The 72,089-nt window shown below is 33.5% G+C and overlaps 4 protein-coding genes and 2 non-coding genes across 6 annotated transcripts; 2 read left to right on the top strand and 4 right to left on the bottom strand.

Moving 5' to 3' along the window:
* Window positions 1–3,686: 3,686 nt before the first annotated feature.
* Window positions 3,687–3,766, bottom strand: LOC146911961 (small nucleolar RNA R12). Its single transcript, XR_015017165.1, has one exon. It is a non-coding gene; the product is annotated as a small nucleolar RNA R12 (small nucleolar RNA).
* Window positions 3,767–13,923: 10,157 nt separating this feature from the next.
* On the bottom strand, window positions 13,924–14,003 carry LOC146911960 (small nucleolar RNA R12). The gene has a single exon (XR_015017048.1). It is a non-coding gene; the product is annotated as a small nucleolar RNA R12 (small nucleolar RNA).
* A 9,566-nt stretch (window positions 14,004–23,569) lies between these two features.
* LOC146911959 (uncharacterized) lies at window positions 23,570–29,430 on the top strand. Its single transcript, XM_085718552.1, has 3 exons — window positions 23,570–23,759; window positions 27,211–27,357; window positions 28,707–29,430. The coding sequence occupies exon 3, from the start codon at window positions 28,730–28,732 to the stop codon at window positions 29,219–29,221; it is 492 nt and encodes a 163-aa protein (XP_085574678.1). The 5' UTR covers window positions 23,570–23,759; window positions 27,211–27,357; window positions 28,707–28,729; the 3' UTR covers window positions 29,222–29,430.
* Window positions 29,431–35,320: 5,890 nt separating this feature from the next.
* LOC146911958 (Adenine nucleotide alpha hydrolases-like superfamily protein) lies at window positions 35,321–40,654 on the top strand. The gene is made up of 4 exons (XM_085718551.1): window positions 35,321–35,596; window positions 38,097–38,218; window positions 38,589–38,707; window positions 40,298–40,654. The coding sequence occupies exons 1-4, from the start codon at window positions 35,419–35,421 to the stop codon at window positions 40,404–40,406; spliced, it is 528 nt and encodes a 175-aa protein (XP_085574677.1). The 5' UTR covers window positions 35,321–35,418; the 3' UTR covers window positions 40,407–40,654.
* A 791-nt stretch (window positions 40,655–41,445) lies between these two features.
* LOC146911957 (uncharacterized) lies at window positions 41,446–47,986 on the bottom strand. Its single transcript, XM_085718550.1, has 8 exons — window positions 47,734–47,986; window positions 47,465–47,560; window positions 44,674–44,784; window positions 44,279–44,588; window positions 43,830–43,920; window positions 43,271–43,604; window positions 42,503–42,651; window positions 41,446–42,296 (listed from the first exon to the last, which is right to left on the bottom strand). Exons 1-8 carry the CDS (start codon window positions 47,959–47,961, stop codon window positions 41,792–41,794), a joined length of 1,824 nt encoding a protein of 607 aa, XP_085574676.1. The 5' UTR covers window positions 47,962–47,986; the 3' UTR covers window positions 41,446–41,791.
* A 13,489-nt stretch (window positions 47,987–61,475) lies between these two features.
* Window positions 61,476–64,905, bottom strand: LOC146911956 (PWWP domain-containing protein 3-like). The gene is made up of 2 exons (XM_085718546.1): window positions 64,810–64,905; window positions 61,476–64,406 (listed from the first exon to the last, which is right to left on the bottom strand). Exon 2 carries the CDS (start codon window positions 64,370–64,372, stop codon window positions 61,703–61,705), a length of 2,670 nt encoding a protein of 889 aa, XP_085574672.1. The 5' UTR covers window positions 64,373–64,406; window positions 64,810–64,905; the 3' UTR covers window positions 61,476–61,702.
* Between the last annotated feature and the right edge of the window lie 7,184 nt (window positions 64,906–72,089).

The raw sequence follows: 72,089 nt of genomic DNA, 5'->3' as shown, positions 1-72,089 counted from the left end.
ATTTAGGGTTTGGGACTTGGGAGTGTGGCAGCTCGGGAAGGATATTTATAGCCATATATTTGGTTAACGGGCTTTGTTCACCAAGCCCCACTTTTCCAAAAATTTGCTTTTATGTCTACTAATTTGTACCCCATTTTTCTTCTAAAGTCAACTTTATGTGTTTTTTTTTTTTTTAGGGAACTTTATGTGTATGTTTGATTTCAAGGGTTAAAATTGATTTTGAAGGTGAATATTTTTTTCTTGTCATAACTTGAATCATGGAATTTTTAACTTCCCAATTCCTTTAATCATTTAACGAGCTAATAATTGATTTTGACATGTTTTGTTGTTCTTAAATATAATTGATTTTTTATTTTGCGTCTCTAATTGATTCAACTTGAAGTTAAAATTATGTAAAATTGATTTTTGCAAACAAATGTATAGTTGAACAAGCTTTTACATGAGTGTATTTAAACACAAATATCTTCACGTTAAGGAAATCATGTGTATTGTCGATATAATTCTCTCGATTGATGTTTGCTAGTGACTCACACAATCCTTAAAAGTCAATGGTGTCAAACATTGATATGCTAAAAAATAAATAGGTTGACTACAAAAAATAACGAAACTCAACGCTAAAACTAAAAATCTAGTTTGGGACTCAATACTGAAAATTATATTTAGTTTTTGAAATGAAGGGTTATATTTATAAGTAAAATATTATATTAGTTGCTACTCGTTCCTCTAGTCACATTTTTCTGCAACTATTCTTTTTTCTGATTCATTAAATAATTAATGTATATGGATTATATTATTGTACAGATACATCAATTACTCGATGAATCTAAAAAGAGAATATTTATTTATAAATGAGATTGAAGGAAGTACACTACAACATTTTTGCTTCATCAAAGTTTGAACCCCAATACCTTTTCCTCAAAAAATTAAACTCACACATTTTTGTTCTATAAGCAAAAACTTTTATTGATAGAGAGCAAACTAGCATAAAATGTGAAAAGCAACTCTAAATTCATCATACAATTAAGAGCCAACACTTTGCCTTCCTCTACACTAACATTATAAATACAAAGATAATAAAACATTTTGGTGATCGTGTGTCAAACATAGCACCAAGTCCCTTCATTTATCCTTCATTTACACTACTTTCATAAGGCATCTTCAAAAGGGTTTTAAATTGAGGCATGTCCATATATTTTCATTTCTCACCCACTTTACTTCATAGAGATATGCCTAATTGCTCCAATTAAGCTAGAAGACTTGTGAACAATTTTGAATCACTTTGCTAAATGAACCATTGTTCAATTACTGCATAAACTATTAAAAGAAGAATCATGCTGTTAAAATGGAACATTTCTTAGTTGGCATATTGTCCTCTGCAACTTTGGAGGCAACATGCAAGTAAGTGGGTTTAACCACCAATCTGAAAAAACCAAACTCTTATCTCTACCATCCCTAAAGATAAACCATGTCCATGACATCTGCTTGATAGAATCTACCACATCCGAAATATTGGCAATCTTCCTGTTTAAAAGGATGTGGTTGCGGTCCAACCAAATATACCATGTCGTATTGTCGTTGTTAACCAAATTAAATGTGGCATTTTCTTTTCTTTTTTCTCGTACACAACGAGTTGAACAAAAGAAAATTATCAACCAATTCAACTCCTCGTCCTATTTCATTCCAATTTGGATACACCTTGCAAATATGTCACTTGCAGTTTCAATTTCGTTAAAACAAAAGACACAACTTTGTTGGTGCACATCAGGGAAGACTTCCTCTTCTCAAAAGTTCAACTCAAGTTGATAATTTATCCTGCAAAAGTCTCCAATCAAACAAGCAAATTTTCGATGACACAGTTGTACACCATAAACATTGCGCTGCTCTTAAGAAATCATCGTTCAAATCATTATGAAAGTGCAAACTGCATAACTAATGATAGCAACCTTTCACCGAGAACATGTTGCACTCATCCACAAAACTGTTCAGACAGTTTTCTGTTCTCAATGTTGTTCAAATTTCTCTGCCATATCTCCACCTTTGTGTGTTTCCAATCCAACCTGCTTCATTTTCTGCATCACAATACCGTTTCTACTTTCTATATGTAGCCATCCTGTACAATTCTGGAAATTCAAGGCATAATGGATGATTACCCCAAAATTTAGTTCTTTCTCCGATTCCTATCTCGCGTCTAGGAAGGTTTGTAAACCAATTTGGTTGAATGCTACTGTCCCATCCGGTTGAGCATAAATCATGCCACCAAATCAAATCCATCCTCTAGCCGCTCACACTCTCTAGACCATTTGCTCAATAACGACAAACTAAACAAATGTAGATTTTCTACAAGACTGAGTTTTTCAGAGTTTTTATTATGTCAACTCTAATTTCACTATAATGCTAATCCCTCCCTCTAGAATCTAGTCTCAAATTTAAACAAAGTATATTTTATTCAGATTCAATGAATAATTAATGTATAATTTGATTTATAATATAGATCAAATACATTAACATGAAAAAACAATCTTTGTTTATACTTGATACCATGAAGCAGAAATCCCTCATGTGTTGTCATGTTGGACTATCAACATCCTTAAATTTTATTTTTATTATTTGAATTTCCTTATAATTTATTTTTATTTGTCCGGGTTTTTACAACCAATTTTTCAATGGGAGAGGATCATGTCTCAAATTTATTCCTTATAACTTCATTAGGTGTGTTAGTTTTTGCTATTAAAACCAAATAGAATGAAAATAGTATATCAAAGGAATTGTTGTTATTGATCGTGGAAATAGTCAAGTTGATTTACACATATGACTTAGTTCATATCTGCACCTCTAAACCACTTGGTCATTGTTGTAGAAGAATAATTACACTTAAACTTGAGATGCCTAACCTACGAAGCATGGACACTCCTCGGATTAGACGTGTTCCACTGTCGGACATGTGTCGTGTCCGACACGACACCGACACATATAATTATAAACTGAATTATGTGATTTTCTCAAATTATAAGCAGTGTCGACGTGTCAGTGTTTGTGTCGTGTCCGGTGTCTGTGTCCGTATCCGTGCTTCGTAGTGCCTAACTCATCAGTTTGGGTGATTTAACTCCAAATTGCTTTTAAATTTAGCTCCAACAAATTGCTCACCAATAACTATATTACACACTTACTTATATTGACAAAGCTACATTTTGTGATATTTTAAGGCTGCATAACGTAAATCTCCGTCTCAATGGTGATACAACAAATAATGTAAGGCACTGATTCCACATTACAACCATCTATAACTTTCTATTAATCAACAACTCTTGTTATCTGTCAACAAGATTTGATCGACTGTGTCAAGTACAGTGAAATTTTGTTGTCATCGTAAGACTATCTCCAGTAAAATATTGTAAGCCACCAATCCCCCATTACAACCATTTATACCTTTCTCACAATCCACAACTCTTATTCACCGTCAAGACTTCGTCAACAGCATCAACAAGAAATTATAGACTGCGAGAAAGGAAGCTATGGATGTTTTTGTTTTTGACAAGTATTTGAGGTCGAAATGTACATATGATTAATCACTTCTAATGAGGGTGGTTGCTGCTCAAGTATTCATTTTATAAAAACTTTATATAGCATTCAACATCCATTTAAACAATAAATTTACATGGACAAAATAAAACAGAAAATAAACGTGATGTTGTCAGAAGTAGCTGGTTGTAATCTCATCTATGAAAATATCAATGGGAATCCGATTGATTTTTTTCATCACTCAACATCATTTATATCACAAACTTATAAAACATGAATCAACAAAAAGCTTATATAGATCACATAAATAATACGTAAAAAAAAATTTAAAAAGTAAGTCTGTATTAGAAAAATAAGTTTTTGAACTTTGCAAACTATTTGATAACTAAAATAATGAAATGAGCTTATAGAAAATGAGTCGAAAAAGAAAGAGCAATTGAGAGAGAAGCTATGGCTGTACAATGAAGATTAGGGTTTCTAACTTTGCAATCACATATAGAACGTATTTATAGCCATGGTGTTGGCTAATGGGCTTTGACCAATTTAGGTTAATGGACTTTGTTCACGTAGCCCATAAATTTAAGGAGATAAAAATATGTTATCAGTGTTACTTTTCCCACCCTGCTGCCTTCTCGCGCGCCCTGCAAAAATTCCAAAAATATCCCTGGTCTCGATTATATTTTCCATACCAGATTGTTAGTGCTTTCCGGATTTTAAAATCCGGACAAAATCGATATGAAATTTTTGTGTCTTTCTTTGATGTCAAGGGTCTTTGTTGACCGTCATATAACCCCCACATAAGCTGTAATGCAATTCCAGGGGTCCTATGAACGGTCAACAATGACCATGACACCACAGACACACCTGAAAAACTAATAAAAATTGAAGAAAATATAAGAAAGGAGGCGAAGTGAAAAATGGAGGAAATTGTTGAAGATTCAAACCTTTTTATAGCCTTAAACAAGTCCAAGGTCATAAGTTCAGTCAGTAAAAACATTTTTTAAATGCTAACCTCCAAAAATGCATTAATGGCTCCACTAACCAGCCAAAATACATTGGTGAAACGCCATCGGCCAAAATAAACTGAGGGGTTACAGATTTTATATTCCGGACTACATGAACGTTGTCTGGATTATAAAATCCGGAATGTCCCTCACCTCCACAGAAGGTGCGCAACTTCCTTCAGTTTGGCCCAATATTGTAAAAATTCGGATTACATAATCCGGAAACCATTAGAGTAGTCCGGATTATGAAATCCGAAATGCATCAGTTTTTTTTTTGCCGGTGGTCTGCACCACAAGAAACACGTTTTCAAAGGTTTTTACCAGCATTAATGGTTGGTAAAACTCCTTTGAACACGTTTTTTGAATGTTTTTGACCAAAATTAATGGCTAGGCAATTTGTTTTCCTATAAATAGTATCCAAACTTTCACATTTCTTCACACCATCACACTTTATCCTCCTCTTCCTTCTTCACAATGTGTTTCTATCATTGGCCTTTCATAAAACGAGGCTACTTTGGAAAATCATGTGTTATATGACCGGTCAACGAGGAAGGCAACGCGCTGCAACGAAGCACGGTTTGTCTAGGTGTCAGGGTAACCATTAAGGTCTCTTTCACCCCGGAAACAAACCTTACCTCAGTAGCGCACCCCCCCCCCCCCCCCCCACATTTGACCAACCTTCTTAGGGCAAAACTAGACTTAGTTTTAGTTTTACTCTATGGATGTAGGTTTTCTGGTGGTTTTTTTTTCTTTTTCTACTTTTATGTTTATATTAATAAAATGAGCTTGTTTTAGGCTCTTAGGAGATTAGAAATAGGTTTAGGTTCTTATGTAATAAGCTTAAAAAACTTCAACGTTATTGTAATTATTATTCATATATTAATAAAAAAAAAAAAAAAAATTATCTTTGTGTTCTTTTTAATTCTGTTTTTTTACGTTTATTTGCATTTTATTTTACGAATTTGAAAAGCTAAAATCAAAAAAAATTGGAAAAAGAGCATTCCGGATTTTAAAATCCGGAAAATCCTAAAAATGTAATTCGGAAAACAAAATCCAGACAGGGGTATTTTTAGAAAAAAAATAGGGCGCGCGAGAAATCTATAGGGTGGAAAAAGTAATACTCATGTTATATTTAGTCACCTAGCAATTGCTCTTTAGACGAAAATATCGATGGATGGAGGTATTTCAGTAGTTTTCAATGCATGTGAGCAATTGTTAAATACCTAAAGAGTAGTATCTCAAAAATAATTCAAGAATGACTAATTTTTTATTTTATGTTTGGTCAAGGTTGATTAATTTATTATATTTTTTAGGCTTTGTGTAACATGTAAGAACAACATATTTTTCCGTCATGCATAAGTGTATTTTTCATCGTAAAACAATAAGCCACAATGTATCTTGTTTAATTTAATGATGAGATTTTTTTGATCCAATGGTATAGACAAAATTGTGAATAATGTAATACTTATCTCATTTGTACATTATAAAATTAACCTATTTTTTATGGTTTATTTCTTTCTCCTTAAAAATAAAACCTCTGTGCACATTTTTCAGTCTATAAGTTGATTTCTAAATATGTTTTGCGGTTTATTAAACAATAATGTTTTGCAGTTCAAAAATAAAATTATAAAGACATGGAGTTTATGGGGTAAAAAGGTGTTAATGGTTCCTTTTGCTATAATTTTTTAAGAGGTTTTTTTTCTAAGTTAAACTAACTCATAAACAGAAGAAAATCAAAATCGAGATATTGAGTAGGAGCAAAATCCAATGTCCCTAGCCAACACCGTCAATCTAAGTGGTTTTTTAGAGGTGTTAATGGTTGCCAATTGCCTCTCAAACTTCTATATGATTTCTATGTCACAAATTTTATTACTATATTAGCCAACTAAAAACACTATGAAGCTCAAGTCAATAAATGATTGAGTTGGAGTGATAGTGTAGAATGATTGTGTATCTTGATTTTTTTAGTGAAATTCTCTTGTATAATCGAGTTGTCAATGTGGTTTGACGAAAAAACATGTTAGACATGTAATTAAACACAAGGATCTCACCACAATAGGTGAATTGTCGTTTGACTGATTATATAGTTGTACAAAGAGCTTCTAAGTAACCTGAATGAATTTTTGTTTGTGGCTCAAAGGTGTCATTTGGATAGACTTCGTTGGTCTAGAACAACATTCTGGTATACAATATATTTGGAGCTGACAAAAAGGATCACACCTATTCGGACAGGTCTAAAAACTCAAAAAAGAATGCAGTGTTTGGACAATCAAATGTTAGTTTGGCGTAGCGGTGGAGTTGACGCTCACATGCGATGAAGGAGATGCTAGAACTTCCAGCTTCACAAAATTACGATAAAATCACGATTGTGCGGCGGAACCAAACATTGACTAAATTGAAAGCTGTTTAATAATCCAGTTTTTTTTAACGCTGACCGCTAAAGTCAGAACTCTGACTAGCCCAACTAAAAAAAACACTTACTCACACAAAAAACATTCACAAATTTTCAAAAAAAACACTAACCACACAATAACACAAACCTACGGTTCATTTTAGATCCCATGCAAAATAACAAGCTAGCTTAAAACTAACATTAACACCCAGTATCTGGACCAAGGATGATACGGATATATTTTGAAGATATGTTTAAGAATCATGTTAAGAGAGAGTAACTGCTTCAAGTGTGTGAGGTTTTTGAAATCAAGTAGGGCTCAAATATATTTTTTAAAGAAAAATATTATATTAGTTGTTACTCGTCTCTCAGATCACATTTATAAGCAATTATTCTTTTTTTTTATTCATTAAATAACTAGTGTATATGAACTATATTATAATACAAATGAGTAAATAGTTAATTACCCCCCTGAAAGTGTAATTTTCGTCAATTACCCCCTGAAATTAACAAAACTTCAATTACCCCCCTGAAATTGTACAACGTTAATCAATTTACCCCCTTCGTCAAATTCTTCTGTTGGTCAACATGACGTTTTGCAAATACTCCCCTAAAGTTTTGCACTTATATGCAAAATACCTCACGAACTTAAAAATTTATATATATTTTTTCTTATACTTGACTCAAAAGATATTAAAGGCAAACAAGAAAGCTTGAGAAATACATTTAGGATTCAAGGAAGAGCTTAAAGAGTTACTTGGTGAAGGGTACTATGGTAAAGGATGATTACCAAAAGTGTTTATTGAAAAGAAATACATTGGTGGAGTTGAGGAAATTCAGAAACTTCATGATGACAAGAAGCTTGAGAAATTGCTTGATTGTTGTGTAAGGATTGATGACATAGAAGGAGGTGATGATGGATGTGAGGCTTGTGGTGATATAAAGTTTGTTCCTTGTGAAACATGTTATGGAAGTTGTAAAATCTACTATGAAGGTGATTATGAAGAAGATGATAATTGTGAGGTTGTTGGGGGAGTGTGGATTCCAAAGGTGTTCTCATTGCAATGAAAATGGCCTAATAAGATGTTTCATGTGTTGTTTCTAGTTCCATATTTCATTTTGACATTTAACAATGAAAATGGCATAAGTTAATTGTTAATTGTTTGCCTTTAATATCTTTTGAGTCAAAGATAATAAAGAAAATATAAATTTTCATGTTCGGGGAGCATTTTGCACATAAATGCAAAACTTCAGGGGGGGTATTTGCAAAACATCACGTTGATTAATAGAAGAATTTGACGGAGGGGCTAAACTGATTAACGTTGTGCAATTTCAGGGGGTAATTGAAGTTTTGTTAATTTCAGGGGGGTAATTGACGAAACTTACAATTTCGGGGGGTAATTGCCTATTTACTCTAATACAAATATATCAATTACTCGATGAATCTGAAAAAGAGAATATTTATTTATAAATAAAATCGGAAGAAGTATATTACAACATTTTTGCTTGATCAAAGTTTGAACCACAATACCTTTTCCTCAAAAAATTAAACTCGAATGTTTTTGTTCTATAAGCAAAAACTTTTATTGATAGAGAGCAAACTAGCATAAAATAAGAAAAGCAATTCTAAAGTCATCATACAATTAAGAACTAACATTATAAATGCGATATAATAAAACATTTTGGCGATCATGTGTCAAACATAGCACCAAGTCCCTTCATTTATCTCTCTTTAACAAAACAACTAGAAAAAAGAACACACTACTTTCATAATTCATCTTCAAAGCATTTTAAATTGAGGCATGACCATATATGTTCATTTCTCACCCACTTCACTTGATAGAGTTATGCCTACTTGATCCAATTAAGCTAGAAGACTTGTGAACCATTACTGGCACTGATAAATAACTTTGCTAAATGAACCATTTTTCAATTACTGCATAACTATTCAAAGAAGAATCATCAATCACGCTGTTAAAGAGCAACACTTCTTAGCAGACATTTTGTCCTCTGCATTAGATTACAAAACACTGCAAACACTAAGCCGTATGTGATATTGTCCTCCGCGTTCCACCAAAATATACAATGTCGTTGTTAACCAATTCAACTCCATATCCCATTTCATTCCAAATCATCCATTAGAACATTAAATTTCAAATCATTCTAGATTTGATACAACCTATAAACATATGACTTGCAGTTGCAAGTTCGTTAGAACAAAAGACACAACTCTTTTGGTGTACGTCAGGGATGACCTCCTCTTCCTCTCAAAAGTTCAACTCGAGTTGGTAATTTATCCTGAAGAAGTCTCCAACCAAACAAGAAAATTTTCGATGGCACTGTTGCAGGGACGGATGCATGTTGGAGCTATATGGGACTATAGCTCCACATGCTTTTCCCTATTTTTTTTTTTTTTAATAGATAAAACACATATAGCACACACGCACGGTAGCAACTGCAAGTGTTGACTGTTGAACGTGTTTTTTTAGCTATGAAAGTTGGGAAGAGTAACCTATGTAATAAAATGGGTAATCAGTGGCTAAGAGATGTTCTATTAACAATTAGCAATGATGTCATTTTATCTCATTTTCAACAAATGGATAGGTGATGATTTTCATTGTAATGTATTGTATCAAACAATAAGGTAATAATATTTGTGGATTAAAAAAAATAGTTTGTATTACTCCATCCATCCCGTATTACCTGAGCCAAAAGCTCATTTCACATGTATTAAGAAAAATGTATAAATGAAGGAGAGAGAAAAATAGTTTTAAGTGCACTTGTTAAGTATTGGTGTATTTTCCACTATCATAAATGTAAAGTGGAATATACTCCCTCGGTCCCATATTATAAGCAACAAAAAAATCACACTTATTAAGAAAACTAAAACATAGTAGTTTGTAACATAGTTTTTTTGTGTTATCTTTAAAATAAGTTTTATAGGTAGGTGTAAAAACAATTTTCATTGGTAGTTGATTATAGAGAAAACGAAAAAGAGAGCAAATTGAATGCACTTTGCATTTAATTTTTCCTTGGAAAAGATAATGTTTTGAAAAAACATAATTAAATATGATAAAAGTTGATCTTTTTTCTTATAATTTGGGACAAAAAAATGAGTTTTTTTTGCTTATAATTTAGGACGGAGGGAGTATTGAATTAGAATGATTAAAGTAATATTAATTAGAATTATAAAGGGAAAAAAGAAATCAATATTGTATTGAAAAATGAAATGACTCAGTTATTTTGGGACTTTTTTTTTTGCAAATGGTTCAGTTATTATGGGACGGAGGGAGTGTTATTTATTTGAAATTTTAGCTCCACATGCTCCTAAAGTCTGGATCCATCCCTGCACTGTTGTACACCATAAACTACGTGCCCTGAAAGTGCAAACTGCATAACTCATGATACTAATATTTCACAGAGAACCCATTGCACTTATCTGGCAACTTTTTTATTACATTCTGTATTCCTCTGCGGCATAATTGTATTAGTCAGAATCAGCTCTAATTTTGCAGTTTTCCGTTCTCAGCGTTGTTCAAATTTCACTGCCATACCTATCTCTACATCTGGATTTTTCGGCCTGCTCCTTTTTCTGCATCACGGTATCGTTTCTACATTCTATCTGCATCCACCCTGTACAATTCTAGAAATTCATGGCATCATGGCGGATTACCTATCCATAACTCCAAAATTCTGTCGCCATTTTTCTATCTCATTTCTAATAAGATTTGCAAACCAATTTGGTTCAATGCTAATATCCCTCCGATTGAGCATAAATCGCGTCATCAAATTGAATCCATCCTTTCACCATATTTGTATTTAACTAACCGAGACCAAATTATGTTCTATAATGACGAACTAAACAGATGTAAAAATTTTACTACAAGACCCCCTCCTTTTGGAAGGCACGTTTTATACCATTCCAATTGATCCTTTATCCTTCCGAATCACATCCCATAAGAATCTTTGAATTTGTGTCAATTCTTCGATCACCTTCTGAGGTGCCTTGAAAAAAAAACAGAAGTAGTACAGCTATGTTGCTCAACACCGAATTTAATAAAACCAACCGACCTCTAAATGACAAGTTGAAGTATCAATTGTCCCAACATGACAGTTATTCAATGAACCTGAAAAAAAAAAAAAAAAAGTGTTTTTATACTTGATACCGGTGGAAGTATATAGATGCTAGTTAAATGATCTTAGAATTTTTTTGAAATTATGAACATAACACGGGAGGAGAAGGGATTCCGTCAAGCAGAAATTCCTCGTATGTTCTCATCGTCAAGCAAAAATCCGTCATATATTCTCATGTTGGACAATCAACATCTTTAAATCTTATTTTTAATATTTAAATTTCCTTATATTTTATTTTTATGTGGCCCGGGTTTTACAAGACCATTTTTCAATGGGAGAGAATCCAAGTCCATCATTATTATAGAAGGAAAATTATACTTCAACTAGAGATGCCTAACTGATCAGTTTGGGTGGTTTAACTCAAAATTGCTTCATGTAATCTTTAAATTTAGCTCCAACAAATTGCTCACCAACAGCTATATTACTTATATTGACAAAGCTACATTTTGTGATATTTTATTTACAAGGCTGCATAACGTGACATAAGTCTCCGACTCAATGGCGATACAGCAAATAATGTAAGGCAATGATCCCACATTACAACCATCTATAACTTTCTGATAACCAACAATCTTGTTTTTAGTCAACAAGGTTTGATCGACTGCATGAACAAGAAGTAATCGATTTTCAGAAAGGAAGCAATGGATGTGATTTGATTCTTCTTTTGATGTCCAAATGTACATATGATTAATCACTTTCTAATGAGTTTGGTTGCTGCTCAAGTACCGTTTTATAAAGACTTTATATAGCATTCAACAGCATTAACAATTAAGATACATTAGCAAGTTTTTATGTTCTAGAACATAAAATTATGGTAAATTTTCATTTTTATGTGTTATAGAATATAATTTTATCTTCTAGAACATAGAAATCATATTTTTTATGTTTTAATATAATTTGGTAGCCAATTATAGTAGAACTTTTTTTAGAACTTTTTATACTTAAATAGCCAATTAAAAAAACATAATAACCCATTGAAAACATAACAACATTAGCGAGTTTATTTTAGGGACAACATTAGCGAGTTATTTATACAACAACAAAACCATATGACATACTTAGGGCCTGTTTGGTTTGGCTTTTCAGAAGCAATTCTAGCCAAAAAGCAATTATAAGTAGTTTCAAAAGCAATTCTAGCCAAAAACAACATGTTTGGTTTGACTTTTCAGAATTGCTTTTATCCTCCAAAAGCAATTCTCCATGAAGCTACAAACTCTAACTTCTAGCTTTTCTAGAATCAATTATAAACAGTAAATTGTATATTTTATTATTACAACCTATTATTTTCCTTTATTGCCCTTTATCAATTCTCCTTCTTTATCAATTCTCCTTTAGCTATATCTATTTTAGTAATTATACATTCAAAAGCAATTTTGATCAAAATCATCCAAACAACATTCAGTTTGTTTAATCAATTCTACATAATTGTATCCAAACATAAATCAATTCTCTCAGAATCAATTCTGTCATAATCAATTCTATCAAAATCAATTCTGTCAGAATCAATTATATTCAAAGTTGAACCAAACACACACTTAATACTTTGTTCTCACATTCTCATTTACACTGCAAGGTTGTATGCCTTCCTATTGTCACATAATCGATTTCTAGTCCAATACCACAAAAATAATGTAAGCCACTAATTTCCCATTACAACCACTTCAGCCTTTATCACAATCAAAAACTCTTATTCATTGTCAACAAGACTTAGTCGATTGTGCCAACAAGAGTCAGTAGACTGGGACAAAGAAAGCTACGGTTGTTGTCTTCGTATGTGTCTGTAGGGCACCTCTAGAACCATTTCTTCCTTTACCGTCATTTGATTTGATGGGTTTATTATATGACAATGTCAATTCACGTATTTAGATAGAATTGGAAATATGACCTCTCTTTAACAAAACTAAAACCAGCTAAAGAAAGGATCAAAACTAGCTAAAGAAAGGATCAAAGACATCAATAGGTGAATTGACTTATTTTCTTCATTCTAAAGTAAGATCATTTCGCTAAACGAGTATAATCTCACTTAGCAAACTTCCATTTAATTTTGCAATGGCTAACTTAATTTCTTTTTAACCGGAATTAAATGTTTATTAAATGTTTGTTGGAAATTCCAACGTAACACTTAATTGTCAATTGCAACATGCGAAGGCAGGTTTGTAAGCCATTAATCACCAATTGTAACTATTTATAATGTTTTATCACAAACAATTGAGTCCTCATTTTTGTCAACAAACCTTGATCCAGTCATCAACAAGATAAACAAGTCCTTGTTTGTTGTTTAATTGTGGATTGGGTTTAAAGATTTAAATTGATAAAGTTTGTTGTGATGAAATGTTGTTGAAAAATTGAAGATGTGAGGAAGTTGTTTATTGTGGTTTTATGCTCAAGAGTGAAATGAACATTTGATAGAAAATAACTGGTAGGTGACAAACAAAACTAGTGTCTTCATCTTTGAATATTAGCTCTAATTTGATGTTGATTTGATCATTCGTACATCAAAAAACTAACATCCATGACTAATTCAATTAGCTTAAGTTGGTTTCCTCACATCTTTAATTCAACAACAACATTATTATTTTCTTCATTTCTCACAGCTATCAATTCCAATCTTTAAACTCAATCCACAACAAACAACAACTTACTATAGCATTCAACGTCATTGATATTGCAATGGCCAAACAAGATGGTATTATTACTAGCAAATTTACAAAAACCCAAGTTTTAAACTAGATTTAAGGACAAAAAAAAACCGTATGTCAATTAAATGTTAACTACAAATACGATGAAAACAGAAGTTGTAGTAACAAATCTTGGCGAAAAATAATCAAACAATAAAAATTTACATGGACAAAATAAAACAGAAAATAAACGTGATGTTGTCAGAAGTAGCTGGTTGTAATCTCATCTATGAAAATATCAATGGGAATCCGATTGATTTTCTTCATCACTCAACATCACTTATATCATAAACTAATAAAACATGAATCAACAAAAAGCTTGTATAGATCACATAAATAATACATAAAAAAAAAGGATTAGAAACATAAGTTTTTGAACTTTGCAAACTATTTGATAACTGAAATAAAAAAAATGAGCTTAAAAATATGAGTCGAAAAAGAAAGAGCAACTGAGAGAGAAGCTATGGCTGCTCAATGAAGATTAGGGTTTGTTTCTGAGCCTTGTAATCACATAGAGAACATATTTATAGCCATAGTGTTGGTTAATGGGCTTTGACCAATTTCGGTTAATGGGCTTTGTTCATGTAGCCCATAAATTTGAGGGGATAAAAATATGTTATTTAGCCACCTAGCAATTGCTCTTTAGACGAAAATATCGATCGATATAGGTATTTTAGTAGTTTTCGATGCATGTGAGCAATTGTTAAATATCTAAAGAGAAATCTCGCAAAAATAATTGAAGGATGGCTAATTTTTTATTTTTCTTTTGGTCAAGGTTGATTAATTTATTATATGTTTTAGGCTTTGTGTAGCATGTACGAACAACATGTTTTTTCTATTATGCATAAGTGTCTTTTTCATCATTAATCAATAAACCACAATGTATGTTGTTAATTTAATGATGAGATTTTTTTGATCTAATAGTAAAGACAAAATTGTGAATAATGTAATTCTTGTCTCATTTGTAAATTATAGAATTAACCTATTTTTTTGAAGGTTTATTTCTTTCTCCTAAAAAATAAAGCCAGTGTCACATTTTTCGGTCAATAAGTTGATTTTTAAATGTGTTTTACGGTTTGTGAAACAATAATGTTTTGCGGTTCAAAAATAAAATTATAAAGACACGGAGTTTATGGGGTAAAAAGGTGTTAATGGTTCCATTTGCCATAATTTTTTTAAGAGGTTTTTTTTTTAAGAAGTTAAACTAACTCACTCAAATTGACACCCGAAAAAAATCAAAACTGAGACTTTGAGCAGGAGCGCAATACAAGGTTGTAACCCAGCACCGTCGATCCAAGTGGTTTTTTTAGAGGTTTTAATGGTTGCCAATTGCCTCTCAAACTTCTATAAGACTTCTATGTCTCAAATTTTCTTACTATATTAGGCAACTAAAAACATTATGAAGCTCAAGTCAATAAATGATTGAGTTGGAGTGACGTGTATTAGTTTGTGTGTTTTAATCCATAATCATGATTAGCAAACACTTAAGAGTTTAGTTTGTTACAAAGAGATCAGTTTTGTTACAGAGATTGTTTAGTTTGTTACAAAGTTTTAACAGCTAGTTACAAAGATTTAATAGTTAGTTACAAGAGACTTAATCTCTAAGTCATTGTATATATATATAAATGCTTGTAACTCTTCCATAATAATGTGAATACAATTTTTCTTCAATATTCTCTCTCTCTCAAAATCATAACAAACTCATCATCACCTTAACCAACTTCATCTTCTCCATTGAAACCCAAAATTTCAGTTTGCTTTCACACCAAGAAACCAATTGCTGCGCTAATAATTGGCATCTAGAGCTCTGGTTTTTCATTCTGGGAAACACGAGAGACATTGTGAGGGGTGAATTTTCTGGGAAACACGAGTAAAGTGTGAAGATTCAAAGGTTTTGTGCGAAGCAATCATGACCAACAATGGAGGTTTTGGTACAAATATACTGGTTCTTGATGGGAAGAATTAGGAAAGGTGGAGTGCATTGATGAGGTCGCTATTTGGCGCGCAAGATGTTCTTGAATTGGTTGAGAATGGATATGAAGATCTTGCTGCAAACGCAACTGATGTTCAAAGAGCTGCGTTCAGGGAACAGAAGAAGAAAGATTGCAAAGCGTTGTTCTACATCCAACAGAATGTGGATTCTAATCACTTTGAGAAGATCTCAAAGATAACAAGATCCAAAGAGGCTTGGGATATTCTGGCAAAATACTATGAAGGAAGTGACAATGTGAAGCAAGTGAAGCTTCAGTCATTGAGAAGAAAGTATGAGTTAATGCTGATGGAAGAAGATCAAAGGATCAGTGATTACATCTCCAAATTGCAATCTGTAGTGAACCAGATGAAGGCATGTGGAGAAGAAGTTTCAGATCAGCAAGTTGTTGGTAAGATAATGAGATCTCTCACATCTAAATTTGATTTCATAGTAGTTGCCATACAAGAATCCAAAGATGTGAAAACTTTGAAGATTGAGGAACTTCAATCATCACTTGAAGCTCATGAGATGTTAGTGATTGAAAGAAGTTCAGAAAGAAGTGCCCAACAAGCTCTGCAAGCACAAACCATCAAGAAGGATGGAAGTGACAAGAATTCAAAGCAAAGAGGGAGAGGAAGATCCAAGAAGGGAAATTGGGGTAAGCCTGATGAAAAGGGTGAAAATTCAAAGTCTGGTGCAGCTTCTGGTCAAAATCAGAACAAAAGGAAAGATTTTGATAAGAGAAAGATTCAGTGTTACAACTGTGATAAGTTTGGACACTATGCTGATGAATGTTGGCACAAGAAAGATGTAAAGAGAAATCAGAAAGGTGAAGAAAAGGCAAACATGGCACAAGATGGTTCAGATTCTGAAGTAGTTTTGCTGATGGCTACTACATGTGAAGGAAATCCACTTTGTGAAGATTGGTACCTTGACTCAGGGTGCTCCAATCATATGACTGGACATAGAGAATGGCTGATTAACTTTGATTCCTCAAGGAAAACAAATGTTAGACTTGCAGACAACAGAAATCTTGAGTCAGAAGGTATTGGTGACATTGCTATAGAGATGAAGGATGGAAGAAATGCATTGACGGAGAAAGTGTTACTGGTTCCAGGAATGAAATACAACCTATTGAGTATTGGGCAACTGATTGAAAAGGGATTTTCAGTCACTATGCATGGCAACACCTTGAATCTATATGATAAGCAACAAAATCTGATACTGAAGTCAAAGTTAACAAAGAATAGAACCTTTCTGTGCAGCATTCAAAATGCCAAAGATGTGTGTATGTCAGCTGCTTCTGATGAAAGTGTAAACTGGTTATGGCACATGAGGTATGGTCATCTAAATTTTAGAAGCTTATCATACTTAAACACTAAGAATTTAGTATCTGGTTTACCAGTTTTGGATGCAAATAAGAAAAACTGTGAAACATGCTTGAAAGGCAAGCAAAGTAGGCTCCCATTTGTGTCTGAGAAGCCTAAGAGGTCCAAAACTTGTTCACTCTGATATTTGTGGCCTATTTGAGGTACCTACAATAGGTGGAAGCAAGTACTTTATCACCTTTGTAGATGAGCATACCAGGATGCTTTGGTTATACACTATAAAGTTAAAGAGTGAAGCTTTAGAAGTGTTCAAGAAATTTAAAGTCTTAACTGAGAAGGAAAGTGGAAAATCAATTAAGATTTTAAGAACAGATGGTGGTGGAGAGTATACCTCTAAGAGTTTTGAAGAATTTTGCAGCAATGAGGGTATATCTCATGAAGTGACATCTCCTTATACTCCTCAACATAATGGCTTGGCAGAGAGAAGAAATAGAACAATCCTTGACATGGCCAGAAGTATGTTGAAACAGAAGAATATGCCTCATATGTTTTGGGGAGAAGCAGTCAGTACAGCTACTTACATTTTGAACAAATGTCCAACTAAGAAGTTGAAGAACAAAGTGCCAGAACAAGCTTGGAGTGGAAGAAAACCAAGTGTCAAACACTTGAAAGTGTTTGGATCTATCTGCTATAAGCATATTCCAGATGCAAAGAAAAGCAAGTTGGATGATAAAAGTGAGAAAATGATCTTGCTTGGTTATCATTCAACTGGAGCATACAAGTTGTATGATCCAATAAGTAAGAAAGTTCACATTAGCAGGGATGTAATAGTAGATGAGAATGAAGCCTGGAAATGGGAGACTAATACTGAGATAAAGAATGTGAACTCACATATCTTCACTGAATCAGATCAGAGTGAAGCATCTGATGAAGACATGGAGGTAGCTCAAGATGATATAGAGATTGCAGCTGATTCTGAAGTTGATTCTAATGATGATCAAGCCACACCACCAGTTGTGAGGCCACAAAGAAACAGGCATGCTCCCAGAAGACTAGAAGATTGTGAGATATTGGCTGATGCAGAACCTCTAAACTACAAAGAAGCAATTCAAGCTGAAGTTTGGAAGAAAGCTATGATTGAAGAAATCAAAGCTATTGAGAAGAATAACACCTGGAAACTTGTTGAGTTACCTGAGAAGAAGAAAACCATAGATGTCAAATGGATTTTCAAGGTAAAACTGAATCCTGATGGGTCAGTTTCTAAATACAAAGCCAGATTGGTTGCTAGAGGTTTCTTACAGAGATATGGTGTTGACTATAATGAAGTATTTGCTCCTGTTGCTAGATTAGAAACAATAAGATTGGTAGTGGCATTTGCAAGCAGCAAAAACTGGTCACTATCACACTTGGATGTAAAATCTGCATTTCTGAATGGACCTTTGGATGAAGATGTGTATGTTACACAACCACCAGGATTTGAAGTAAAAGGGAAGGAGCACATGGTGTACAAATTACATAAAGCACTCTATGGCCTGAAGCAAGCACCTAGGGCATGGAACAAGAGGATTGATCAGTTCCTACTTCAAACTAGCTTCAGGAAATGCAAAGCAGAATATGGTATGTATGTTCAGAAACTAGCTGATGAGAACATAACTATAATCTGCCTATATGTAGATGATTTACTAGTGACTGGAAGTAATCAAAGTGAGATTGAGAAGTTCAAACACACTATGAAGAGTGAGTTTGAAATGACAGATTTGGGAAAGCTATCATATTTCCTTGGATTTGAATTCACAACTAGCAAAGCAGGCATAGTGATGCATCAGCAGAAGTACATTGGAGAACTGCTTGAAAGGTTTCAAATGATTGATTGCAATATTGCATCAAATCCATCTGAAACAAATGCTAAACTGGATGAATGCAGTAGTGAAGAAAGGGTAGAGTCCACTGAATTCAAACAGATAGTTGGATCATTGAGATACTTATGCAATAGCAGGCCAGATATATGCTTTGCAGTAAGTATCATCAGTAGATTCATGAATGATCCAAGAAAGTCTCATCTCACTGCAGCAAAGAGGATATTGAGATATGTGAAAGGTACACTGAAGTATGGCCTGTTATTTCCAACTGTTAACAAAGAAGGAGAAGCTGAACTAGAGGGATACTCTGATTCAGATTGGTGTGGTGATAGATTGGATAGGAAGAGCACTTCTGGCTACCTATTCAAGTTCAATGGTGATGCAATCTCATGGTGCACTAAGAAGCAACCAGTCACTGCTCTTTCTTCATGTGAAGCTGAGTACATTGCTGGTACATTTGCAGCATGTCAAGCAATATGGCTTGACAATGTGATGAAGGAACTTAACTGTGAAGTTAAGAAACCACTGAAACTGAAGATTGACAACAGGTCAGCCATCAATTTGGCAAAGAATCCAATTGCACATGGCAGAAGCTAACATATAGAAACCAGATTCCACTTCATCAGGGAACAAGTCTCAAAAGGAATGATTGAAGTGGAGTACTGTCCTACTGAAGCTCAATTGGCAGATGGTTTCACAAAGGCTCTGAAGATTGATAGGTTCACTTGCTTGAGAGACAAGCTGGGTCTCATTGAATGTTAGGATTATGGATTAAGAGGGGTGTATTAGTTTGTGTGTTTTAATCCATAATCATGATTAGCAAACACTTAAGAGTTTAGTTTGTTACAAAGAGATCAGTTTTGTTACAGAGATTGTTTAGTTTGTTACAAAGTTTTAACAACTAGTTTCAAAGATTTAATAGTTAGTTACAAGAGACTTAATCTCTAAGTCATTGTATATATATAAATGCTTGTAACTCTTCCATAATAATGTGAATACAATTTTTCTTCAATATTCTCTCTCTCTCAAAATCATAACAAACTCATCATCACCTTAACCAACTTCATCTTCTCCATTGAAACCCAAAATTTCAGTTTGCTTTCACACCAAGAAACCAATTGCTGCGCTAATAACATGTAGAATGATCGTGTGTCTTGACTTTTTTTAGTGAAATTCTCTTATTAGTCAAGTTGACGAAGTGATTTGACGGAAAAAAAAAACATGTTACACATGTAATTAAACACAAGGATCTCACCACGACAAATGAGTTGTCTGTTTGATTGATTGTATAGTTGCACAAAGAGCTTTTAAGTTACCTAAAATGAATTTTTGTTTGTCACTCAAAGGTGCCGTTTGGATAGACTCGGTTGGCCTAGAACAACATTCTAGTATAGAATTAATTTAGAGCTAATAAAATGGATTAGACCTACCGGAAAGGGTTTAAAAACTCAAAAAAAAATAATGTAGCGGTTGCATTGACGCTCTCACACGAGGTGAAGGAGAAGCTACAATTTCTAGCTTCACAAAATCACGATTCTGTTGCGGAACCTAACATCGATTAAATTCGGAGTTGTTTAATAATCTAGATTTTTTTTTACCCTTATCGCTAAAGTCAGAACTCTAACTAGACTAGCCCAACTAAACAAAACAAAAAACACTTACAAGCTAATGCACCACACAAAAAAACATTTACAAATTTTCTAGAAAAACACTAACCACACAATAACACAAACCTACGGTCCATCTTAAATGCCACGCAAAATAACAAGCTAACTTAAAACTAACATTAACATATATTTTGAAGATATGTATAAGAATCATGTTAGGATAAAGGAGGGAGTCACTTAGTTGTTAAAAAATATCTGTTCGGTAATGTAGCAAAATTCAATATGATCTTCATGACATGTTTTCAAATAATTTCAACCATTTATTGTTGAGTAATTTCTTTCATTTTTTTTATATAACCTGTAGCTGTATTCTTTAAGGATTCAAATAATATTTTTTATGCACTATTGCTTACATTTAGATGCCTACTGAAATTTTGATTACATTCCAAGCATAGACTCAATAACAGAGTTATCTAAAATATGGCATTTAACCTACTACATATATTAACAAAATATTGTCTAAGCATCTTTTTTGTTAACAATTATCTCATTCGCAGAAAATTTGTTCAACTTTAACTTATGTAGATTCATATCTTATTATTCAACTTCAAACCATTTGAAAATAGGCGAGGTTTAGGTTATCTTTGAAAGAATTGTGGTTGTGTGCATTTACCCAATACTAAAAAGAATTGACCATGTGTAAATCGGAAACAATCCGGTTGATTTTCATTGGTGCTAGATAAATTATCCATATATTCTTCAAAGTATAACATAGAATCGTGATATTTACGGTATTTGGTTAAAACTTCGAAAACCACTATAGCATTATGTTATTTGTTAACGATCGTGTCCGCCCATTAATTTAATATTATATCGTACGGTAAAAACTCACTCACTCACAGTGAGAGACATGTGAAATGTGGGTAATTGAAAATATGTATAGTTTTTGTATAATAAATATGCTTTCAAAATTTAAAAGAGACAACGTTAAAAAAATATCAATTATATGCACTAAAATGCAACTAAACCCTAGGAATATCAAAATTCAAAGAATAGTACTCCAAATCGAAAGAGACTCCTTTTCCCTGAAAAACTTAAATATCATCATAACATAAAGTTATTTAGTTTATGCAAAGTAAAGGTTTTGAACATTAACTTTCAAACCGTCCAAATCTCTCTTTAGAATAAACTAAATCATATCAATCTCTTATCCTAATCTTTTCCTAATTTACTTACTTCCCCTCATTCATGTATGAACTAAAATAAAATAGTTTGCTCTCATTACCAAATACAACATATGCACGTGTATTCTTCTAAGAACTTGGTAAAACTTGTACTTTGACACCTCCAACCAAAATTTTAAAGAGTAATCATATTTGTACAACTATTTTGTAACAACATTCTGCATTTTCAAAGAGTTAAATAAAGGTGCATGTGATATCCTTATATCGTTATATTACTCCTTAACCTTCCACCATGTGGTTCTCCTCTCACGGGCCTGCATAACTACTCTATTTTCCATTCTTCTTCAAAATTTTAAATCGCAATTGTGTTAGCATTTAGATTTTTAGACTGCAGAGAAACACAATCAAATGCAGTTAATAAGAGTGTTTTGGATTGCATACAATCATTATCTCATTTATATATGTTGTCATTCGACACAATGTAGATCAAGATTGAATTGTTTGATTTCAAACTCTTTTTTTTTTAAACATCGGTCCATTTCATGCATCATATGATCTTGATTTAACAACTATCAATTCGTCAACTGTGGAAATATGCAAAATTTCAACTACATACAATCAAAATCGGTTAATAACGACTTAACCACAGTTGCAGATACTAAAAAAATCCTAATGTCGCAGTGGTAATCGCGATTTCAGAACTTTTTTTGAAACACATTTGACGAAACACATTTGACTTGAGTCACTTTTGCTAATCAAGCTCTTTAAATTTTAAAGAAATGCATAGGCCAATGTGGATGCACGTGCCCTCTGCCTCTCACGTGCCTGAATATTGCTCTGGTCAGGTTAAATTAACAAAATCAAACATATGATATGGTCAGACTAAGTGGAAAAAGAGCTAAGAAAAACAGCAACATTTTCCAATATTCCCTCTCATTGGAACTCTTCACCACACACCCCTTTTTCTTGCTTGTGATCTCTCTCTCAGACAGTTTTTCTACACTAGTGTATTTATTTACTAGTATACACTATAATATAATATTGATTTGAATTTGCCAGACACAAATTCATGCACTCACGCAGTCAACAAATCAGTAAATGTTGAAACGAGACCTAACCTAAAATAACGAACTTGATATCTAGAGAGTCTGATCTTAATTCAACAACCATCAATCTCTTTTCATTTTGTGGAGAAAACAGTCACCAATGTTTTTACTGCGTGAATGCGTGAAATTTGCTACCAAGCAAATCGTATACTATATAATATTGATTTGAATTTGCCATAGTAAAAAATTCATGCACTCACGTAGTCAACAAATCAATAAACGTTGAAACGAGACCTAAACTAAAATAACGAACTTGATATATAGACCATCCGATCTTAATACAACAACCACAGATGTCTTTTTATTTTGTGGAAAAGACGGTCACCGTTATTTTTACTGCGTGAATGCGTGAAATTTGCTACCAAACAAATTCATAGTATAAAGTAATATACTCCCTCCGTTTCAAAATGAGTGTCGTTTTAGGTGTTTACACACATATTAAGAAATGCAATGATTAAAAGAAAGAGAATGGTTATTTTACCAATTATCCTTATTAACTATTGGTTATTTTTAAAAGTAATACTTTGGAAGTAGTGTGCAGAGTATTAATTGGAGGGTACAATTGAAAAGAAAAAGTTATTATTGCATTGGAAACTGAAAGTGACATTCATTTTGAAACAAATTTTTTTGGCTAAAGCGACACTCATTTTGAAACAGAGGAAGTAATATACTGTTCCCCTTAGCTCTTAGGCTTATTATTATAATACAATGGTCTAGTTTTTAATTAATAAAGTTATGCAAACTATGATAAAAATAAACTACTATAAAGCTTGCAGAGAGGCACAGAGAGAGAGGGAGAGATTCCTCAAATGGGTTTTTTTTATATATCAGATCAAGTTTGTGATTGCAATGCCACTACAAATTACAACACCAAGAGATTAAAAGAGATGAATCTTATAATCAGAAACAATTCTTTGGAGTTTTAACTTAAGTGGCTACTCTTGTTCTGATTTTGAAGCTTCACTCTTACCCTCAGGTAACTAACTCTCTTAAGTTCTTTTCTTTCTTGTAAATGCAATATGTATTGTAGTTTTGAATTGATAAATTATTTGATTAATGCACCTTGTTTTATAAGTTCTATACATTGGTTTTCACCTTAATTTGAGCTTCAAAATTGACAAAAAGAAAGAATATAATGCATGCAATTTATGTTTATGAGATTATGTATTTTTTTGTTTTGTTGAAATCTATTCATTCAATATTTAAACTTTGAAAGTGGATCTTAATTGCATTTTGGATCTTCATTAGTATTCCTACAATTTGATGCATTTTTACATGTGTACTAGTTAAGCTATTTACTATACTAGGTTTTTATTTCCTGTTTTTGGTTTAATTAGATCATTAATTTAGTTTTGATTAATAAATTTACTTGTTTAAGAGCAATGGATGAGTATGACCCCTAATATGAATGTGAGATGGTAGAAGTGAATCTTCAAGACTCACTTTAGCACCTTCAATTTGCATACAACTTCAAAAGGAAATATGCAATAAAATGATCATAAATATAAGATGTATGTAAACCTTATGATCATAACTCTAAAAATTTGATCAAATGATAAAAAGAAAGATCTTAAGTCCAAAGGTTTCAGATTCAAACTTCACTAATACTGTTAGAGATGGATAAATGTAAATATATTTGTAAGTATTTTTAGTCTAAAATATTTTATACATTATACTCAGCATTATTTTGTCACCTTAAATTTATCGTAGAAAATTACATTAGACATTCAAAAGTGAATCAGACTTTCAAATAAAAAAATATTTGGATACATATACATAGATAAAAAAAAATTAAAAAATTCTAAAATTAAACAATATTAATTTATGCAATAAATTATTTTTGTTTTTATTTTTTAAATAACAAGTGTATTTAGATAGTTTTTATTTGAAAGTATGACCATCGAAAACTTTAGTGAAAACATGGTATCTTTTTCTTTATAGTAAAGCTAGCTAGCTACTCACACATCCCACAGTAAAATATTAAAAGAAAGCTCGTACAAGTTATTAAAAAGTTCTTGATCTGAAAAACTATATATAGAGAATTGACAGCCATTGCAAAAGAATGTATTATAGTGTGACATTCATAATTACCTTTATTAGAGTGTATAGAGTATAGTTTTTTTAATGACAAATGTTAGTATGATATTGTTATGGTAGTTTTTTTTTTCCCTTCTTTTTGTCAAGTTTTACTATTGACTCTAACTCCTTAACTTTTAAATTAAACCAATAGAACTACTCAACCTCGTATAAAGTCGAGATTACAAAGACGAATTGCTATACTAACACAATCATAAATGTATGGAATGATAAAAAGTTAGTAGAGACATTTGATGCGTTATAGTGTAAATTTGAACTTGCATTACCCCTCATTTTTTCTATTTAGTGCATGTGAGTTTCGTCGTTAACTCTTTGAAACTTAACAATACGATCAATTGCCACCATTTTTTTTAGTCCAAGGGGTGTTTTAATATATAAATATGAAGAAAAAATTAAGTGAAACATCATTAAAAATTATAATATTTACTTAGCAGCATTCTTTCAAAAAAATAAAAAATAACATAGCAGCATCAATAGTACTAGTAGATCTGTTTTCTCTGTCTCCTCAGTTTTGATTTTCATTTTTATTGGCTAATCTCTTGGAGAATGAGCCCTAACATTAATATATTTGAGTAGTAGTAACTAACAAGAAATCATTCTTATTATTTATCTTTGTTTTTGAAGAAACCATGTGGAGCAGCACAATTATAGTGTTTTGTCATGTGAAAAACTTGTCTTAAATTAGAAAATATCACATTCTCCAAGTAATTTTTTTTTAATATAGAGTTTCTTTAATTATTATTTTTATTTCATAATATTTTTCTAAAAGCACTTGCTTTATTTTTCTCCCAATGGAATCCTTTAATTTGTACCATGTAGATACCGTATATATGTGGGGCAGAACTTTTCCATTACCACTGAGATTCCATCTCAAAGTAAAAATAGTGACTGACTGGTGGGTGATGTTTCAAGAATTTGGCCATTGATGGGAATTTACTTTTTCTCTGTCAATTCCATTCACATTCAATTTCAATTGGTCATGAATAATAATATAACCCTTTTGATATTTTGTTATTTTAGAATTAGTTTTTGTTATCTTTTTAATAATTAAATTGAAAATTCACATAAGTAGGTCTTGAGTGTGAAATTAAGTAGGAAGAATCAAATTGCTAGTTTGGTTGGTGAACTTTTAGATCTTGAAAATCAATATGAACAATTATTTACTAACACTTGTCTATAGTCTATAAAAAAAATCGTGTTATGTGTGAAATTTACATATTTTTTACATAAATGAAAATATTAGAGAGTGATGAGATAACACTTATTGTATATAATAGTCAAATTACTAAAGGAAGTGGAAGAATTAGAAAAAACGATAAGAGAAACTATGTAAGAAAGACACCGAGATAATTGAGTTGAAGAATGATATGATATGTGATAGAAATTAGGAATCACACAAAAGAGAGAATATCAAAATAAGTGCGGTTAAGGTTTCATTAACACCAATAACACGACTTATAAAAATAAAGGCTACACACAAATATATGGTAAAATCTAAACGGGTTTAACTATTAGCTTATAAATCTAAAAGACCCAACAAAATGGGTACGATAACTTATTATCAAATAGATAGAATATATTATGATGTTGTTTGATCCAAATTCAAATAACATACTCTATTTTTTTTTTTTTTTGTCAGGTAGCCTAGTGGCTATAATTCACCTTATAAGGTGAATAAGTGGGGTGTCCGGGGTTCGAACCCCGGCCCCTGCATATAACAATGCAATGTCCCTGCCAACTGAGCTATACTCTATTTAGTGAATAAAACTTGATTATTGTTGATGTTGTGAACATAAATTTTGTCAAGTTACATTGTTTGATATTCTTATAGATATTAAAATAAAATTAATAACTAGTTTTAAATTTCATATTAATTTAATCTCATAAAAAAAACACATTATTTAAGTCAACTATAATATAAATTATAATATAAATACAAATTTAAGGGTGTGTGTGAGAGCTGAACTCGTGCTTGTTTTATTAATTTGTCAAGAAACTCGTGCTTGTTAGTAGTATTTATCAAATCAAAAGAATAATCAACCCTCCACAGTTCAGTCATATAGAAAAGGCACCAACAATTGCAAATCAAATCAAAATATGAAGTAACATTCTATAGGAATTGAAAACCTCTTCTCACTCATAAACTTGGCTCCCTACTTTGATACTTCATCAAATTTTGGGTAAAAACATTTTAAGTTCTATACCTTATGTCACCACTTTGTATTTACTATCTTACTCTCCATCACCTACATTGCATTTTTTACCCCATGTCTACTTTGTCTATCTCTATTCTCTACTCTTGATATATTGATCACTTGCAACTTTGTCAGATTTCATCGAGGGGAACTGAGGAACTAATATCAAATCGGATAAAATCACAATTGCGCGACATCGCTTCTCAAAAGTGTTATATTCTCGGAATTTGGATTTGATTCCGAGACGCCTGATCAAACTAGTGCCATCTCATCGATAAAACGGTTAGTTTACGTACTTTTGTGATTTATGAATTTATAACAAATACATAATCCCTTATCTTGAATCTAATTAACACTATGTTTGTAAGCCATCAAAATGAGCAAAATCTTTAACCTATAGTCATCACTAAATTGTTTGTGTTAAGTGTACCTTTTGCAATGGAAATCCAAACATGTCCCTAATGCATATGAGCTTTAGATGAGTTCTTTGTGGATTCACCAACGGCTATATTATTTTATTTTATTTTTTGGTCAATAACGGCTATATTATTATTTTTGTTACAATTTTATATTTTGATTTTGTAAAATATTAATTTGTTTGCAAGATAACCATAAGCGAGTCAAAATAGGAAAAGAAAAGAACGAGTTTATACCTGTAGCCGTTTCTTCTGACTTGTTTGAATTTGATTATTTAAATAACGGTGTTTAAATAGGCACAAAAATTAATTTTTCTTCGAAAGGAAAATTAATTCTCTTTTCGTGGTACAAATATTAATTCTTTTTACCAGCTGAAACTAATTCTTTTAGAATCCTATATCTAATCCAAGACAAAACACAAAACACTTTAGATGATTTTATATTTAGGTACAAACATTTTTTTTGTAAACCGTCTTGTAATTAGGGTCGGAGGGAGTAGTACAAAAGAGAGTCAACAATGTTTTACAAAAAAGATAAATATATCCATCAATATTTTTTTGTGAATATCCTAAATGTTTATGAGTTTGATGAATATTTGAGATATTTTAATAACTAATCTATCATAGTTAAATTATAATGAGATAAGATTGAATGACTCGATAAAATATGTTGATCTCATTAGTGTATATCCACTAAACTCAACAGTTATCTTGCACAAAAATGATGTTTGATCGAATTTTATTTCAATTTCTATGTGAAAATGTGTATTTTTTCCTAGCTTCTCTCCACGAATGTAATTATTATATTTGAGGCATTGTTCGGTATTATTTGAGGACATATATTTCAATCGTGCTTCGAACTTTGGTTCGTTATGTTGATCCATTCTATAGATACAACCCAAGTTGATTGAAAACATGTGTTTTAAATTTTTTATTTTTTTTAGTTTGTATAATCACACGAAAATTTTAATTCAATATATTACATATAGTGTAAAATTGTTATGCTATATTATTTATTTTTATAAATTTAATGAGTTTGACTATGAAACTTATTAATTAATTAGATGCATCTCTTGTGGGTTATTTGTTGAATGACATGATAAACTTATCAAAATCAAAACCATTTACATTATATAAAAATTATTTTTAGGTGATTTATAAGGTAAGTAGTTTGACTCTAAAGTCTAAACATTCTTGCTACAAATAAATTTGCAGAGACAACAAAAATAAGGTATCAAATGGATGAGAATCCAAACGGAGTTTCAAGTAGCAAAACTACACCACATAAGAGTTGTAGCAAAAGAAATGGACTCACCAACAAGAGATTCGCCACCGTGGACGACGGCGAAGGCGATATTATAGAGTGTTCCGGCAAGTATTGTAAATCATGCACAACAGGATTAATAGCTGATTGTGTTGCACTATGTTGTTGTCCTTGTGTTGTGTTGCATTGTTTTGCTTTGGCTTTTATAAAGGCACCTTGGGTTATAGGAAGGAAATGTTTAGGGTTAGGGAACAAGAAAAAGAATAAGAAGAAAAGTGGTTGCAAAAAGGGGCATAAAGATATTGTATTGGAAGGGAATAAAGAAGTTGATTTGAAGATGGAGTGGCCAGAATCACCAATGGATAATGTCAATGTTAATGTTGGATTTGAAGCTGAGAAGGTTTGGCATGAGTTGTATCAAATTGGTCATTTAGATTTTGGGAGAGTTTCGTTATCAAGTGATTAATTTGATTAGGATTTAATTCATATTCACTGTCAGTGTAAAAATGTTTTTTACTGTCAATTAATTATAATTGTCAGATCATTAAAAATGTTTGACATTATTTAAACTGCTTTTGAATTTATTCATTTGATTGATTCTGATTTGTGACGGTGTAAAAACAATTACATTGATGGTGTAAAAATGATTGATTCATTCTTTTATGTTGGTGTCAATGGAGATGGTGATTGAGGTTGATTAGGACACTCTAATTGAATTAAATTTAGGACATGGCTCTTATACTTTGTCCATACATTGTTCTTTTATTTTTTTGAAGGGTACGTTGTTTTATTTTTTGCATAGAAATTTAGATAAATGGTGACAATATAAGTGCTACTACAATGAATCAAACTGAGGCTTGAGGCTGGTATACAATAAACTTGGCTTAGATTAGTATATTTAATATGCTACTACATACATATAGTTTGTAATTTACACATTCAAAAGGGTGTCATGATTCATCTAATTGATGTCAATGCTCAATTTCTACAATTATTTCATATTTAGACCTTAGAATTGAGAGAAGATTTAGAGGAGGGCCATACATGCATATTTTGTTGCTGCAGATTTTCCACTGTCGGCACAAGTTTCACAAGACCAAAATCCGAAACTTTTGCACGAAAATGTCCACAACCTAGTAGAAGTGTAGAACATTAGAAGACATAAGATCTCTGTGAATGCACAATCATGTGTGTGGTTGTGTGTCTGAATACACATATCAAAGTCACTTCGGAAATTTTTATATTTAGTGCGTGTTTTGGATTGACAAAATGTGTTTGACAGAATCACCGTAGACCACTGCGATTTTAACAAGAGCTTCAATAAAAGCACATTGTCATTTTGTTTTCAATAATCTCACAATCAATTTAAACAGGCATTAGACATCTCATCACATTCCTTCCGATACTGAATCATAATTTTGAATTCAAAGTGCCAAATAAAAAGCTTCATTTGTTTGCGTACCTTATAGATAGACAATTGTGAAAAAATGTCCTAAATTAATATACATAGCTTTTGAGGATGCAACATAGAGCCAACAATACCAGACAAAGATAAAGCAAATGTCAAGCATATAAGAACCCAATTTCCTACACATACTCCATAAACGCTTATGATATAAGTGCTTAACTTTTAAACCATTTTTGTAACAAACGATAAATTAAAGTGAAATTGTTTTCATAAGAGCTATAAAGTAAACTATATGGAAATAAGCGAGAAACAACTTATGGGCATGTTATAAGTTGTGTCCAAAGCTAGTGGTTATTTTAAGGGGAAGATTGATAAATTATCGGAATTAGGCGATAGATAGTCATTATTTATAATTTATAAATCAAAGTGGGATTGCGCACACTGTCTAATAGATACATATCTAATTTTGTATCAATCAAAGTCGAACAGCAGCTCCTGCTCGAATTAACTGGATTACACCAGAAACGATCACCCTAATGCGCTGCAGAAAATCGCTCTAGAATTGGCAGCATCGAGTGTAATAATCAAAAGTTGCTCCAATCATCTTTCCGGTCCTAATTCTGTTCCGAATGCACCATCCTAAAAAACACACTATCAGTCAACAATAATAGATTAGGCCAAACCTCGCCTTTCGTTCCAACACCAAAAACCTCAAACTCGCCTCAAACCAGAACTGCCACACAGAACAAAACCTGAAACAACCGTCTGACTAAAAATTTCACACACCAAAATGGCAAACACACCGATGGACCACGATAAAGGTTGCTGGCCTTAGGCAGCCCACTAAGGTAGCTCCTCCCCCGCCACTAGAATACAGATTACACCCCTCAGAAAACACTACTCTATGCACACCTCCTTGTGAGTCTCTTAAAGGAACTAACTTTTTTTATATACATCATCTTCTGATTCCTAAATATTACATCTTAGCCTCATGATAAATTATTCTAATAAATGTATAATCGATGAAAGAGCATGTGATAAGTAGCATGAAAAGAAAATGATTCAAAATAATATTGTACTCATGCATTAAGCAAAATCTATTTTGATACGAAATCAAACTTTTAAATAACCATGGAACTGCAATTCACAAAAGTACTACAAATATAATGTTACTAAATATTGTCCAACAAAGATACTAATTACTGAAGACTTTAAAGGATTTCTTCAACACCAAAGGTGGAGTGCTCCGAAAGTATATCTTCAGAAATCCTCCTTGGCCAGAATTCATTCCGAAAGTCACAAAATTGATGAATAATTTCGAAAAGTTTGGAAATCTCATTTATAAGTCTTTTGAGTTCAGGAGGTAGGTATCTCATCATCTTGTTCAAAGGATATACTCAAACAAGCATTTTCTCAACTGTGGTCTGTGGGGCTTACAAAGTAGGCTCTCCTGTTACAAAGACTAAAAACATGCTTAACCTTAAAAAAAAATGCTTTTACATATATGGCATCATTTGATACATGTTGTATACCTTATTGGGAAAATGAGGTTATCTAATTATACTAGTTTTCTAGCATTCTACGATGTTTGCATGAAAATAATTGCTAAGAAAGATATGTTGAGCAAGTTTTTTTTTTTTTTTTTGAATGGCAAAATATATTACATATAAATAGGGGATTAGATCCCAAGTATTACACCAAAAAGAAAAAGAAAAATACACCAAAACAACACCGTCAATTTTCCAATACCACCAACGGAGTTCAATAAAGCAGCCGACAATGATTTGTTGCTTCAAACGATCAGATTCGACCACCACTCAACTTTCGATATGTCGGAGGAGAAACCAAAAAAGCCTAAAAGAACACGAGTCCAAAAAACTGGCTCCCGATCTCGAATCAAAAGTGATCTGCCCACCAGACTCCTGACACAAATCATTAAGGCACCCCTCAACTCACGAACCACCATAATCCCAATGCCAAATTCGTAAGACGGAGAAAAAGTGGAACAACAGCGCAATGCCAATATGTTGAGCAAGTGATGTGTGACATGGTGTTAATACGTACTTGTTAATTCGAGATGAAATTTGAAGAGTAATGATGGAATGAGAATTGACTATTGAGTATAGCAAAAGTCCTAAAAAATCAACAAACTATTATGTCAAACAGTTTTTTCATTTTGTACCGTGTAAAATATGTCATATAATTATCAGAGTTTCGATCATAGTCCCGAAATATTTTGATTCTTGGCTCCACCTCTATTTTAAGTACTTCTTCGTACCAAATTATAAGATATTTTGGTCATTTCGCACAAATTAAGAAATGTAATTAATGTTAATGTTATGAAAAGGATAAATTGTAACTAATTTTACAAAATTATTCTTCATTAATAGTACATGAAAGATAAATTAAAGAAGTGGAAGTAATAAATAGTTGATGATATAGTAGGAAAAGTAGCATTCAATGAGTTATTAGTATTGTAAAACGGCTTATAATTTAGGATAATTTTTTTCTCAAGACCACTTATAATTTAGAACGGTGGAAGTATATGGTTAGAAGTCTCATTCCCAATTGAAAGAATGTCTATGATGGCAATCTTTTGAAGTGGTACATAATCTTAAGAGACACTCAATACAAGTAAAGTACAAAAACCATACACACACATGTTTATGGATTTGGAGCATAGTCACTTACACATGATCCAAGTGGTTTCTTTTAATTTGGACCAATAAACGTTGGGGTTTAACTTGGACCAGTTGAAGGTTGATCATTGATATGTTAATATTTAATACATACGGTTGAGATTAATTATTCACTATCTGTTGTACAAGTTTGAAAGATAGGCAAGGCATATGTAAGATTGGCTGCATTGTAACATTTTTGCCATTTTGTGAAAATGGATTTATGGGTTGGATCTAAACATGGACCTTTGTCATTTTGTGAAAAAACTATTTACGAAAAATAAAATAAGATTTGTGAAAAAATCAATGTGAAAAAAATCTGCTACAATAAAATACGGACAAAATAATTTATATAACACAAGATGAGAGTAACGTAAAGTAATATACTAATATCATCCAATTTATTTTTTTTAGAAAAAATTATTTACGGAAAATAAAATAAGATTTGTGAAAAAAAAAAACTATATCAGTGAAAAGAGTTTGAAAGGAAAAAAAAAACTTTTATTCCTCAAACAAAACTTTTATTAATTTTTATCAAGTTTGGATGCCAATCTCTTATTAATAGTTACGTTTTTATTTTTATTACGAATTTCATTCTTACAAATTTTTATAGCGGCTTGTATTTACAGAAATTGCTTGTATTCTGGAATTTGTAACACTCATACTCATGTGCATCTAGATTCTAGGGAAAGGGAAAAAGGAGTTGAAAGCATGTTTTTTTTTTAAGGAGGTGTATGGTATGGGACAATTAGAACACCACCTGTGATACCATGTAATTTCACTGGTCCAAGTTGGACCAAAACATACATTAGTGCAAGCTAAAGGGACCCTAAGTCCCAACCATGCAATCAAACAACAATTTTAGATTCAGCAAATTAATGAAACGGCACGTAATTGAACGATTATTGTTTACAAATTTTCGTGTATTACAATACAATTTAAACAAAACGTTGAGAACTCAATTTTGAATAAACAACTACTTCCCTCTAAAATCATAGTGGTTGGACATTTAAGCCCCTATTCTAATAATAACATCTTTTTTTAATTGGGTTTATTTAGTGGTGTTGGTTTGAGAGTTTAGAGTGTGCTCCTCTATAAGGTTTCATATTCGATTGTGTGTCGATTTTGGTAGACTAGTTTACCTTTTTCAAAAAATAACAATCTTTTTTACCAGCTTATAATTTTGACCATCTAATTTGACAATATGACAATAAATTGTTCACTCTTAACATCTTGTATCATTTCAATTGACTTTCTTTTGACTTTGTAGATTAGTCATGACTCAATTTAACAAAACATTTTGTAAGACTCTTGGCAATTATACTATTTGTTTCCACGACCGTTCTCTTACTTTATTACTTCAAATTGGATTGTTAAATTTTTTGAAATGAGGGATCAAAATTATTGTTTGGCCAAAATAAGAGAGTCAAAACTGCATTTAATCTTTTAAATTTGTTGAACAATTTAGTATTTTTGTTCACATGTATCTAATTTAGTGTCAAATTAGTCTTTGAGTTATGACAAATTAGTTCATACTTTACATCACTTACTAACAAATTAAACCATAAATTATATCACTCGGCAAATTCTAAGGTGAACCACCTTCATAAGTAGTATGTTGTAAACATGTACTTAAGATTATCAGAAACTTCAATGACAATCGACAATACTATTAAAAAATAAAAATTCATGGTATTTATCATATTTATAGCTTGGACGACGACATGATTGATGTCATTTCAATACATGATACATATTCATTCTACATTATTTTAATCACATTTGTATCAAATAAATCATGATTTCATTGGTAAAAATGAGTAAAGGCAAGGATTGGAGGTTTGCAAGTTGTCATAAATCATTAAAATTAGGGTCATGTTAACCAGTGCCCCCGGGCACTGGTTAAGGAAGCCAAAAGAAAAAAATTGCAAGTCAAAAATGACACTTTTTAAGCTTTTTATGCATTGATTACACAACTTTCAATGCAAAAATTACTATATTTGCTCCCTTAATCAGTGCCCCGGGGCATATTGGTTAACATTTCGGGGAATTGGTCACTTTAGTCCTGAATGGGAAAGGAGTAGTCACTTTAGTCCCTGAATGCAGAGAAATTGCAAAACAGTCCTTGAATGTAGACTCTGTTGGTCAATTTCAGGGACTAAAGTGACTAACGGAGTTTACATTCATGGACTAAATTGACTAACAGAATATACATTCAGGGACTAAATTGACTAACATGATTTATATTCAGAGACTGTTTTGCAATTTATCTGCAATCAGAGACTAAAGTGACGACTCATTTCTTATTGAGGGATTAAAGTGACTAATCTCCCTTAACATTTCCCTTAAAATTAATACTCTTATTTGCAAATTGCAGGATTATAGGTTGACTCCTAAAACTTCAAGGGTTAAATTGGTAATTCACTCGTTCAATTTTCAAACCTTATCGTTTTTTTAATTCAAATTAAAACAAAAAAGCATAATAATATCTCAAGAAAAAATCAAAATCGTTGTTGAGAAGAAAAAGAGAAGAACCATTTGAAGAAGAGAACGAGTTGACTCGGTGAAAATCAAGAAATGGGAGAAGAAGCGACACGAGTTATGATTGGAGTGAACGAGTCAAGCTTGAAAGGTTATCCACATCCTTCAATCAGTAGCAAAGGTGCTTTCGATTGGACCGTTTCCAAAATCATTCGTAACAATGTTTCTGCTTTTCATCTTCTTTTTCTTCATGTTCAAGTTCCTGATGAAGACGGTCAGTTCCTCTCTTTCTCTCTTAATCCATTTTATTTTTTAATTTTGATGTTGTTTTATGAGATTATCTATAGCACCGACATTTCTGATCGAAGACGCGTCAGTATCATGTGTCAGACACTTCTGATCGGCGGTGTGTCTGACACTGACACATGTGATTACCTTCAATTATGTCATGTTCTCAAATTACTATTGATGTGTCGGTGTTAATGTTTTGTAGCGTCCATATTTATGACACATGTGATTACATTCAATTGTGTTATTTTATCAGGAAGTGTCTGACATTGACACATGTGATTACCTTTAATTACGTCATTTTCTCTAATTGCTACTGATGTGTCAGTGTTGTTTTATGAAATGCTTTGTAGCATCGACACTTCTGATCAAAGATGTGTCTGATGACTGTCCGACACATGTGATTACATTCAATTGTGTTGTTTTCTTATTGATGTTAACGTGTCAGAGTTTAATTACATTCAGTTATGTCATTTTTCTCAAATTACTACTGATATCAATGTGTCGGTGTTAGTGTGTCTGTGTCGGTGCTTGGTTTAGAGGTTAATTTCAATGATGCAAGTGTAGAAAGATTTATGCATGAATCGCAACTAATTATGTGTGTGACTTTAGAACTGGTTGTGGTAAAAGCTGAATGTGTCTGATGATGTAATGGATGTGATTGAGTGTTAGTGTAAAAATTCTTTTTAATGATGGTGGATATGAATTAATTGAATCATTTTATAATTATATGCAATTTTTTAAGAAAGTTCTAGTGTGTGTGTGCTATTTAGCTGAGATTGTGTAGATTGAGTTTGAACATAGGTAAGATTGTAGTGGTATTTTGATATGTTATGTTAGGGCATGTTTGGATTATCTTATTTGAGACTCTTTGTGAGAGCTTACGGAAGCAGTTTATGGTATGCACATAAGCTGTTTTGAGCCAATTGCCATAAGCTCTCCATCATAGCTTATGAAAGTAGCTTATAATTGTGATGCTGGAGCACTCCGTATTTGATGTGTGATCTTAGTAACTAATTGGATTGACTTATTTGAGCTTATCTATTAGCACAAACACTTGTAATGTTGTTTGGAAAGCTTATGAAAACAAAATATAACATGTTTCAGCTTATTTCTATAAGCTCTTTAGGATAGCTTATAGCTTATATGTAAACCGTTTGAATTTATTTTATCTTTTTTATAGAAATAACTTATACATGCATATCTATATGATGAGGGGCTCCTATGCATTGTGCTTGATTAAGTTGTTTGTCAAGGAAAGTTTGGTTTGTTACTTAGGAAGTGTTTGTGGAAAAAATAATTTAGAGTTTATTTTGAACTACTCAAACGATATGTGTTTAGAGATGTTCACAAAAATGTTGTGTGTGGTGTTTTAGAGAAATTGAAACATCTGGCCATTTGTTTGCATCTTGCTCAAAGACGTCTGATGTATGGAGCTTGATTTGTAATTGATTGGGAGTGGAGGCTGAAGGTTGGGATGGTGATGTAGTAAATAACTCCCTTTTATTCAATTCAATTTGCGAGGGTAAGAAAGATAAAAAAAAGTATCGCATTTAGTGTGGTTAACAAGGGCTTGGTGTATTTGGTTAGAGCGTTATAATGTCCTTTTTAACGGGAAGGTTGTGAATTGTTTAGAGGTGGTTGATCCTATCAAACACCTATCTTGGTCTTGGTTTATGTGTAGGGAGGGATTCAACATAAACTTTCGATGATCGGTCCTATTGGTGGTTGAATCCACTTGTTTGTATCCGAAGTATTTGAACGTCGCCCTCTTGCACTGTTGGTAGTGGCTGGTTCTGTTTTACTCGTATCAGTTTGTGTGCGGGTCTGGTGTTTGCAGGGAGCTGAACTGAAGGGTTGTGGGGCTGATTCTGTGCCCATATCAGTACGCGCTCCATTTCTTTGTTGGGTGGAGCTGTAGGAGATCAATTCTAAATTTCTAATTGTGTTATGTTGTCGGCGATGGTCTTGTGCTGACAATTGGACCTTTGTAATCTTTATTCATTATGTATCTGTCAATCCTCTATTGTGGAATTGTGAAGACGAGCTGTATATTGTTTGTTGGCTGTTATTGGAGTAGCTTTACACAGCTTGAGCTAGTTTACTCCCATTTAATAAAAGTTTGCCTATCAAAGATAAAAAAATAAGCGCTTAAGTTAGTTGTTTACCAGAATGCATCCTTGTAGCATTTGGTGTTCAAAATTTACCGATATCAACATTCCCTGAGATAATGAATTTGATCACCTCTCGTTTTTGATAGCCTATCGAGGGAAAGTATCTTTCTCTGTTATATCTTTCTCTTGGGTTCGGTTACTTCCTGTTTTATGTATTCTTGCCATATTTTTTTCATATTTTCCATTCACTGTGATCTATTGTCCCTTTACTTTGAACTTAATCTAATCCAGCGAGGCATTTATTTATATTATACAAAGCAAAATAAAGGGAACTGCAATGTAATGGTTTTACTTGTGTTTCGTTTCTTGTAGGTTACGATGACGTGGATAGTATCTATGCATCTGGTGAAGACTTTAAGAACATGAAACAGCAAGAAAAGACTAGAGGGACTCATCTGCTGGAATACTTCGTCAAGAGGTGTAATGAAATTGGGGTAATACTTTTTCTGCTCTACTTGTGATTTTGGATTTTGTTTGGATAAACTTATCCATAAGCACTAGTGATAAAAGAAAATTTTGAAGAATCTTGTAATGACCGAGGTTTTTAAACAATAATTTCTTACATGACCTGTGAAACTAGCTTTTCTATCTTAAATTTTTTGAAGCTCATGTTTAACTTCTTCATAAACAGCTTCAGATTCTTTACTGTCAAGAAAAACATGCAGTCAAGGATTCTCTACCGTTAGATGAAGATTGGACAGCTCATATTTTCGACCGTCAAGGAATATAAGCTGTTTGATCTGCATCTGATTGGTTGAGATTTATGACCACTTGACCACAAGCTAAATATTTATACATTTGTAGGTGACCTGTGAAGCATGGATAAAGCAGGGTGATCCCAAAGAAGTGATATTGAATGAGGTGAAACGGGTTCGTCCAGATTTACTAGTTGTTGGAAGCAGAGGTCTTGGACCTTTCCAAAAGTATGTGCATGATCTCTTTTTCCATTATGAGTTGTCCAATTTTTTTTTTAAAAAAAAAAAAAAAAAAATCAAGAATGCATCATAGCTCTTAGAATTCAATTTATACTGAAATATGTTACTAAGGATTTAATTAACATAACTAATTGTCATAAATGACGTGCTATATCAGAGCCATGATATTTTTAAATAGGCTTAATTACACCACAGGTCCTTTAAGTTTGACGTTTGTAACATATAGGTCCTTTAAGTTTGTTTTGTAACAGATAGGTCCTTTAAGTTTGACGTTTGTAACATACAGGTCCTTTAAGTTTGTTTTGTAACAGATAGGTCCTTTAACTTTGTAACAGTGTGCAACTAAGTCATTCTGTTAACTCACCGTAAAAAAAACGCTGACGTGGCTGTGAAGTCTGTCAATTTCGTCTCCTTTACCCTTACATTTCCCCAATTCTCAAACCCTGACTCCATTTTTATTCATACCAAAGCTTGAATTCGTCAAATCAATGGCTTCCAAGTGTAATACCAGCATTATTGCAGGGGAAGAACGCAGGATAGATGATAACAATTTCTTATATAGAGAGTTGAGTATATTTATCATCGGTTTCATCATCTCAGTTATTGCCTTTGCAATGTACTTGGTAATCTTGGACAAGAACTTATAAAGTCCAACAATTAGATTTCGTGTGGTAGAACTGTTGTCTTCTTTCCTTCGGTTATCTTCTCCTGATTCTTCAAAAAAAACTGGGTGTAGTAAAGGAGATGAAATTGACAGACTTCACAGTCACGTCAGCGTTTTTTTTACGGTGAGTTAACAGAAGGACTTAGTTGCACACTGTTACAGAGTTAAATGACCTATCTGTTACAAAACAAACTTAAAGGACCTATATGTTACAAACGTCAAACTTAAAGGACCTATCTGTTACAAAACAAACTTAAAGGACCTATATGTTACAAACGTCAAACTTAAAGGACCTGTGGTGTAATTAAGCCTTTTAAATATGAATGTCTATTGAAGTATGTTATGAATTTTTTGGAAATATCTTTCTAGTATGAAATTGTCAGACTTCTTTTTTTGGAAATTATGGCAGTTACGTTTTTATTATGTGTCAGTTATGTTTTTTTGAACAATTATGTGTCAGTTATGTTAATTAATTTTAGGAATAAATATAGAAGAAAAGAGGAAAGTGGTAGATAGTTTGTTTTTTTTTTTGAAGGATGGTAGATAGTTTGTTATTGAGTGGTTATGGGAAGGAGAGACCAAACTCTAATTCTTGGGAGAGACCAAGACTCTCGAATTTCTTGGGGAGGAATTGTCTTCTAACAGTATACTATCTCTTTACTTAGTTTATGTGTGAATTCTGCATTCTCTATAGTATGTGTAATTCTGTTTCTATTGTAAAAATATTCTACCATCAATAAAAGTCAGTTTCCACAATTAAATTGTGTTTTGGTACCAGTTTCTGACAGAAATTTACATGTTATGAATCTCTTGAAGTTTCATATACTGGTTCAATTTGTTCAACTAGTGATTTACTAGTTCAACGAGTAACTTAATTACGGTCAATAACCGGTTTGAGTTGTCATGTTCTGCAGGGTTTTTGTTGGCACTGTTAGTGAATTTTGTTGGAAGCATGCTGAATGCCCTGTCATGACTATCAAACGCAATGCAGATGAAACTCCAAGGGACCCTGTTGATGACTAGTATTTCGACAATGGATATAGATTACCTGTGTTTGTGGAGCTGAAAAAATAAAAACAAAATATTGAACATAATGAAGATTAGTGTATGCAGTTGTTCAGTGTAGGAACATGAGCATGAGCATGATCTCGAACTTTTTGTGCTTTCTTGCGCTTGTTCGTTGTCTCTTTTATTTGTATCTATCTGCAGTTGTTGATTTCTTTGAATGTATGTACAAAGCTATCTGCTTGTGTGGTTTGTAGTTTGTACTCTATCGTTTGCAATACAATTGTGTAATAGTTTAACCATGTGCAATCTTGCACCTACAAAAGATTTTGGCCTGCCAAAATGATATAGTTCATGCATAGACAAGTATATTATTGAGTACTATTACACAATTGTATTTGCAATACAATTGTGTAATAGTACTCAATAACATACTTGTCTATGTATGAACTATATCATTTTGGCGGGCCAAAATCTTTGGTAGGTGCAAGATTGCACATGGTTAATTATTCTCTCTCTTTTTAGTTCATTTCTTTTATTTTTCTTTGGTGTTTTAGACTTTTAGGTGAGCATGTCAGCCAAGTATGGTTTTTATAATATCACAATGTTGGAATATCACTAAAAAAATGTGATGATCCAAAGTATGCAACATGGAAAGAGAATGAAGTTTAGAGACTATTTTGATGGATAAGTTTAGAAATATGTGACATGTATCTATAGTTCAAATATCAAGTTAAAGAGTGATAATTTAGAACTAAATTGATGTTTATTTCGAAAGTATATGGATCCAAAGTATGTTATTTCAAAAGTATATGGATCCAGAGGATGTAACATGGAAAGAGAATAGTCGTGTTTAACTTCAAGGAATACAACGTGAAAGTATACAATGTGCTCTCATTAAGTCATAATCACTGGTTTTTTAGTGTCCATTGCTTCTCCTAGATATAAAAATTACACAATTTTTAATGAAGACCCAATTACACAATAGTAATTGATCAATGCTCCAATGAATACCTCCATTCTTAAGAGCTTTCACACTCGACAACAATACCACTAATGAAACCCGGAAAATCATATATATTATTGTGACTATGGTATAAAAACTTACACCAAAATATAGAAATCTCCTCAATCACCGTAGTTCATGAATTATCATGGTTAAGGGAGAAAAAGAATGTTAAACTTAATAGCTAGCAAAAACCTGAATCATGTGTTACATATAGTCATGGATTAATATTGAATAGTGATTATCAGCCTTCAATAAGATTTCACTATAATTTAATTCCAAAATCTTCCCATCAATCAGGGACAAACAATGATAAAAGCATGCTCAGAATAGGTCAGCCCTACATTAGAAGATTGCTGACAAAATCTCTTTATGAAGATACATCCTCGTGCACTAACTAAGCTTTATCAGAAGCTGCCAATTTTATTCTTTGTTGATGCTCAGCAACCTTATAATCTACAACTTCACGGAACAAGCTTGCGTCAAGGATACAGTTGTCGCTTCCATACACGGCAGCTTGGACACTTGCCATCAGTTTCGCTATTTCCCTTCCGGAAAATCCATCGGTTTTAGCTGCGGCTTCCTTTATGATATCATCGCTCAATCCTTTAATCTCTATCTTTTGTGGGCTTGCTTTGAACAATGATAATAAACCAGATTTTCTTGATCCAGCTTGAGCTATGTACTTGTCTAGGTAGAGCTTAAGAAGTTTAAAACGCTCCTCTTCCCCAGGCAAGGGAAATTCTAGGACCTCATCAATACGGTCTGCTACAGCTGAATCAAGGTCACCAGGACGGTTCGTCGCAAGGGCAAGGACTATGTCTTTAGATTGGTCACCGGTACGAAAGAGAAGGGCATTTAGTGCACTTCTTTGTGCTTCACTCATATACGTCTTGTTCCGCCTGCAAAATTCATCCAATTTACTCAGACAATTCTCAACTAATGTTAGTTTCATTAACATTGCAACTTTTACTCACTTTTTGGAACTTTGCTTCTTAAAAAAAGTAATGAAATTGCATCAGGCTAATCATAATCATCTTATGATGCCACAAGAACCGAGTTGGATAATAATATATGAAAAGCATGGAATGGTAGATGCATTGCTTACTCGCATAGAAATGCATCAGCTTCGTCAATAAAAAGCAGTAAACCCCTATTGGACTTCTTGGCCCAATCAAACAACTCGTGTATCTTTGTTACAGCCTGTGATCCGAGTGGAGCAACATCTCCTCCAGTCATCAATGCATAATCCAATCCCTGAATTTAAATTGAAAACAAAAATTCAGACAAAATATCATTTTATCTAGAAGGAAAGAATATCAGTTAAAAAAATGATGAGCAAATAAGGTCAAATGTTCAGGATACACTTCAAGGAGATTTCTCTTGTAGGAGATTTCTCCATTTTATATTTAATATATAATATATATTTGCCATTCAAAAAAAAAAAAAGATGCAATTCATAAAACAGCAATAACCAGAAGCATGGTACTGAATACCCACTTGTAAGCTAATAACTGCAAAATTCCACAGAAAAAGAACTTGCATTGAATTTAGAAAGACAATTGGAAAATGAATTTGCAGAGCCTTTAAGAAAGATGATTTTAGATTCATTAATTTGTAGATCGTTCACCTTAGACTGTCAGCCAGAAATTATAAAGAGGAATATATAAAAAATCTGAAAAATGAGGAAACGTTTTTGCTAATATGTTGATCACTTCTACTTAATATAGGATAGCATAAACAATGCATACAACCAATTCCCTACTTATTTGACACGTTGACAAAACAAGGTAAATAACATGAAACATATTTTTTTTGGACATTGAAAAACATCAAATTGGAACAAGAAGATAAATGGATAAGTACAAAGTCGTACCGATTTGTAAGCCAACTCTCTGGCAGCCATTGTCTTCCCTGTTCCTGGAGGGCCATAAAAAAGCACGTTTCTGAATGGTGCCTGATGTAATTTTGTGTTTTCAGTTGCAAACGCCAGCTGCTCAATTCTCTTACTAAGAGAAGGATGCAAAATTACATCGCCAAAACCCTTTCCATTATTTGAAACAGATTCTGGTTTAGCAAGTCGAGAAAGGGTGCTTTTGGCTCGAGAAAACGTGCCAGACCAGGGGTATTTCCCTCTGGAGGACTCTCGGATCAATGATGGTTGTCCCAATATTCTATCAACATATCCCCAAATAACCCGTGCACCTTCCCTACATTAGGTACAATCTGAATGTAAATTATACATAGCAGCATGCAAATAACAATGTAAAGTTTCACTACTGAGATAAGAAATAGTCTGATAAATAGAGGGCATAAACTTAAAGTTGTATATTCTCTAAAAATGGGGCTAGCCATGCAAAAATAACACTCAACCAATTTTTTCCCTCCTTCCTCGTTTATAGTAGCTCATTCCAAACTTTATGGACAATTTATACCTTGTTGTGTAGACCCCGGCTGCCAGAGCAGTCACTCCACCAACTGTTACGACCAACTTATTACGATCTGTTAGAATGGCTTTAAAGCCCCCTGCAAAAGATAATTGAGTTTTCAGATTTGGGGATTGGTGTGGAGTTTGTCTAGCCCAGCCAAGCAAAAATATTGATTGAGTTCATCATCCAATTAAGATATAATGCTTCACGTAATTAGAAACAATAAATAACGATAAAAAAATTAAACAATAATACAACCAACAAACTACAATTATGCTGACTAATGATTAAACAACAAGATGAAAGTAAAATTGACAAAATAGCATTACCACAAAAATCATCGTGAATTCGTTTTTAAAGGCAAAAGAGTATATAAAGAATTGCTTTAGTTTGTGCATTCAAATCAACAAATACTAATTGCATAATATATAGTTCGTATCTGGTAAAAAATTTACCTCCAATATGGTCAAAGGTAGTATTTATGATAGAAATCCATTTTTCTCGATCTAAATCACCCTTCTCAAGTTGGTTTCTCCTGTCAATCTCTTCGTTTTTCGTTATTTCGAGCACTTTCCCTTTTGCTTTTGCAAGTGCTGTTTCTCTGATTGTGTCATGTTCAAGCTTAGCCTTCTCCTCTATAGTTTGCTTTCGTAGTGCTTGAATGTGTTTTTCTGTTTCAAGTCTAGTTTGCTCCAGTCTGATTGATGAATCTTCTTGCAATTTTACAAGCTCTTGGTTCCTTACTCTATGGTACTCATTTTCTGCCTGACAATAAAAATGTGAGAATCAGAAAAGACTTGAAAATTGACAAAAACAAAAACCCAAAGTTTCAAAAGGTTTAATGTAATACCTGCATCCTCTTCCTTGCCAACTCATCCTCATATTTAGCCATCTGAGATTTTGTTTGTGCCTGATGTTGGGCCAGCTTTTTTTCTTCGTCATATACAATCCTTTGTTTTTCCTGCCAAGAAAACCAATTGATAAGCCGGAAAACCAAAACACAAAATACACACAGAACAGGAGCAAAGAAGGTTTCACTTTCACACATATCTTCAATTGTTTAAGGCCAAACTTGTACTTGCAATAAAATAAACTCATTTCATCATGAAGCTAGAACTTGCACAACAATGCATATGATTTATTAAACTAATAGAACATTATGGCGTAATTTGATCCAGGTAGCCAACCCCACTTAGTGGGAAAAGGCTTGGTTGTTGTTGTTGTAGACAATTTCAACTTACAATAATAAAAATTTGATAGGCAGTATGGAAAGGTGTAACCCCTGAAACATTGTCATTATTGTTCTAGAGTCTTCCAGCTAGAGTTAGTCTTCTGTTCCTACGAGTACCTTGAAGTTGTTAGTAATTGATACAAACAAAAAAACTCTCGTCTCCTATGAAGCACTTACAGTCCAGGGTTTGAAGGAGTTAAAAGTCAGAGTTTGAAAATACGGTCGGGACATTTGTCAGTAACAAAAAAAAACTTACACAGAAATCCTAGACAGTAATGTCCTAATTATATGGGAGATGAAACACATACACCCCAATTGGATAAACTTCAAACGAGAATTTGTCAAGAATTATTACATTTTCCCCATGATACAGACTCATGTAAAGTACTGAGACACCATTCATTCATGATGAACTATTCAAGGTCTTTCACATTCCATCTATCTAATACCGAAAATATATATATAAAAAAAATATCAAATCAATTTTAGCCCCGTCTTCAACACGCTGAGGAAAAAATAATAATAAATATAATATATTTTCAGACAATGAAATTAGGCATGGCAATGGGGCGGAGCGGGGACGGTTTTTACCTACCCCATCCCCAAACCCAATTCCCTGATAAAGCCCCGTTCCCCGCCCCGTACCCCAACGGGGATGAATAATTGAACCCAAACCCCATCCCAAATGGGTTCGGGTATCCCCGCCCCGCCCCCATACCCGCAGTGGATTCAGATTTTTAATAAACATAATCCCTTGGCCCAAACTAGAACATATATCATGAACCCAAAATTCGTCCGAACATACAAAAAAATTATTTCAAATAAAGTGCAGCAACCATACAACTCGTAATCCAAATTATCAAAACCAATATCAAATTTATCAAAACCACATAATATTGTACTAGTAGATAAGAGTATTCCAAACTACCATCAAAACAACGACATAAGCAAACCAATATTCCAAAACTGCCATCAAAACAACCACATAACCAAAAATATTCTACATCATTGTTCATTGAAATTGCTAACTAAGTAGATAAAAATCATTGTTCATTGAAATTGCTAACAAAAGTAGCTAGATAAGCTGCCACCACCAATGTAGTCTTCTTTCTTTCTCTTTTCTCAAAATACTATTGACCATCTTCAAAGAGGGAAGTAACGCCACTAGCTAATATTTCACCTATATAAAATATACAAGTTATAATATAAACATTAATATTTCACCTATATAAAATATACAAGTTAAAATAGGGGTAATTATGTAATTTAATATAATCGGGGCGGGTTCGGGGACGGGTTCGGGGTGGGTACATGTTTCCCCATTACCCGCCCCACCCCCATCCTTTAAAATCGGGGAAAACCCAAACCCAAACCCAAACCCAGTCAAAGCGGATTTTCCCCGTCAAAATCGGGGCGGGTTCGGGTGGGTGCCCGCGGGTACGGGTTCTGTTGCCATGCCTAAATGAAATGGAGTGTCAGATGCAATGTGGCATTGGCACTTCATATTGAAGGTGTGTCTGGTGTCCGACAATGGCATGAGTCGGACACCAACAGATGTTACATTTAATCAATTCTATTTTCTCAAATTATCAAAGGTGTATGCATTTCTGGGTCGGGTGTACAAGTGTTTGAGTGTCCAAAACATGTCGGACACCCACACAAACCTTCAAGCTACAAAACTACATAGATTGCCTCTCAAACTCTATCTTCTCTGAAACAGACTTCATCATTGTAAAAAAAAAAACTTGATTAAAAAAGAACATTCCCAACATGTGTATAATAATGAATACTACATAGTGTAGAATTAATAATGTAAAACAAATTAAAAAAAAAGTAATAACATGCAAATTTATTTGGTTTCAAAGAGCCTAGCCCCGAAGGCCGAAACTCACGCACACTACTAAAATACAATTTTACATGAAATCTGCCCCTGATCATATTAAATGTCTCCGCAATCTTTTATCATCAGAGTTCTAATTACGGGACCGATAACATGCGATTACTACTTAAAAAATTCTCGTTTCAAACAGCTCAACTTATACACACTACTAAAATGCAAGTTAACATTAAATTCGCAACCCAGCATATCAATTGTCTCTACAATCATTTACCATCTCTTGAGTTCTACTTATGAAGCTGACAGCATACAATTTTACAGCCATTTTTCGGATAACTGTCTCTCATACTCTCGTCATGTTCTTACTCTCTCTCTCTATTGTTTTCGACCAATAAAAAGAAAGTTGTCAGAAAATAGTTGTACAAATATCATTACTCAGACAAAAAAAAAAACCTATTTCGCATACAAAAATGCTATTTTACACACAATCTTTGCCTCGACATATCAAATGTCTCCGCAATTTGAGCTCTACTTACGAAACTGACAACATAAGAATTTCTGGACAAAACTTACAGTCTCCAATTGTGCTTTCATTCGATTAAACTCAGCAACCTTAGCAGCCAATTCAGCTTGCCTTGTTTCCTCTTGTTTCTTCAATATCTCAAACACCTTCAAAAAAACAAAAACAAAAACCACAAATAAAATATTAAACATAATGCAAAAGAATAATTGAATAGAATAGAAGTTGCGTAGACACTGACACATGTGATTACATTCAATTATGTCAGTTTCTCAGATTATAACCGAGGCAGACATGTCAGTGTTGTGTCCGGTGTCAGTACCTTTTTAGCATATGATGAAGCAGAGATTTGTTTGAGAGCTTTAAGACCTTTTTCAAGAGGTTCAGGATCGAATCCAGAAGAAGCACTCCTTGGATTATCGTTACCCGCTTTCCAAGATGAATCGGTTGCTGAAGATGAAGAAGGAATGGCGCCATCGGAGAAAGAGACGGTGGCGGTGGTGGCGGCGGTTAAGGCTGAGAATAAACCGGATAAAGTGGTTTTCGCCATTGAAGAAGAGGTTTTTGTGAAGAATGGTGAAGAAAAGGTTCTGAGGGTTTTGGTAGGGTTCCGAAAACGAAATGGGTTTTTTATTCGGAGCTTTGATTTGACCCGAATTTCACTTTTCCAACAAGTTAGCTAGATTCTTCTCTTTTTTATTCAACAAGTTACTATTAGATTTAATTTTTTCCAAAAATTATTGGGTCGACTCTGCTTAACTCGTTATAATTTTAATTTTTTAGTATGGCTTATGAGTGATTTTATGACTCCTTTTGATAAAAAAAAGTAGGGGATAGATGATAAACTAACTTATAAAGGACGAGTTTTTAGCTAATAGCTTAAGCTAGCTTATAGTGTATGAACTAGCTCGTTGAATTTATTATGTTTGATCAAATTTGTTGTTAAATCGACTTATAAATGTAAAATGATGTATGTTTAATTATTTTAATTTGTTTCATATAAGATGATAGGGGTTAAAATTGAAAGAAAAATGATAAGTTATTATTAAGCGATCTCAACCTCTTTATTTTTTTTTTTTTGGGATTGAATCCTTGCGCCGCTCCCACCCTCTGCTAGGGTTTTAGGGAGCTATGGTGTATAGCGTTCTCTTCATCCGTTTTAATCGTGCTATTCAATTGGTTTTTTTCTGCCTTCCAATCACCTTCACCATGTCGTCTTCGTAGCTTCACCCTTAACCTGATTTCAACCCAAAATCGATGTAATTCCCAACTCACCTCCATGAAATCACCTTCTGCCCCAATTCTTGTTCACCCCCAAATAGCTCGCCGCCATCATCGCCATCACCCCCAAATCGATTTCAGCGTTAGTCAATTACCCCTTAACAGCTCCGCGACCACCGGTTGGTGTTTCCCCTCTTTGTGTTCTGGAAGTTTCTCTGCACCTCCGTCAGATCGCCCGCCGCCGCATCCACCGCCTCTGTTTCTCGCTGTTATGGATGTAATCACAATCATTGAAACGTCAATTGAGCGTCCCTCTCGAAAGCCACCATGGTATCGCTGTTATTGGGCTATTCCATCATCACTGGGTTTGGTATCTAATAATTTTGTGGTTGTTTTTCTCCTTTTATTGTTATGCTGTTTGGTTTGGTTTTTATTTATTTGAGTTCAAGTTTGTACTTTATATGTTTGCTAAAATGCTTCTGAAGGACTTGTTTCATGGGTACTGTATTACAAGTAAGAGACTTATGGCGGTTATCACCGAAATCATTATCCTCACAATCACGCAATTGTCTTCTCAACATGTGGCAGAATTTGTCATTTCAGAGACCATTTATAGTCGATATGTGCGAACACCTGTAATAATCTTTTTCCGAAGTTGGATGAAATCAAAGACTGTGGATCTCAAATTTTTAGTGAACTTTGGCCACGTGTGTAAGATCCTAGCCTGGTTGTTACGATTTGTATTTTGGTTTATTACTGCCTCATTGTTTTCTGAAAGTACTATATGTATTCTTAGGGAGATTTTAGCTATCTTGATAACTTGTACTGCTCTCAAACTATGGATGAGGATTGTCCCAATTCATGATCATTCTGATTGTAATTTTGCTATTTTAGTTGTTGAATGAATGAAGTTTTTTTACCGTCAAAAAAAATCTCTTTAGTTTTCAATATCCCGACTTTTGAATTGTTGTGATCAAAACTTAAAAGTATTACAAGTTAAAATAAATAAATTGATTTAAACTTTTCATATTAAATATACTAATTAAAAATGAATGTTTTAACAAATTAAAAATTGCAAGTATTCTTCTCTTAAATTCCCAATATTATATCATATTAGTGTCTTTGATCTCTTATAAGGTATTGAACAAGTTTTTGTCTAAGAGTGTTTATTGAACAAAAGACTATTTTGGGTATTCTATATAACTTGTGATTGAGACAAAAATTTGATAACTAGTACTTTGGACACAAAATTGTACTTTAGACAAAAAATTGTATTTGTGATCTAATGAGCAACAAAGATTTCAGTTTTTGTCATGTCTTTTAACTCTAGTTTGTAGGTCTTTGAAACAATTTTACAATCAAACACAATATAACTGAAGTTGTCATGTCTTGTCCCTTATTATTTTATAGATAAAACGCATCCAATAAGATTCTTCAAACTTTCTCAAATTTATTATTTTAAAATTGTTTGAGAATAAATACTAAAACTAGTTTCTGATAAAAAAAAATACATGACCCAAAATAGTCCTCCTCTAAAAATGAAATACATGAGATGATCATTGACAATACAAAATGGGGACATGCTAATCTCTTCGTTTAATTTCATTTAAAATTAATTTTTATTTTGATGACATGTATAGTTGTGGAGCTAACATGGTCGTTAATAATTGTGACATAAAACAACATCGGCATTTCACTGTTGTTTTACATGTCGACAACATCTAACGACTAACGACCGTGTTAGCTCCAACTAAATGGAGAACCAACTTGTATCCAATCTGTAATTGCCATGACTCATTTCATAACTTGCCTTCAACGAAGAACAATTTAGGATCACACTTTTTTGTGCGTAAATAATTTGAGTATTACTTGTTATTTTTTATCTCCAATTGGTCCTCGAGTCTAAAATACTTGAAAAAAAAAAAAAAAACTTTTATGATGAAATTGAATAAAAGAAAATTGAAATTAGAACTAAAATTGAGGTTGCAATTTTTTTATAATAGAGGGAGTAGAACCCATCAAAAAAGAAACTTGTGGAACCTAAGTAGCTCATTGTACAAATCAGAGGGACTTCGAATGCCACAACAACTTGTACATAAAAACATTGAAAATACTTTCTAGCAATATTTTATCTTTGTAATCTAAGAAATTAGAACAGCATTTATTAAGATTCAAATGGTGAATCAAAATGATCAATTGAACTTAACTCAATTGGTATAGACACCGCATTACCGCATTATAATATGCACGGGTCGGGATTCAAACCCGTGCATTTTGATATGGCTTATGAGTGATTTTATGACTCCTTTTGATAAAAAAAAAAAGTAGGGGATAGATGATAAACTAACTTACAAAGGACGAGTTTTTAGCTAAGAGCTTAAGCTAACTTATAGTGTATGAATTAACTGGTTAAATTTGTAATGTTTGATGAAATTAATTGTTCGATCAACTTATAAATATAAAATGATAATGATATGTTTAACTATTTTAATAGTATCATATAAGATGGCGGGGTTAATTGAAAGAAAAAAATTATAAGCTATAACTAAGCGATTTCAATCTCTTTAGTTTTCTTCTTGACCAATTTTAATATCCCGGCTTTTTAATTGTTATAATCAAATAAAATTCTCAAATTTTCTTCTCGTGAATTCTCACTATCTTATTCTACTGGTGTGTTCGATATGTTAAACAGTAAGTACTAAACAGAATGACATAAGACAAAACAATATAACATAAGACAGAATATCATATGACAAACTTTTAAAGTATTGAACAATTTTTGTGTTGTACAAAGTTTAGTGGACAAAAGACAATTTTTGATATTTTAGATAACTTGTACTTGAAACAAAAATTTGGGCCCAGTTTAGAATGCACAAATTCATCTTTTTGTGCACAAAACACAACTTGTGCATATAAGCCTGACAGCCATTATGAGCCATTGATATATTAGTATTATATTAAAACAGATCCTAGCCGTTGGAATTTTGAGAGAGGCAACCTGCTGCCATCAAGTTGCTTTTGTGCAGGTGGGACCCACACGTGGAATAAATTTTTGTATTTTAATGGTTGGCTTAAATATGCCAACCGTCCCTGTAATTTGGGCGAGTTTTGATTTTCGTCCCTGTAAAAAAAAAAATTTTAAATACATCCCTGTAAATTTTTTTTTGTTTTAAAAAGGTCCCTGGCCCCACTTTTTCGCTGACCAAGCATGGCTTTGGCCACGTGGCAGTTGCTGACTGTGCAACTTTTGCCACGTGGCGCTGACGTGGCATGCCACATAATTAAATATAATTTTTAATTTTTAAAATTCTGTTTTAAATTAAAAAAATCTGAAAATAAATTAAAAAATCATAAAAAAATTAAAAAAATGGGAAAAAAACGGAAAATAAAATTACCGATTTTTATTTAAAATTTTTTTTTTTCAAAATTCTAAAAATTCTTTTTTTTTAAATTAAAAAAATCTGAAAATAAATTTAAAAATCATAAAAAATTTAAAAAATCTGAAAAAAATGGGAAAAAAAACGGAAAATAAAATTACTGATTTTTATTTAAAAATTTTTTTTTCAAAATTCTGAAAATTCTTTTTTTTTTAAATTAAAAAAATCTGAAAATAAATTTAAAAATTCACCACCACCGCCACCAAGACACAATCACGAACCAAAATTCAGGACCGCCATTTTGAAATCGATTTGCCATCGTTTTGTTACAGCACCGCCGTTTTGAAATCGATTCACCACCATCAAGTTACAACACCGCCGTTCTGAAATCGATTCACCACCGTTTTGTTACAGAACCGCCGTTTTGAAATCGTTTTGAGAGTGGCTTGATGTTTCGGGTAATCAGTTTTGGAGGAATATTCCAGCGAGTTTGTGGGAGAAGAAGAAGAGACTGGATCTGGGTTTGGAGAAAGAAGAAGAAGAAGAAGGAAGGGGTACTATGGTAATTTCGCTTTTGATGGGTATCAATAAGGACAATATATTTTTCAAATTAAAAAAAAGGAATTTTCGAAAATTTTATTTTCAGTTTTTTTTCCCGATTTTTTTATTATTTTATGATTTTTAAATTTATTTTCAAAATTATTTAATTTAAAAAAAGAATTTTCAGAATTTTGAAAAAAATATATAATTTAATTTTTGGTTTTTTTCCCTATTTTTTAATGATTTTTAAATTTATTTTCAGATTTTTTTAATTTAAAAAAAAGAATTTTCAGAATTTTGAAAAAAAAAATTTAAATAAAAATCGGTAATTTTATTTTCCGTTTTTTTCCCATTTTTTTCAGATTTTTTTAATTTTTTTATGATTTTTTAATTTATTTTCAGATTTTTTTAATTTAAAATAGAATTTTGAAAATTAAAAAATATATTTAATTATGTGGCATGCCACGTCAGCGCCACGTGGCAAAAGTTGCACAGTCAGCAACTGCCACGTGGCCAAAGCCATGCTTGGTCAGCAAAAAAGTGGGGCCAGGGACCTTTTTAAAACAAAAAAATTTTTACAGGGATGTATTTAAAATTTTTTTTTTTACAGGGACGAAAATCAAAACTCGCCCAAATTACAGGGACGGTTGGCATATTTAAGCCTTAATGGTTTTTTGGCAAGAGTTGTATTGGGCTTATATAGCAAAACCAGGCCCAATCTTAATATTTATTCCTTCTATGTTATATTAATTTACCGTTAATGATTGATAATAATTTACTCCTGCATTATTAATTACAGCCGATTCCTTCTATGTTCATTAATTTACTGTTAATGATAATAAATTAAAATATTAAAAATTGAACCCATTACATTGTCCCGGTTAAATTTATTCCTTTTGATTGAATTTATGTTAGTAGAAAAATTGATGTTAATGTCACTAAAATTTCTTTGTGCTGCCACTTTAATTTATTTAATGTGTTTGGCAGCTGAATTGTTATTTTTTGTTTTAAAGAATCAATATATCACAATTTTTTAGTTATACTGTTGGAAGTTTTTTTTTTCTTATAAAAAAAAATGATGGAAACGTTTCCATTTATGTGCACAATAAGTGTTAATAATCCTTAAATTTATTTTAATACCAAAACAAACAAGATTATTAAGATTAGTTTTTGTCAAAAAAAATTTTTTTATTAAGATGGGTTTGATTTTCACAAGAAGTCAATAAATTTTGAAATCTAAAAATATGGAAAAATACGAAAATGAAATAATGAATTAAAATTTAGTAGAAGTTGTTTTAGTAAATTGGACGCAGTTGAATTTTGTTTTTTTGGGGAAAATTAGAAGATGGATAAGTTGTGTGTAATATTAGGCTAATAAATTCACAATCCGAATACTATTATAAAAAAAATAAAATTGAACGAGTATAAAATAGGTGTATGTGATGTATATTAAAGGCAACATACATCATTTATTGAATGAGTATAAAATAGACATTCAATAATGCGCGAAGATAATGTGTATATTATTGTCGAATGGGTCAAGGTAAATGAACATTAAAATAGACAAAACATTTTTTAATTATGGAGTTTGAGTTTTTGTATTTATTTGAATTTTAGTTATTGTCATTTTAATATATTAAATTCACTATTGATTTATAATATAATATAAATTAATTATAATAATAACCATAATACTTACTTTGAAGAAATAATAACCATAATAATAATTAAATAGAAACGAATGTTTGAAGTAGTTTAGGTCGAAGAATCTTGTCATTGGATTAGAGTTTTAAGCTTTATAAGTTGATAAAGAGTTTGAGTAGTCATTATACATTCATCGAAGTACTTTGACTGCAGGATTCTTTCAGTTAGGGTAAGAGTTGTGAGTTAAAAGAGTCGTTCTGAAATCTTAGAAGTGGTTTATTTCGAAGAATCTTGTCATTAGGGTTAGAGTTTTAAGCTTGATTAGTTGATGAAGAGTTTGATTAGTCATTATACATTCATCCAAGTACTTTGACTACAAGATTCTTTGAGTTAGGGTAATAGTTGTGAGTTTGATGAGTCGTTCCGAAATCTTGGAAGTAGTTTAGGTCGAAGAATCTTGTCATTAGGGGTTAGAGTTTTAAGCTTGATTAGTTGATAAAGAGTTTGGGTAGTCATTATACATTCATCCAAGTACTTTGACTACAAGATTCTTTGAGTTATGGCAAGAGTTGTGAGTTTGATCAGTTGTTCTTAAATCTTGGAAGTAGTTTAGGTCGAAGAATCTTGTCATTAGGGTGAGAGTTGTAAGCTTGATTAGTCGATAAAGAGTTTGATTAGCCGTTGAACATTCATCCAAGTACTTTGACTACAAAATTCTTTGAGTTAGGGTAATAGTTATGAGTTTGATGAGTCGTTTCGAAATCTTGGAAGTAGTTTAGGTCGAAGAATCTTGTCATTATACATTCATCCAAGTACTTTGACTACAAGATTCTTTGAGTTAGGGCAAGAGTTGTGAGTTTGATCAGTCGTTCTGAAATCTAGGAAGTAGTTTAGGTCGAAGAATCTTGTCATTAGGGTGAGAGTTGTAAGCTTGATTAGTCAATAAAGAGTTTGATTAGTCGTTGAACATTCATCCAAGTACTTTGACTACAAAACTCTTTGAGTTAGGGTAATAGTTGTGAGTTTGATGAGTCGTTCCGAAATCTTGGAAGTAGTTTAGGTCGAAGAATCTTGTCATTAGGGGTTAGAGTTTTAAGCTTGATTGGTTGATAAAGAGTTTGGGTAGTCATTATACATTCATCCAAGTACTTTGACTACAAGATTCTTTGAGTTAGGGCAAGAATTGTGAGTTTGATCAGTCGTTTTGAAAAGTAGTTTAGTTCGAAGAATCTTGTCATTAGGGTGAGAGTTGTAAGCTTGATTAGTCGATAAAGAGTTTGATTAGTCGTTGAACATTCATCCAAGTACTTTGACTTCAAGATTCTTTCAGTTAGTGTAAGAGTTGTGAGTTTGATTAGTCGATCTGAAGTCTCTGTAGTAGTTTAGGTCAAAGAATCTTGTCATTACGATTAGAGTTATCAATTAGGGTTAGAGTAGTAAGCTTGGTTAGTCGATAACAAGAGTTTGATTAGTAATTGAACGTTCATCCAAGTACTTTGACTCCAAGATTCTTTCAGTTGGGGTAAGAGTTGTGAGTTTGATCAGCCGTTTTGAAGTCTATTAGGTTTGAACTTTATTTGATCTTCCTTTTCAAATTCATCATTTTTCTAATTTTCACAATTTTGTTCCTTTTAGCAGGGTTGGACTTTATTTGATCTTCCTTTTCAAATTTATCATTTTTCTAATTTCCACAATTTTGTTCCTTCTACCAGGGTTGGATTTTATTTGCTCTTCATTTTCAAATTCATCATTTTTATAATTTCCACAATTTTATTCATTCTATCAGGGTTGGACTTTATTTGCTCTTCATTTTTAATTTCATCATTATTTTAATTTCCACAATTTTGTTCATTCTACTAGGGTTTGACTTTATTTGCTCTTCCTTTTCAAATTCATCATTTTTCTAATTCAACAAATTTGTTAATTCTACTAAGGTTGAACGTTATTTGATATTCCTTTTCAAAAAGGTTATTTTTTAAACTTTTACTAGAGCTGAAAGATGTTATTTTTTTATTCTTTTTATATAATATAGATTATGTGAAACGAATATATTAACCAAAAAAGGGGGTGTTATTTTTTTAAAAATAAATAAATAAGGGATTTTTTTGAATAAATGTAATGAATTGAACATTAACTAAAAAAAATTTAATTTCATTTTAATTATTGTTTTTGGTATAATCATATTACTCAATTTCACTTTTCCACTTATGCCAAAATAATCCAATTTCATCTCCCTCCAATTTCACTTTCCCTCTTATTCCAAAATAATTAAATTTCATCTCCTTCAAATTTCACTTTCCCTATTATGCCAAAATAATTGAATTTCATTTCCCTCTTATACCACTATTTGTTGGAACAAAATGTGTTTAACAATGAACCTTAAAGGGTTTTGATGATAACAAGGTATTAAAAATTGTAAATTGGACTAGCTAATATTTGTTCAAGTGTACAGGACCATAATTATAAAGTTACATCATCATTGGTTCTGAATGAGCAAATAAAGAGCTATGGAAACAACAAAAATTTGAAGCTTGGACGCTCCTGAAGGCAACTTGCTACTGAAGAGAAAAAGCGCTCCTGAAGTCAAGCTGCTCCTGAAGAAATAGCGCTCCTGAAGTAAGCTGCTCCTGAAGAATAGTGCTTCTGAAGACAAGAGGTCCAGAAGCCACATCATCAGAAGCTGCGTCATCAGAAGCTGCAGAAGTCATATCATCAGAAGCTGCATCATCAGAAGCTGCCTCATCAGAAGCCATTTCACCAGAAGCTGAATATCAACTGGATTTGCAAAGAATCAAGAATTGAAGAATTATCAATGCAAAAGCTGTCTATTGGATTCGAAAACACAAACAAAGGATTAGTGGAGTTTGCAACGGTCATTTCAAAGGTGTTTGAAGGCGTGTGTTTGCAATTTGGACGAAAGCGTTGACATTGTACTTTGTACGAATTGTACAACCACGTTCTCCACTACTCTGTTTTGTGTCCGCGCTACAGGACAAGAAAACAGCTCCAGAATACGGTTTCGCCTGCATAGATGTTCCTTTGGATAAGGAATGGATTTCAAATTTGTTCTTCATAGGACAACAGCCAAATCAGGCAAAAGATTATTGGTGAAAGATCAAGCTTCAACAACGACTCTTTGGTGTGCTGGCAATTTCACAACGTCTCTCTCACACCTCTATATAAAGGAATGAAGACCTAGAGAATTGGTAATGCAAGAACGCTGAACGAAAGACTCACAAGATTTTCACAAGTACCAAACCTCTGCTGAAATTGTTCTGCATTCACTTAGAATTTTTGTGTCTCAAAGTCATATCTTAGAAATTCTTAAGTCCATTGAGTCTGTATCTGATTTGTATTGTGAGCACCTCTGATTGTATATCAAGTGTTCAACCTTAAACAATTTTCTGTGTAATTTTGTTTAGTTAGGAAGTCTCTTGCAGTTGTGCTTGAGCAGGAAGTCTCTTGATTGTGTTCTTGAGCAAAGGAAGTCTCTTGCTTGTGTGCTTGAGCATTGGAAGTCTCTTGCTTGTGTGCTTGAGCATTTGTAATCAGATATTACTCATAGTGAAATCTCCTTGGAAGTGCAAGGGGGACTGGACTACTTCCGGATTGTGGAAGGAACCAGTATAATTGCTTTGTGTCGTTCTTCTTCTCTCTCTCTCTCTGTTTTATTCCGCTGCATTTAGATTCTGATTATCACTTCAGAAGCTGTCTCGCTTAGCTTCTGATCAGTGTGTTCAGTTTTTAGGAGAAACGAAGAATTTTTCTAAAACACAATTCAACCCCCCTTCTTGTGTTTTTCTCACCTTCACTATTTTCACTTGGCTCCAACATTTCCCCCCATTTATTTTTCAGGTAAAGTCCCAAATCAAAATCTGAAAGAACAAAAGTCACTCCATATTTTCTTCTTCCTCTCTTGTTGTACGACTCTTTCTTCTTCTTCTTTCTAATTTTTTACGTCACCACCACCACCAACTTCCGGTCACCATAATTCTTCCGTTCGGCCTCCTTTAAAATCCCCTCCACCACCATTGAATTCCACTCTTCTTCCTCTACAAAAGCCCTCAATTTATTTTTAGATTGGAGAAGTTTAATTTTTGAGATCTCACCATTCTCTCTTGTTTTCCGGCCACCGCGAGTTGCCATTGGGAAAACCAAACAAAAAGCAGGCACACTATAAATGTTAGCATTTGCAATATTTGTATATTAGAATTGCGTAGTGGCATGTACCAAACAAAAAAAATTGCGTAGTGACAAGGGAAAGGTAGTGTTTATGTGAGGAAAATGTTACATGTTTGAGTCCGATAAAATACCTAAACTTGTAACAGAAAATTCTTTTGGTATAAGTCAATCCGACAAACTAGAATTTCAGCGATTGCAATTTTCCATTTAAGTTATTCGACAAACTATTCTTTCAGAAACCTATTGAAATCTTTGGCATAAATTTTTAACATCACATATATAATTGGAGCATTTAATGATAATATAATACATTAATCATATGAATATTTTATTGGTAATGCCCAAATGCTGAAGTTGCTCAAGCCCAAATGGTAACGCAATTCGTCTTTTTTGGTGGTGTCCGGCGTTATTCCCAAGTAGAAAAATAATATAATATACTTTCTTCAATATACCTTTTTTTTAGAAGAGTGATAATAATATATAAAATCACCAAAAAAGAAAGAATAATCATATATATAATATCTTCGCGTGTCAATAATATCAAAAGTATATCAAAATGATCTTAAAAAAAAACTATACCATATCTAAATAATAATTGATATTTATTGGGCATGATTTTTTTATATATATTTTTTTTAACTTTGGGAGCTACACGCGCACCCACGCGCTAGTTTTTTTTGGCTTTAATTTATATTGTTTATTTATTATGAATTATAGTCTTCTTCTTTACCCGATGACCTGAAACGGGTTTTACCGACCCGCGTTTCGATCCGATCGGATCTCGCATTATACACAGTGAAATTTAGCGATTTTTGCATTGTTTTGATCGGAATTGAAAGGTAAGATGAAATCCATTTTAATTTAATTTGATAATTAATTATTCACATAATAGAAATTTCAAATCGCAAAAGAAAAATGGGTTATGGTTAAAATTGAATCAATCGAGACATTGAAAACTCATAAGAACGTGAAAACTCATTTTTATGATTAATGATGGTCCAGGCTATTAATTTATTTATATGAATTTGATGACCACACAACATAAGAATTGAAAGAAGAATTATACGAGATCTAGCTTATTTATATGTTTGTTTGTACTGCTGAATTTTATTTTATTTTTCATGTTTGAAGTTACTTAAGAATTACCAAAAAATAGGGGTTGATGGCTAGTAAGTTTGAATTGCTACTCTGTGTTTTCAGATTTGGGGGGTGTCTTCAGCAAAAACAATAAAACCAATATTTTCCATTATAATATGTTTCCTTTTATTAATGATTTATTTTTAGCAGGTCACCTGACCCCACCAAAACCTGCTGCTGTAGGTAAATGCACAACTTGTGTTGTGTGCACAAGTATTGCATTTGTTCATTCTAAATGGGACCAAAAATTTGATAACTAGTACTTTGGACAAAAAATTGTACTTGAGACAAAAAATTGTGTTGTGGTCTAATGAAAGACAATGATTTGAGTTTTTGTCATGTCTTTTACCTCTTGTTCTTTTTTTTCTTTTATAGATCAAACACACCCAATAAAATTCTTCAAACTTTCTCAAATTTATTATTTTTACAATCAAACACAATATAACTAAAGTTATCATGTCTTGTTCTTTTTTTTTTCTTTTATAGATCAAACACACCCAATAAAATTCTTCAAACTTTCTCAAATTTATTATTTTAAAATTGTTTGAGAGTAAATACTAAAACTAGTTTCTGATAAAAAAAAAATACACGACCTAAAATAGTCCTCTAAAACTGAAATACGTGAGATGATCATTTAGAATACAAAATGGGGACATGCTAATCTCTTCGTTTAATTTCATTCAAAATTAATTTTTATTTTGATGACATGTATAGTTGCGGAGCTAACATGGTCGTTAATAATTGTGACATAAAACAACATCGGCATGTCACTATTGTTTGACATGTTGACAACATCTAACGACTAACGACCGTGTTAGCTACGATTAAATGGAGGACTGACTTGTCCACAATCTGTACTTGCTATGAATCATTTCATAACTTGCTTTCTGCGAAGAACAATTTAGGATCACACGTTTTGTGCGTAACTTGTTTGAGTATGTACTTGTTATTTTTATATCCAATACTTTAACAATTTTTTTTTATATAGTTTTATGAAATTGAGTAAAAGAAAATTGAAGGCAGAAATCAAATTGCGATTGCATAATTTTTGAAATAAAGAGAGTGGAATCCATCAAAAAAAGAAAATTGGGGATTCGAACCCGACACCCACTTATTCACCGTTAAGATGTGAATTTCTAATCACTAAGCTACTTGACCAAAAAATGGTGAATCAAATATCTGTTGTGTTCCAAATTGTGAATAAAAAAATAAATGGCCTATAAGTAAAAAAAATGACATTCAAGAAGACAGACAAGTAAGATAACAATTATAAACTGATATAACATATGTGAACCACAAAAAAAATAATTAAAGATTCAAGTTATAAATCAAATTACTAAAGAAAAGTGGCTAACTTCACTAAATTTTGGAAATGAATTATTAGAAGGAATCAAGATTCAAAATGAGAATCATATCCAAAATAACATAACCATTTCATTTAAAATGTGTGCATCGATTTTGAATATCGAATCGAGTTACGACTCGCATATATCGTGAGATAGCGATGACCATAGTTATAACTACTAAATGACAGAACACATAATATGATAGCATTGTAGAACCTGTTTTTTGCTTAAATGACAAAAACAGAATTTCATTAATAAAATAACATGCAAATATTGTCATCTGAAATTTCCATTATTGAAATCCTCAATGATTCCCAAACAAGAACCTGTTTCTATGATTTCTGCTAAGTGCAAACACAGTCCATAATGTGTGTTATTAGACCATACGATACAAGAATTCCCAAACATTTTACCTTCTTAGGATCCTCATTTCACAAATCTACTTTCATATCATTTTGTAAACACTAGAGCAAATTCAACGCAAGGTAAACATATCAACGCAAGGTGAGATAAATGTGAATAGCATGATCTTCAGATTGGACGCAAGTTACTACCGTTATAATATAAGAAACCAAACAAGCACTTCATCTCATAACCGAGAATTTAACAGGAGAATATTTAAACCAACAGAATTTTAATCCTTAAAAGCAGTTTGCATATAACTATCAATAAGATAAGATACCGACTAATCTAAAAAGATACTAATCTCTCTATAAAGACTAATCATGCAAAGGGATGTTCAATTACATAACCTGATATAGTATATGGAATATTAAAAAGACTGATAAATCTACCATGATCATTACTCATTAACTACACAATTACCGGTACCGGAGTGTCTTTTTCACGACGAAGTAGATTCAACCATGTTGTTCACATCCTCCAAAAGACCTTTCACCTCGCTCTCTACCTTTGTCTTGAAATCAGGCGATTTGTCGTCGGATGATTCAAGCATTGAGACCAGACCTTGAAGTTTCTGCTGTATGACGATCAACTTAGATGTCTCGGTACCCTGTGACAGAGATGGTGTGGCTGGAGTTAGGAGCTTGTCTTTCTTCTTGTCTTGTGAAGGTTTGGACTTCTTTAATCTTTCAGTGTGTTGTCCTCCAGATTTTTCATCGGTCCCCTTCTTGCCGCTGGTCTTGGTTTCACGAGCTCTCTTCTTCATTTTTGACAAGCTTGTAGTTCTCTCCTTTCTTTTCTTGGCTGGTCCAGAATCTTCGCTAGGTGATATGTTATCAGATTGATCAAGCTCAGATTCTGGCTTCTTTCTCTTCCTTCCAGTTCCAGGTTCAGCTTCATTGTATTCTTTGTGTAATGATCCTTCGCGATACAATGAACTTCTCATGACAGAAACGAAGTCTACAAGTCTATCAGAAGAAGTGCCCCTCCTTGACATTTGTGGACTAAGCGCTGCATCGCGAATTTTTGACAGAATTTCGGCTGAAGGAACCTTGACTTTCTCTGGATCAAGGGTTTCTTTCTCATCATCTGGTGTTTGGTGATTCAAGCTAACAGAAAGTTCCAACTCTTGAAATGCCTCACTGTTATACTTTGAAACTCGAGGAGAAAGCAGGCCAGCACCTCTTCCCTTCACAAAGTCTCTGATTGAAGTAGTGAAAGGAGGTGACAAATACTTGCTTTTCTTCCTTTCTCTTGACAAAAAACCCTTTTCATTTGGTTCTTTCGGCTTCCCTTCATCGTTTTCCTCTCCGCTCCCACCGCTGATGTTCTCATTACCAGAAGCTTCTTTTTCCTCACCTGAATGCTGCGATTTGCCCCTGTCACAGCTTTCTTTTCCACCTCTTACAGTCTCTGTATCAGTACCTGCAAGCAACTCTTTTCTCTTCTGAACTGGTTCAGATGTCCCTGCATCGTCGTTGTTTTTTTTCTTTTTTCTACCCTTAGACTTAATTGCAACCAGAACTTCATCATCACTTGCATCCCATTCCTTATCTTTTGCATCAACATCTTTTTCCTCCCCCATAATGTCAGCGATGCTTTTCTGCTTTCTTCTACGGTTCGGTCTACTTCCTGAACCTGATTTTGGGGTCAATGGCAGTGTAGAGTAGTCCTCTTCAAACGGCCCTTGGGATGGTGCTTCAACTGCATTGTTGACATCATCTTTATCTTCAAGTCCGAGAACCCGTTTGGGATCCTCATAACAAGGTAACTTATATCCTCCTTTTGAGAGATAAAAAGCTGAAATCCGAGCCTTCAATATTTCCAGCTCCAGAACACTAGCAATATCAATACTTTCAGCAATTTGTTTCACTTGAGAAAGTAACTCAGCCGGTTCAAGTGTAACCGCCGAAATGCTCTCTGTGCCACTATCAGGCACAAAAACACCTTCCTTGATTCCTGAATTTTTCGCCAACATTGGAGCGAATTCAGACTTAGTCTCCCCCGCCACAACAAACGGACGACTCATCTTTGTAACCAGCACCCTTCCAACCTCATTTACAGCTTCTTGAACAGCATAGGTGAAAGCTTTGGAACTACCTTGTCCCACCATATCATCAAAATTATCCTTAAAAGGCTTCAATTGTGACGGATGGCACCAAGCAAATGTTCCATCAAAGTAAGCTACCAAGAGTCTATTCTTTTGTTTCAGCTTTAAAGCAAGTTCCGACGCATCAGACGGATCATAAACCCGACCTGGCCACCACGGATGACTCTTAATCTTTCCCCAAACAAAATCGCCAACAGAAAAGTCACACCTTTCATCAATCAAATCGTCAACTTCAACATCCATGCTCTCACTAGCCTCCACTATTGAATCCTCAATAGTCTCGATCTTCCCATCACAATTGTCATCTTTGTTTCCTTCCGCGCTCTCCTTCTCAGTCATTTCAACATCGATGCTCTCACTTGCCTCCACTATTGGTACCTCAATAGACTCTATCTTCCCATCACAATTTTCACCCTTTTCTCCCTCCTCACTATCCTTCTCATTCATCTCAACATCAATGTTCTCACTTGTTTCCACTATTGGAACCTCAACAGTCGCAATTTTTTCATCTTTTTTCCCCTCCTCATTCTCCTTCCCGTTCACTTCAATATCAACATTCTCGCTTATCTCCACAATTGGAATCTCCACAGTCTGAATTTTTTCATCACCTTCTTTGACTTTCTTATCACAAACGACGACGCTTCCATCGTTTTCTCCCGTTTTCAACAAAGAAGACACCTCATTATTCACTTCAGAATCAGTCACAACCTGAGAGTCATTCTCCTTCAAAATCGAAACCTCAGTCTCGAAAACGCTACTCTTAACAACTTCAACAGCACCGTCATTATTCATCTCAGAAGACACCCCATTATTCACCGGGGAATCATTCACAACCTGAGAATCATTCTCCTTCAAAACCGAAACCTCAGTCTTGAAAACACTACTCTTAACAACTTCCTTAAGCTCATTCTTCTCCTGCTCTGAACCTTCAACCATAACATTTTCAGCTAAACTAGTTTCAACCCCAAATGGTTCCATCGATTCAGTATCAACCACACCCATCAAAAAAGAACGAATCTTTCTCGTACAAATCAACCTATCAGCAAAAAAACACAAACAAAAAATTAAAACCCATGTTAAAAATCGATACTTTATTCAACAAATTTTAGGGCTTTTCAAAGAACAACACAAAAATCAAATTTTGAACATAACCCATTAATGAAAATCTTTAATAAATTAAACCCAGATACAAAATGTACACAAAATCAAAAATACTTCATCAACCAAAAAATTATTCAAAACATTTCTAGGGTTTTTCGTTGAAACACAAAAATGAAATTTTGAACATGACCCATTAATGGAAAATTAATATAAATTAAACACAGACACAAAAAATCTACACAAAATCAAAATTTTATTATGTGCATAAAGATTTAACTAAATACATTAAATAAAAGCAAAAAATAATAATAAAAATCAAAACGAAAAATAAAAGGTACCTGAAAGATGAAAAGTAGTAAAGGAACTAGCTTTGGAAGGTTCAAGTTTTGTTGTGAAGACGAAGCGATTCTTGTGTGAGAATATGATATGACAGTAGAAGAAGAAAGATGAAGAATGCGATTCTGAGGGTTATAAATATTTAGGTTTTTTTTAATATTATATTATTATTATTTGAATTTAATGAGGTTTTCTTTATTTTATTATTTTTTTTGACATAATAAAATGACGTTTTTGAAAATAGAATTGTACAATGGGAGAATAACATGTCACATTATTTCCCCAAAAAGATTGTGACATTGGATAATAGTGATTTTAGTCCTTGAATGTGCAACGAAAAACTAATATAGTATTAACGTTAAAAATAAAATAAAAACTAATATAGTATTTTAAAAATCAAAATTTTAAAATAGTTTTTGATTGTGTGCTCTGTTAGTCAAAGTAGTCATTGATGTTGAAACAGTCCTTCAACGCCGACAACAACTTTTTTTTTCATATAAGGATTGATACGATGATAAATAAGTATTTATGGAAATTGATATGATTATAAGCAAGTAAATCGATGAACTGATATGACATGACAATTTTTTTTTTTTTAATCAGTAAAATTTTATTAAAAACTAGGTCTCTGCACAAGACGAACAGAGACCGGTGCTACATAAAGTACAAATTAAGGCGCCATATATAGACGTAACATCCGAAAACAAACACTAACAAAGACACCCCTGCGATCGACACCTGATAGATCTCTGGCAAGTGCACCAATAACTATCGAAGTAGTAAAAATATCGTTCCCACGAGGACTGTTTTTAACTTCAATTATTCAATTTCGTTATAAAAGTCGGATGTATAAAAGTTTATTTTGTTTTGCCACTAGGCAGTAGATTTGGTTTGATTTTAAGAAATCAAATAAAAAGTAAAGATTTGATTAAGAAAATAGGAGAGAGATGAGATCAGGTCTTCGAATCCTCTATGTTTCCCCTAATTGGTTACTGCACCTATTATTACTAATGATTCTCTAGTTTCACGATAGTTAACAAATTAGCCCTAATCAATCCCTTGAGTTAGGACCCTCTTTTTAAACTACAGCCCCTAATTCCTTAGGTGGTCTAATAATCATCAAAGGTTTAAGCACGTTAACCTAATATCACTAACAAACGATTATCCATTCCTAGACTAACCATGTTTATTAGAACAATTCAATTAGGTCTAAGTCGAAAGCTATGGTCAGTAGTCATTCGATCTCACAAAATCATGTTTATATTTGATCAGGATATAAAAAGCAGTAAGAACAATTGAATTGAATGAAAACTAGAATATCATTAATAAGTAATAGAGTTTCACAGCAACATATGATCAATTAGGGTTACATAGGTTCATCTCCGACCTAATCTCTAAGAGATTTAGCTACTCATAATTGAGTTTACAAATAGCATAATCAATGAAAGAATTAAAACATACATAAACTGGGTTAGAGATGATGAAATCCTCTCCGCTGCAGCCTTCTGGGTGTTTAAATCGCACTTTCGTTCTCCAAAATCGTAACCCTTGTTCTTCAGATTGAGTGCAGTATTTATAGAAGTCATGGGCCTGACCCATCAAAATCGCGCCGCGCCTTGTTAATTGGCGTGCCGCGATTTCCCCTTTACAGGAAGTGTGTATTTTTGCTTCAAAAATCGCAGCACGGCTTGAAATTGGCGTGGCGCGATTTCCTTCGAACAGACTTCAAATTTTAAGCTTTTTGCACTCCAGAACAGTAAAAATTGCATGAGAACTCTATCAAAATGTCACAATAAGTCCCTAATATTACGTAATGACAGAATGTCATCACAACCCCAAACTTAAACCATTCCTTGTCCTCAAGGAATTTGCTTGCAACAGTGACAAACGACAGTAAAATAACAGTTACCTGACAAAACGATAGTACCCAAAAGTTCATTCTCCTTCTAGCTAAAGATGAGCTAGTTTGACTTGTTCGCATCCACCAATTCACAACTCCACGCAACAATTTGAAATAGGGTTCTACCAGTCGACATGCAGGTCTACATATTACCATATGCTTGAAAAGTTTCTAAACATCAATCAAAGTCAATATCATTACACACTTTTGAGGTCTTTAGGGTTATAACGGGGCTTAGGTGAAAGGTGGGATATATTTGGATAAGTAGGCTACACAAAATTTGAGTTAGGCAATCCTACGGAAGTTAAAGCACAAAGTTCAATCCTTCATTCATTCACCTTGTGGAAATACAATCAATGCAAAGGTACTAGAGAACATTTTTAACATTTAGGGACACTCGAGTTTGAAGTTACTCGGATTTTAGATGTTTTGTCCCTTTTTCATCATTCAATTTCTTTTTTTTTTTGATACACCATTTTTGTGTATATATTGCATGACAATTTCATATTTCTTTCATTTTTTTTTTTTTCTCTTATTCTCTAGTACCCCCACCCCAAACTTAGTTGGTTGCAAATTCCAATAGCAACCCCAAACTTAATCTTTAGCAACATTCTACAATGCCTTAACTCAGAAATTCATTAAGGGACAAGTCCTAAAAGTCTCTAGGCTTGTAATGTAGTTTGTCACCGAACAAAAAGTTCTAATCCTACCGGCTCACAATTGGTTAAGAAAGGATAAATTCAATCAATATCAGGGTAGGCTTCAAAAAGGTTCACAGGACCAAGCACTTTTGCCTCAGTGTGTAATTGACAAAGACCAATCAATAATAGAGAAACAATGCAAGTTCTAGAAATGTAGTTGCATGGAAAACTAATCTAAATATAAGTAAATTGAAAAACAAATTTGGCAATGAACCTTATGGCTGAGATTTCTGGGAGTGTGTGACTACCTAGCAACGCCGTACACTTCGCCTTTGAATCAAGTCACCCCTCCTTTAGAACTTTTGGAATACCGTTTCATCAAACAACTGTTACTAAACTGGAATAGGTCACATGAAACAAAACAAATTCATTAATAATAAACAAGTGCAGGAGCAATTACAATAGGGAAATAAGTTCAATGGACTTCGACATTAAAAAGAAAATAAAGAAAATACATCAAAAGAAAAATAACTGAAAATAAAATACAAAGCAGGAAATGCTAATCCATCAGTAGATCAGCCCATGTTCACATCATCATCCGAGTGTCCAACCCCTGGTGTCCTCAATCCCTCAAAGATGTCATCCCCTTGATCTTGCTCGGTGTTATTGAAATCATCAGTGATTTCCCTCCTCATGCGCAACCCATACTCTTCTTGATGTGTAAAATATTGCTCCATGCGCTCACGGGAGCCTCCAAACCTCTCATAAGACCCACGAATCGGACCCATATGCAATTGAGCCTCCGCAGCAAACGCAGCTGAGAACCTAGGACGGTTCACCCACAGCTGGTCCGAAGTCTCATTCATCCAATTAGCTTGCACATGCATGAATTCCTCAAGCTTTGGATGAAGAGGAGCATAACCCCCTTGGCTACTACTCCCTCCTTGCTCCATTTGTTGTTGCCTTGCTGCCTCCCTCTCTCTCTCCTTGATGTAGCCTTCATATTTCTTGACAAACCCATCCATGACCGAGTCGGTGATCGGCTTCATATTGCTTGTGTTGAGATCACTATCATAAGCCGGCACCAACTGTTGTTCACACAACCAATTAATTAAGCTTCCATGTCCCAATTGTGTGGTGTTCCCGGTTGCTAGATCATGAAGACTATTGGCCAAGAGGCGGCCAATATCTATAGGGTGCCCCTTGATGATGGCATAGGCAGCAAGCACCCTCTTGAGAGGAATTTCAGAAGTGCAAGATGCACTCTCAAGAGTCTGGACCACATATGATACCCACGCCTTGGGTACCGGCAGCATCTCCGCATAGGTAAGCATCCGGGACTTTTTCCAAGTCGACCCAGGCCTACACATGGTGGTGATGATCTCATCAAAAGTATCCTCCGTAATAGCAAATCTCTCCCTCCTTAATTTTTCAACCCAACACTCCTCCGGTGCTTGAACATTCAGCCATGCGTTGAGAGCATCCGGGCTGAAGTCAATGTACTTTCCTCGAACAAAAGATTGAAAGGGTGTATCGGACACCCTTGCATTTGCAAAGAATTCGACGATCACCGTTTTGTTGTTTGCCTCGTCGATCATCTCATTCAATCTCGTCCACCCCCTCCTTCGTATTTCAGACTCAAAGAAAGGATATTTCACAAGTTTTGTGAAATCAAACTTCCTCTCCCCTATGACTTCAAAACTCTTCATAGATTGATGGAACTCCTGGGCTAGGTCATTGATGAAATGGATGGCGTTTTCGGGTGGTTCGGATGCGGCACGGGGGCGTTTGGATTTGCTTGTGGATGGCTTGGGGTTGGTGGCTTTCTTTGAGCGGGTGTTTCTTTGGTTGGAGGCCATTTGTGGTTTGGGAAGATGGTGAATGGAAAGTTTTGTGAAGTTTGGGAAAGTTTTGAATGATTGTGGTTTGATGGTGGTTTGGATTGATGAATTTGTGATTGGGATTTTGGTTTGATGATGGTTAGGAGGTGAATATTGAGATGAAGATGAAGAGAATTCGTTAATGGAAGTTTAGGGAAGTTTTGATAGAGAAAGGTAGGAAGAATGGAATGAAAATGATGATGAACAGTGAAGAATTTATAGTGTTGTAGGGGCAAAATCGCGGCACGCCAATCTGCAAGGCGCGGCGCGATTTTGTGTGTAACGGCTAGTAACGGGCAAATTTCTAACGGTAGGGAAGTTTGGTGGGTTTGTAACGGCTAGTTTTTGCAACGGTTAGTCAACTTTCAAGCAAAATCGCGCTGCGGCCAATTACAAGGCGCGGCGCGATTTCTTTAAAACAGGGAGAGTGTTCTCCTGTTCTTCAAAATCGCGGCACGCCAATTTGCACAGAGCGGCGCGATTTTGAGCAACAGGGAGTGTGTTTTTGCTTTCTCAGGCCAAAAAATTTTTTGTTTTCTTGAAAAATGCCTGAGTTCCTTTACGTTCTGAAAATTTTTGAGGAGAGAATCATGCAAGACATCAGTACCTTGCATGATTTTCTTGGCAAGAGGTATATTTGAGCAAATTTCTAAAACTTTCCTGCCTTGTATTAAAAGAAAAGAAAAATATTTTTGTGTTTTTGTTTTTGAAAGCAATAAAATCATACCTGAAAAATAAATAGTGGGTTGCCTCCCACTCAGCGCTTCTTTATTGTCACTAGCTTGACTGATGACCATCCCTAAGGATTAGTTGATGTGGCTCCCTCTTCATTGTTTGGGAGTCCTCCTTCACGGTACCGTTTCAGCTTTTGTTCCTTACCCTTGAAAGTTCCTTGTGCACCAGACTTCTTGATGTCTATAGCTTCATCAACAGGCTTGTTTCTTGCCATCCCTTCGTCACAGTACCTTCTAATTCTTTCCAAAGTATCAGAGAGAGTTGAATGCATACACCATCGAAAAGCAGCCGGCCCATTACGCATCCCACAGGGAATCCTTCTATAAGCCAATTTACCACCTGGACCAGTGGTAGTAGTCTTTATTTCATTTTTACCAATTGCCAATCCCCCATACTTGTTGTCACGGATGTCTCCTGATGATTGTTGGTGCATCTGTTCTTTGCTTACTTCCAGTTGCTTAACACCCTCTATCTTTCCAACATCTTCAATCACTTCTTGTCTGTCTATAGATTCCACACTTTCCACCTCCTTAGATTGAATAAGTAGAGATTCAAGGGTTTTATCTTCGACTGTTTCTTCCACAACGTCAATCCGGTAACATTTGGGATTCTCATCTTGGTGCTTCATTGCCTCAAAGATATTGAAGACTACCTGCTCCTTATGGAACCTCAACATTAGCTCTCCACGTTCAACATCAATCAAAGCACGACCAGTTGCAAGGAAAGGTCTTCCTAGAATGAGTGGCATGTCTTCATCTTCAGCCATGTCTAGGACCACAAAGTCTGCTGGGAACACCAAGTCATTAACCTTGACTAGCACATCTTCAAGTATACCGAAAGGATAAGAGATTGACCGATCAGCTAAAGTAATGGTCATTCTTGTTGGTTTTGGTTCCCCACACTTAAGCTTCTTCATCATTGAAAGAGGCATCAGATTTATACTTGCTCCCAAGTCACATAAAGCTCTTCCAATGTCTACCGGTCCAATTGAACAAGGGATAGTAAAAGCACCAGGATCCTTCAGCTTAGGTGGCAGCTTCTTTTGAAGAATAGCACTACAATTCTCAGAAAGTGCTATGTTCTCATCATCCTTAGGCTTCCTTCTTTTGGTTAACAAGTCTTTCATGAACTTAGCATACAACGACATTTGATCAAGAGCTTCACCGAAAGGAATATTTACCTGAAGTTGTGAGAAAAGTTGCATGAACTTCTTGAATTGGCCTTCATCCTTTTCTTTCTTCTTCGAAAGGTGAGGGTATGGAAGCTTCACATATGATGGAATAACCTGTGGTTTGTCTCCATCTTTCAAAATTTGACTCTTCGACTTCCTCAAGATTGAATCTTCATCAATTAATCTCTCACTTTTTTCTCCCTCTATTTTTTTCTTCCTTTCGTTTTCAACTTCTCCATGATCATTTTCTTTTTCAACTACACCCTCATCATTCTTTTCAACTACATCATTCTCCTCCACCTCAACTACTTCATCAACCTTCTTTGGAGCTTTTGGAACCAAAGGTGTCAAAACCTTTTTGCTCCTCAGTTCAATAGCATTACAAGACTCATTCTTAGGGTTATCTTTAGTGTTACCTGAGAATCCGCCTTTGTTTTGTTCAGCCAACTGCTTAGCTAATTGCCCCAGTTGAGTTTCAAGCATCTTCCTAGAAGCTTCATTGTTCTTTCTTTCAGCTTCTTGACTCTTCTTCATCTCTTCAAAGTTGCCTTGAGTCATCTTCATGAAGTTCATCATAGTTTCCTCAAGAGCGGATGGCTTCCTTTGTTGTTGTTGAGGAGGAGTTAGCATCTGAGAGTTCAAAGCATTGTTGTTTGAGTAGCTTAGATTTGGATGCTTATTAATGCCTGAATTGTAGTATTGATTCTGCCTTTGATATCCTCCCATGAAGTTAGCTTCTTCACTTGATCCTTCCGGAACACATTCACCGTTTGGATGTTCTTCACCACATAAGTCACATTTGATTGCAGCCACTTGTTGTTGCTTATGAGCCAAAGTGAAGCCTTGAAACTCCTTAGTTAGAGCTTCAATTTGTTTGTTCATAGCTGCTTGGTTAGCAAGGATAGCAGTTTGTTCACTCACCCCAAACACTCCTCTTTCTTTCTTTTTAGCTTGA

This window comes from Medicago sativa, chromosome 6 (assembly GCF_051527215.1).
Source record: "Medicago sativa cultivar Bolivia chromosome 6, Bolivia_mono, whole genome shotgun sequence".
Taxonomy (NCBI): Eukaryota; Viridiplantae; Streptophyta; class Magnoliopsida; order Fabales; family Fabaceae; genus Medicago; species Medicago sativa.
This window is presented reverse-complemented; position numbering and strand designations above follow the sequence as displayed.

What these genes read in the sequence shown, in the direction of transcription:
- LOC146911958 (XM_085718551.1), top strand. Translation starts at nt 35,419, where the DNA reads ATGGGAGAAGAAGCGACACGAGTTATGATTGGAGTGAACGAGTCAAGC. An exon ending in AGAGGTGTAATGAAATTGGG is followed by an intron (nt 38,219 to 38,588) that starts GTAATACTTTTT and finishes ATACATTTGTAG; the next exon opens with GTGACCTGTGAAGCATGGAT. An exon ending in GGTCTTGGACCTTTCCAAAA is followed by an intron (nt 38,708 to 40,297) that starts GTATGTGCATGA and finishes CATGTTCTGCAG; the next exon opens with GGTTTTTGTTGGCACTGTTA.
- LOC146911957 (XM_085718550.1), bottom strand. Translation starts at nt 47,961, where the DNA reads ATGGCGAAAACCACTTTATCCGGTTTATTCTCAGCCTTAACCGCCGCC. An exon ending in TACCTTTGACCATATTGGAG is followed by an intron (nt 43,921 to 44,278) that starts GTAAATTTTTTA and finishes TATCTTTTGCAG; the next exon opens with GGGGCTTTAAAGCCATTCTA. An exon ending in GCTGATGCATTTCTATGCGA is followed by an intron (nt 42,297 to 42,502) that starts GTAAGCAATGCA and finishes TGAATTTTGCAG; the next exon opens with GCGGAACAAGACGTATATGA.
- LOC146911956 (XM_085718546.1), bottom strand. Translation starts at nt 64,372, where the DNA reads ATGGGTGTGGTTGATACTGAATCGATGGAACCATTTGGGGTTGAAACT.
- LOC146911959 (XM_085718552.1), top strand. Translation starts at nt 28,730, where the DNA reads ATGGATGAGAATCCAAACGGAGTTTCAAGTAGCAAAACTACACCACAT.